Raw genomic sequence first — 72,089 nt, 5'->3', positions numbered from 1 at the left:
GACACGGGGAGAACATGCAAACTCCACGTAGACCATTACCTGAAGCCGAATTGAACCCGAGTCTCTGGCGCTGTGAGGCAGCAGTGCTAACCACTATGCCACCGTGCCGCCCCAACTCATCTGTTCCAATATTTAGGCTCCACATAAACTCCTCATCCCCTCTTCATCTCAACTTGGTACCTTCTATTTCTTTTTACCCCTTGCACTTACCTAACTTCGCCTTTAATACTATTTGACTCAACTGCTCCATGTAGTTGCATGTTCTACATTCTAACCACTCTCCAGTAATTCCCTTTGGAATTTATAACCAGATATCTTATACTCATTGCTCCTAGTTTTGGTCTCCCCAGCAAGTGGAAACATTTCCATGTCAACCTTATCAAACCTCTTCATATTTTTAAAGGTCTCTAATACATCACCCTTTTGTCTCGAGGCAAAAGGAGTCCAGATCTGTTCAGTTTGTCCTGCCAAGTGTGGCCCTCAGTCCTTTCTCCCAGTTCTATGTACTGTGTACAGTTTTGGTCACCCAGTTATAGAAAAGATATTATTAAACTAGAAAGAACGAAGAAAGGATTTACTAGGATGCTACCGGGCCTTGATGGTTTGAGTTATGAGGAGAGGCTGAATAGACTGGGACTTTTTTCTCTGGAGCATAGAAGGCTGAGGGGTGACCTTATAGAGGTCTATAAAATAATGAGGGGCACAGATCAGCTAGATAATCAACACCTTCTCCCAAAGGTAGGGGAGTCTAAAACTAGAGGGCATAGATTTAAGGGGAGAGATACAAAAGTGTCCAGAGGGGCAATTTTTTCACGTAGAGGTTGGTGAGTGTCTGGAATGGGTATAAATGGGTATAAATGGTAAATGGGTATAGTACGATAATAATGTTTTCTCTCTTTTCATTCACAGGTTTTAACAAAGAACAAAGAACAAAGAACAACACAGCACGGGAAACAGGCCCTTCGGCCCAACGAGCCCGCGCCGCCATCCCATTGTCTCAGTGACCTATTCATGATTTTAGTCTACGCCTAATGTGCGAGGATCAGGGAGGTCCAATATAGGGACAATTTGTTACCCAATCAATCAGCCTAAAAGCGCACCTTTGGGATGTGGGAGGAAACCGGAGCACCCGGAGGAAACCCACGAGTCGGCCCACCTTGTGTCCAACGAGGGGCACACACGCAATGGGTCGTACTGGGGCTGCTCTTGGTTGTTCGAGATTGGCCTAGTGCTTCATGTCGTTAGTGTGTGCCTAAACTGGACAAGATACTGGACAAGACAACAGCTCAGTGACTATCACTGATTGCTGTGCAGACACATGGATTTGGGCCGGTGTCTGTGGGAGTTTGCGCATCCTCCCCGTGCTTGCGTGGGTTTTCTCCGGGTGCTCCGGTTTCCTCCCACACCCCAAAGATTTGCTGTTAGGCTGATTGGCAGGAATAAATTGTCCCTAAATCAGTTTCCCTCAATCTGGATGGCCATAAAACATTAGATAGGGGTCATGGGTAGAGAGGTGGACTGGTGGTGTTGAGATGGCGGCGCGGGCTCGTTGGGCCGAAGGGCCTGTTTCCTGGACTGACTTTGTTCTTTGTTCTTTGGAACGAGCTGCCAGAGGTAGTAGTAGAGGTGGGCACAATTTTGTCTTTTAAAAAGCATTTAGACAGTTACATGGGTAAGACGGGTGTAGAGGGATATAGGACAAATGCAGGCAACTGGGACTGGCTTAGTGGTTAAAAAAGGGGCAGCAGGGACAAGTTGGGCCAAAGGGCCTGTTTCTATGCTGTAAACCTCTCTGACTCCACATGCTATACTGCGTTCATCAATGTTGTACAATGCACACAATCTGATGTTGTTGTACCAAAAGGCCACTGATGTCTGATTTCCTGCTGCCAGCTGCAAGTATTAATTATTTTTATTGAGACTAAAGAATTAATTAGTGCAGTAATGAAGAACCGCATTAACTGGCAACAATCGGTGTCAGAACTAGGTTATGTTGGTGGAAAATACGCTGCTTCTTATCTCTCCGTTTCAGATAGCCCAGCATACACCTTTTACAAAATACCACGATGGGGATGAGAGCAAAATGAGTGAAGACAAGACAACTTTCATTTGCAAACCTGCCGACCTCTCTCCTGTCCTACATGACCTTCCAGGATGACAGCAAACAGAATCACATGTTGTATTCAGATGAAGAAGTCCTTTGATTCATCTTTGTTTACCAATAAGTCAAGCTCACTGCTGGCTTCGACCATCATTTCGCCAATAGCAGGGGACAGTTGTGGTGGCGAGGGCCCTTTAAGTTATTCATGGGTCACCTGATCCTCCTAGGACCTATCAGAAAGAAGCGTGGGATCCACTGCCTAGCGGGTGTTAGGGCTCAGGTCCTGGTTGAGCGTGAGTTTGGGAGTCAGTGGGATTAGACCTGTATCTGTACTGAACTTGTTTATATATAGGTTCAACTATCCTTCAATAAATCAAAGAACAGTACAGCACAGGAACAGGCCCTTTCAGCCCTACAAACCTGCACCAATCATGTTGTCCTATCTAGACCAACCGTCTGTATTCCCTCTATTCCCCATCTGTTTATGTCTCTATCCCGATAAGTCTTAAATGTGGCTAACATATCTGCCTCAACTACCTCACTTGGCAGTGCATTCTAGGCTCCCACCGCTCTGTGTAAAAGCATCCCCCACACATTTCCACTGAATCTTTCCCCCCTTACCTTGAACTTGTGCCTGCTTGTAATTGTCATTTCTGCCCTGGGAAAAAGCTTCCAACTATTCACCCTATCCATACCCCTCATCATTTTATAAACTTCTTCCATTGTGATTCAAGGCTTCCTCATCGTGATACCTCACGCTACAATACTGGGGATGAGAATAAATCAGCCTATAGTTGCTCAGACGTCAACATCTGGAGGGGGAAGAGTGAGTCCCCGAGGAAGGTAAAAAGTTATTGTAGCAAACATAGTCAAATTACTATACTATTGTTAGCGAAAATTGATCTGTTTGATCCGGACGTTGAAAGTTGGGACCTGAACGTGGAAAGACTTTGATACTTTTTCACAGTCAATGAAAGAACTTCCAAAGAAAAGTAGAAAGTTATTTTACTCAGGGTTTGCAACCCTCAGACATATAACCTTGTAAGAAGCCTCACACCTTCAGAGGCACCGAATATTAGGGGAGGCGATGGCCTAGTGGTATTATCACTAGACTATTAATCCAGAAACTCAACTAATGTTCTGGGGACCCGGGTTCGAATCCTGCCACATCAGATAGTGGAATTTGAATTCAATAAAAAAAATCTAGAATTAAGAATCTGCCAATGACCGTAAAACCATTCTTGATTGTTGTAAAAACCCATCTGGTTCACTAATGCCCTTTAGGGAAGGAAATTTGCCATCCCTACCTAGTCTGACCTACATGTGAGCCACAGTAGTGTGGTTGACTCTCAACTGCTCTCAGGCAACTAGGGATGGGCACTAAATGCTGGCCAGCGGTGCCCATGTCCCATGAACGAATAAAAAAAGTGAAATCCTTTGACCAGCTGGTAAGGGACAATTACAATCCTCAACCCTCCATTATAATACAGGGATATAAATTCCACCCAGCCATTAGGGACCCGGCGGTGGGGGGGGCGATGTTCCTACTTTTGTCTCCAGTCTTCACCAAGTGGCCAAACATCGTGAGTTTGGCCCATCACTAAATGATGTGTTGCCTGATCGTCTCATATGTGGTATTAACAGTTTGAACAGCCAGAAGAAGTTGCTGACAGAACTGAAATGCCCTGAGATAAAGCAGTTGAATTGCCTCAGCCGACTGAAAGCACTGAACGGAGCGCTTTTGGACTGCAAGGGACGCAGGGCAAAGTGAACAAAATTTCGCGGGTAACAGTCAACGCTCAGAATACCAATAGTGAGGTTACAGTGAGAAGGAAGCAAAATCACCAGCCACAAGGTTGTTGACCGGAGTTATTGTTGTGGGAGAGACCATTTACAAGACTGAGGCAGTTGTAAAGAGCTCACTTATTCAGATGTAATTGGAAAGGCCACATACAAGTCAGAGGCAGAGTCAGACAGATGGCCTGGCTTCCCGAAACAAGGACTCCAGTGAACAAGGCTGAGGAAGATTCAGAAGAGAAGTCTGAAGTTTATGAGCTCAACATTGTAAAGTCAGCCAGAGGCTCTGACATCCATCATCATGAAGTGCTTTGAAAGGTTAGTCATGGCAAGAATCAATTCCAGCCTCCCAGACTACCTGGATTCACTACAGTTTGCCTACTGCCGCAACAGGTCCACAGCAGACGCCATCTCCCTGGCCCGGCTCTCAACCCTGGATCACCGAGATAACAAGGATACCTATGTCAGACTCCTACTTATTGACCACAGCTCAGCCTTCAACACTGTTACTTCTACAAAACTCATCTCCAAACTCCATGGCCTGGGTCTCGGCAGCTCCCTCTGCAACTGGATCCTGAACTTTCTAACTCACAGACCACAATCAGTAAAGATAGGCAACAACACCTCCTCCACGATTACCCTCAATGCCGGTGCCCCACAAGGCTGTATTCTCAGCCCGTTACTATACTCCTTGTATACCTATGACTGTGCAGCCAAGTTCCCCTCCAATTTGATTTTCAAGTTTGCTGATGACGCCACTGTAGTGACTCGGATCTCAAACAATGACGAGGCAGAGTACAGGAATGAGATAGAGGATCTTGTGAAACGTATGGCAAAAATAATCTTTCCCTTAATGTCAGCAAAACGAAGGAGATTGTCATTGACTTCAGGAAGCGTAAAGGAGAACATACTCCTGTCTACATCAATGGGGATGAAGTAGAAAGGGCCGAGAGCTTCAAGTTTTTGGTGTCCAGATGCCCTGGTTCCCCCTTACCGACACTATAGTTAAGAAAGCCCACCAACCACTTTCTCAGAAGCCTAAGGCAATTTGGCATGTCAGCTATGACTCTCATCAACTTTTACAGATGCACCATAGATGGTATTCTTTCTGTTTGTATCACAACTTGGTATGGCTCCTGCTCTGCCCAAGACCACAAGGAACTACAAAAGGTCATGAACGCAGCCCAATCCATCACGCAAACGAGCTTCCCACCCATTGACTCTGTCTACCCTTCCCACTCCTCAGATCCACACAGCCCGGACATTCTCTCTTCCATCTTCTTCCTTTGGGAAAAAGATACAAAAGTCTGAGGTCACGTACCAACTGGCTTAAGATCAGCTTCTCTAAACCCTAGCTATGACTGTAACACTATATTTTGCACTGTCTTGTTTTCTTCTCTATGTCTGTATAGCGTGCAAGAAACAATACTTTTCACTGTATGTTAATACATGTGACAATAATAAATCAAATCAAATCAAATTAAAGAATACACCTCACCACTGAAATCTCTCTATGTTTAATGGGTGTCCATTAACTATGGAGGTCGATACAAGCACTTTGGCCATGGTAATTGGTGAATAAACCCACAAGTTATTTGTATGGAGGTTTGCAACCTATGAGGTTCCGCCATACCTCGGCAAAGTTGGCAACCCATACGGGGGAGGCACTGAAATTATTGGACACAATGTCAACATCGGTGGCTTAGCAGCACCAGTTTGCCCAGCCACCCCCTGGCAGTCAAGGAAGAACAGAGGCCTAGCCTTCTAGGATGAGAACAAACCAAGTTAAATTGGCTGGAAATATTCAACATGTGATTTTCCAGGAGCCCTTGTGTAAGTATCAAGAGGCCTTTCAGAGAGAGCTGGGTGCATAACAAGGAGTTAAGGCCATCATTCATGTGAACCCCGAGTCAACGCCAACATATTTTAGAGCCTGGCTTGTCCCTAATCAAAACATTGAGGGCAGTTGAAGTGTTTGGAAGACTTATGGATAATTAAACCGGCACAATTCTCCGAATGGGCTGTGCCAATAGTCCCAGTGCTTAAACCAGACTGCACAGTGAGGATCTGTGGCAATTATAAGTTGACGGTGAACAGTGCTGCTCAATTAGGTAGATATCTCATCCATAGCATAGAAGACCTTTAAGCAAAACTGGCAGGAGCCTCAAGCACACAAAATTGGACTTAAGTCATCCATGCCAGAATCTTGAGAAAAACTCAAGGAGCTATTAATAGACACAAGAGTTTATTCCAATGTATGAGATTACCCTTCAACATTTATCTGCTTGCACTATTTTTCACAGCACCATGGAAAGCCTTTGACAAGGGATCTCAAAGATTGTCTTGTATCTGGACGATGTCTTAATAATAGGGGTGTCATTGGAGAACAGATTCAATTTAGAGGGAGTTCACAAAAGATTCAAAGAAGCTTGGAAAGAGAAAAATGTACTTTTCAGACCAATGAGGTCAGACATTTAGGATTCAGAGTTGATACAAAGGGATTGCATCCATTAGAAGAATAGGTCAAGGCAAAAGAATGTAACAGAGTTGAAGGTCTTCTTAGGGATGGTCAAAGATTATGGTCAATTTTTTAACAAACATGACGACTATTTTGTCACCTTTACACCAACTTCTAAATAAAATCAGCATTGGCAATGGGAAGATTCTCAGAGGAAAGCCTTTGACCAAATGAAAAAGCCCCATAATCATCTACCTTACTTGTTCAGTTAGACCTAGGCAAGAGGGTAATAGTGATGTGTGATGCATCATCACGCAGGGGCCGTCCTTCCCCATAACATGGACAATGGCGTGGAGTGCCCAGTCCCTGTTGCTGCCAGGATATTGTCTGATGCTGGAAGGAGGTATTGGCAGATTGATAAAGAGTCTGGCAGTCACATACGCTGTCCACACGTTTCATCAATATCTTTACGGCTGCCTGCTCACCATCACCTTGGATCACAAGCTATTATTAGGGCTATTCTGCAAAGATAAACCAGATCTATGGATCGCATTGGCCAGAGTACAAAGACGGGCCTTACTATTAGATGCTGACAGCTCCAAGGTGATTTTGTGGGGGAGATGGGCAATAGTTCCACCTCCCGGGGGCAATGGCCAATCCTCCAGGAGTTGCACAGCACACATCCTGGGCAGACTCGGGTGAAGATGTTGGCCAGAGCTACATTTGGTGGCCAGGAATTGACAAGGAGATCGAGAGTGTGGTCAACTGGTGTTAACATTGTCAAATGCAGCACATCCTTCCATCGCAGCAAACCTACACCATTGGGAGTGGCCCAGCCACCCTAGGAGTGACCTGGCTGCCCTGGGAGTGACCTGGCCACCCTAGAAGTGACCCGGCCATTCTGGGAGTGACCTGGCTGCCCTGGGAGTGACCTGGCCACCCTAGAAGTGACCCGGCCATTCTGGGAGTGACCTGGCTGCCCTGGGAGTGACCTGGCCACCCTAGAAGTGACCTGGCCATTCTGGGAGTGACCTGGTTGCCCTGGGAGTGACCTGGCCACCCTAGAAGTGACCTGGCCATTCTGGGAGTGACCTGGCTGCCCTGGGAGTGACCCAGCCACCCTGGGAGTGACCCAGCCACCCTCAGACAAGGCTCCAGATTGAATTTGCTGGCTCTTTCACGGGAATGATATTTTTGATCCTGGTAGATGCCCACTCAAAATGGCTTAATGTGAAAATCATACATTGCATGACCTCGTCAAACACCGTAGACAAGTTGTGACAAATGTTCACAATACATGGCAGGCCAGCAGTAATTGTCTCTGACAAAGGCATCGCCTTCACAGCCACAACCTTTAGCACTTTGTCAGAACGAATGACATCCAGCACACCCTCCAGGCCCTGTACCAGGCTTGGCAGAAAGGATAATGCTAGCTTTTCAGGCATCGATGCAGTAACAATTCATGCCGGTTGGCCAATTTTCAGCTCTCCCATAATACAACCTCCCGCCCCCGTGTTATTACAGGGGTTACACCAGCTGAGATAATGATAGGTCAATGCGGAGAACACACCTTGACTTTGTTTTCCCAAATTTGATCGGGAGGTGGGAGGCTAAGCAAGCTCCACAGAAGGAGCATCGCGATTCACTAAGGGAGGCAAGACATTTCCCTTTCATTCATTTACAGGATGTCGCTGGCTGGGCCAGTATTTATTGCCCCTTTCCTAAATGCCCTCCAATTCAGAGGGCATTTGAGAGTCAACCACATTGCTGTGGCTCTGGAGTCACATGTAGGCCAGACCGGGTAAGGGTGGCACATTTCCTTCTGTAAAGGATGTTATTGAACCAGATGGGTTTTCACGTCAATTGACAATGGTTTCATGGTCATCAGTAGGTTTTTAATTCCAGGTATGTATTGAATTCAAATTTCACCATCTGGGATTCGAACCCTGGTCCCCAGATCACGCCCTGGGTCTCTGGGTTACAAGTCCAGTGACAAAACCACTACGCCATTGCCTCCACTCACTTGGCTTGACATTTGTTCAGGCCTTTGAAAGGACGGGGGCAGATTGGGGGCCCAGGAAGACAATCCGGAAGACTGGCCCAATATCTTCTCGGCCTGCAGGGTCACGAGGTGTGGAAGCCTGTCGGTCACATCAGGAGGCCGGAAGCTGCAGTCCTGACCAGCAGTCGTCTGGACTCAGTAACAGAATCCAGTGCATTGGCAGCTGAGTGGGTGTTAGCAGAACCTAGTGTTCTCCGGGGAGAATCTCGACAATCAGTGGGAGGAGGGGAAGAAGGTACAGGCACTCATTCAACATTGGAATCTGTCAACCCACCACTACTGTAGGCTCTGCTATCTCCAGCTTGGGGAACGTGGCTGCAGAATTCCGAGGCTCCACAAGATTCAGGAAGTCACCAGATCGATTGACTTTGTGAACATTGCCCAATGGCTGCTGTTTGAAGACTCTACTTTGACTGTTTATACCTTTTGATTTGATCTGGTTTATTATTGTCACATGTATTAACATACAGACAAAGCTTACCGTTCATAGAGAAAGGAATGAGAGGATGCAGAATATAGAGATATGGTCATAGTTATGGTGTAGAGAAAGATCAACTTAATGCAAGGTAGGTCCATTCAAAAGTCTGATGGAAGAAGCTGTTCTTGAGTTAGTTGATACGTGACCTCAGATTTTTGTATCTTTTTTGTATACATGAATTGTGCCTCTTTCATCCAAAGCGCTGCTGTTGGGAACCTTCTTTTGTTCTCCAACTAGAATTTTCTCTGGGAATCCAGGAACAAAGTAAGAAGTCTCACAACACCAGGTTAAAGTCCAACAGGTTTATTTGGTAGCAAACACTACTAGTTTTCAGAGCAGAACTCCCCACTCACCTGATGAAGGAGCAGCACTCCGAAAGCTAGTGGCGTTTGCTACCAGATAAACCTCTTGGACTTTAACCTGGAGTTGTGAGACTTCTTACTGTGTTCGCTTTCTGTAAGAGTGGTTCCTGAATTGTAGCGTTCTTTCCGTGTTCCAAGAACCCTTCCCTTATACAGAGGCAGTAAAGTGGTCAACCAACACAGACTGGCCTCTGTCAGATTTCTACTCCGAGCTCACAAGATGTCCTTAGTTGGCATTTAACCGTTATATTCGCCTGTGCGCTGTTACGGTTAAGTACTTAAGAATGAGACACTGTGGGGCGAATTTTGCCATTCCACCCACCACGGGAATCGTTGCGAGCAAGGAGCAGACCATGGAAAGGTCCGTTGACCTCAGACGGGATTGTCCGGTTTCGGAGTGAGTGTGGCCGGAAATTCCCGCCCGTTGAATCAGGGCTATGGGCACGGGACTGTTGGATAACTTTCAAAGAACTGGCACAGGCATAATGGGTCAAATGCCCTTGCGATCATGCTATCCGATTCTGAAGGGCCAACTACACAGGATTTTAATATAAAGGAGGGCTGTTTCAGGGTAACTCACATAAAACAGTCAGTTCCCGAGTAAATCCCTGGAGCTTCCAACTACCGTGTTGTGGCTGATGGAGGGAAGGAACAAGGAAGAGTGAGAAGCGGAAGGGTGGAGATGGGGGGCTGGGTGGGGGGAGAGGGTTAGGGAGGGGAAGGGTGGGGGGCAGGGCTGTTTGGGTAGAGGCATGAGAACGAAGAACAAAGAAAATTACAGCACAGGAACAGGCCCTTTGGCCCCCCAAGCCAGCACCAACCATGCTGCCTGACTTAACTAAGACCCCCTACACTTCCAGGGGCCATATCCCTCTATTCCGATCTCATTCATGTACTTGTCAAGATGCCCCTTAAAAGTCACTACCGCATTCGCTTCCACTACCTCTCCCGGAAATGAGTTCCAGGCACCCACCACCCTCTGTGTAAAAAATCTGCCTTGTACATCTCCTTTAAAACTTGCTCCTCGCACCTTAAACCTAAGCCCCCTAGTAATTGACTCTTCCACCCTGGGAAAAAGCTTCTGACTATCCACTCTGTCCATGCCTGTCATAATCTTGTAGACTTCTATCAGGTCTCCCCTCAACCTCTGTCGCTCCAGTGAGAGCAAACCAAGTTCCTCCAACCTCTCCTCATAGCTAATGCCCTCCATACCAGGCAACATCCTGGTAAATCTTTTCTGTACCCTCTTCAAAACCTCCACATCCTTCTGGTAGGAAGGGGGAGATGATCTCTTTACAAATTCCAGGAGCTGTTATCACTGGAATTAACTTTTATTATGTTGCATGGAGATTTAGAGCATTTTATTTACTGACATAAAATCAAATTGCTTAGGCGCCAGTTTAATCATTGTTAATTATAGTGGGATTAATAAAGTTCCACTAATTGTCAAGGCAAGGAAGTTCCACAGTGCACATTTTTACAAGATGCATATTTATCCCACAGACTGTGTTTTATAGGCTGACAAACGAGGTAAAACTGGCTGAACAATGTCCAGACATGGGCTATAATTTTCAGTTTTTAAATTACAGCAAGGAATGTGCAGTAATCAACAGCACACTGCTTGTATACTGGGCTTTACTTTAAATAAAGATATATTGTTCAGTCAGAGTGCCTGGAGATGTACTGTGTCATTCTTGTTTAAGGAATCAGATTTATTACAATGCCTCGATACTAGTGACCCAACATGGAACAGTTCCTGTTCCCCTTCTCAATACGTACAACAGTCACTAATGAATTCTAATAAGCCACTGTTTCTGGAATCCGGGTATTGCTAATGTGTGTCACAGAATGTAAATTATAGCGGAACCCTCCCTGCCAAGACAAAGGAATGAAAACATACTTACTACAAGAGCCACATTTCCTGCTTGGGCCTGGTCTACCACTGCTAAATATATTAAACCGATCACGCTTTCCTTCTCACTATTTGTTCATAAATATGATTGCAAGTGAGTGGGCCATTAGATAGCGATAGTAACAAAATTTTGAATCACCTGCAACTCTGATTGCGATGGGCATCACAGTGAATTTGGGCCGGGGTTTTCCGGCCCTGCTCCTGGAATGCCATTCGGAAGTCCCATGACTTCGACGAGATCGGGGGATCCACCCCAGCGGGAGGGGACAACTCAAGACCGCAAGAAACTTCAAAAAGTCATGAATGTAGCCCAGTCCATCAGGCAAACCAGCCTCCCATCCATTGACTCTGTCTACACTTCCTGCTGCCTCGGCAAAGCAGCCAGCATAATTAAGGACCCCACACACCCCGGACGTTCTCTCTTCCACCTTCTTCCGTCTGGAAAAAGATACAAAAGCCTGAGGACGTGTACCAACCAACTCAAGAACAGCTTCTTCCCTGCTGCCATCAGACTTTTGAGTGGCTCTACCTCATATCAAGTTGATCTTTCTCTACACCCTAGCTATGGCTGTAACACTACATTCTGCATTCTCTTCTTTCCTTCTCTGTGAATGGTATGCTTTGCCTGTATAGCGCATAAGAAACAATACTTCTCACTGTATGTTAATACACGTGACAGTAATAAATCAAATCAAATCAAATCAAACATTCCGGCCTTGATTTCCTGGGATACGAGAGTTGTCCAATGGGGAAAGGCTGAGTTGAGTGGGGACCGTATTCTCTGGAATGTAGAAGAATAAAAGGTGATCTTGTTGAAATGCATGAAATTCTTTGAGGGCTTGATAGAGAGACGGAGGGAGCAGGTACATAGTTCCTTGACAGTGGCGTCACAGGTAGACAGGGTTGTGAAGAAGGAGTTTGGCACACTTACCTTCATCGGTAAGTACAGGAGTAAAGACGTTAAGTTACAACTGTACAAGACATTGGTAAGGTCACATCTGGAATACTGCATACAATTCTGGTCACCCTGGTATAGGAAGGATGCTATTAAACTGGAAAGGGTGCGAAAAAGTTTTACAAGGATGTTACCGAGACTGGAAGGTTTGAATTGTAAGGAAAGGCTGAATAAGCTGGGACTTCCCTGGAACGTAGGAGGATGTGGGGTGATCTTATAGAGGTTTATAAAATGATGTGGGGAATTGCTAAGGTAAATAGCCAAGGTCTTTTCCACAGAATAGAGGAGTGCAAAACTGGATGGTATAGGTTTAAGATGTGAGGGAAATGATTTAAAAGGGACCTGAGGGGCAACTTTTCCACACAGAGGGTGGTGTGTATATGTGCTGCCAGGGGAGCTGGAAGAGGCAGGTATAATTGCAGCATTTAACATATATTTGGATAGGTACATGGATGGGAAAGGTTTAGAGGGATATGGGGCAAACGCAGGCAAGTAGGACTAATTCAATTTAAGAAGCCTGGTCGGCATGGACAAGTTGGGCCGAAGGGCCTGTCTCCATGCTACATATCTCTATGATTCTATGACTCTATGTTAGATGCTGCAAAAGGTCGTTTCCCATGACCAGAGAATCTAGAATTAAAGGTCATAGTCTCAGGAAAAGGGGTTGGCCATTTTGGACAGCGATAAGGAAAGATTTCTTCACTGAAACTTCTCAGCACCTGCTTGGTTTGTTGAGGACATACGAGACAGCGATGATTAGAGTTGGTTAGAGATGATTAGAGGCATGAATAGAATCAAAGGATATTGGGGCAGGAAAGGGGATATGCCCTTAATAAATGCTGGGCCTGGTTTGTGGAGCTGCGAGGTGTATACGTTCCACTTCTGGAAAGCTCCTTCATGGCTCAATGAGCAGCCAATCCATCCAGAGCAGAAGATTCCAGTTGCCAATCCTATTTGCTGCTGCCTTAACTGATCGCAGCCACAGTGAGAGCAGAGGTGCTGATGAACAGTCTGGAGGGAGAGCTGCCCCGGATCTTCCTGACATGGTTTGTTTCCCTGTGTGTGGAATGAGGCCCAATTAGCCTCAGTTCATCTGTGATGCTGACACATCAGAATAGGAGGAGATCATTCAAACACACGAACATGACCATCCAATTAGATCAAAGCTTCTCTGTAGCTTAACCCCATCAAGAATATTCCCTTTTCCAATCTGTAACAACCTGACTAACAAAAACCTATCCTTCTCAGTTCTGATATATGAAATTCACCCTCAACGACGTCTTAGGGACGATAGTTCCAGATTTTCCATCCTCTTTCTGTGAATAGGCGCTTCCTGCTGTCACCTTTGGATGAGAAACTGAACAAAGGACAAAGAAAATCACATCACAGGGACAGGCCCTTCCACTCTCCAAGCCTGCACTGACCATGCTGCCTGTCTGAACTAAAATCCCCTATCCTTCCGGGGACCATATCCCTCTATTCCCATCCCATTCAAGTATTTGTCCAGATGCTCCTTAACAATCGCTATCGTATCTGCTTCCACTACTTCCCCTGGTAGCGAGTTTCAGGCACCCTCGGTGTAAAATCTTGCCTCGTACATCATCTTTAAACCTCACCGCTCACACCTTAAGCCTCCGAGTAATTGACTCTTCCACCCTGGGAAAAAGCTTCTGATTATCCATTCTGTCCATGTCCCTCATAACCTTGTGGACTTCTATCAGTTCACCCTTCAATCTATGTCGTTCCAGTGAGAGCAAACCAAGTTTCTCCAACCTCTCCTCATGTGAAGGGGGTGCAGAAATTGGCAAAAGCACAGGTCGATAGGAACAGGAGTGGATCATGTAGCCTGTTCCTTCATTCAGTGAGACCACTAACAGTTTGGTGGTCACTGTGACCAGTGGTCACTGAGGTAGGCCGTGTCTATTTCACTAGGAACTTGCCACAGTAGCGGTCAATATGGCCCCTGCATTGTAAAGGCACAAAGCCCCCTTCAGAACCCAAACCTGCCAGAGCACTGCCCCCAGCCCTCTGCGAGTCAGTAACACCAGCCCTTGTTAAGGATTTACATTGATTTTTCTCTGTTGCTGTTTGACACGTTAGGGCCGAGATTGAGAGCTCAGAGAATACTGGCAAAGCTTCAACAATGTAGCAATATTGAATTGAACTGGTTTATTATTGTTATATATATTGGGATACAGTGAAAAGCATTGTTTTTTGTGAGCTGGTACTGTTCATAGAGTACATCAGGGAGAAGGAAAGGAGAGGGTGCAGAATGTAGTGTTGCAGTTATTGCTAGGGTATAGAGAGAGATCAGCTTAATGAGTCAAAGCACCATTCTAAAGTCTGGCAGCAGGGAAGAAGCTGCTCTTGGGTCAGTTGGTACATGTTTTCAGACCTTGGTATCTTTATCCTGGTGGAAGAAGATGGACGGGAGTATGGGATGTATATGTCTGTGTACGCATTTGTGTATATGTATGTATGCATGAATATGTCTATTATGTATGTACATGTCTATGTATGTATGTACATGAGTATGTATGCATATGTCTATGTGTGTATATGTTTGTGTTTGTGTGTATGTGTATGTGTGTATGTATGTGTATATGTGTATGTATGTGTGTAATTGTGTATATATATATGTGTGTGTTTATATGTATGTATGAGTGTATATGTAGGTATGTGTGTTTGTGTACATATGCATATGTGTTATATGTGTTTGTATGTGTGTATATGACTGTGTATATGAGTGTATGAATGTGTGTATGTGTGTACATGAGTGTGTATGTGTGTGATATATATATGTATGAGTTTGTGTATGCGTTTCTGAGTGTGTATGTGTGTGTCTGTGTATATGAGTGTGTGTGTATGTGTGTATATGAGTGTGTATGTGCATGATGTGTGTTTTCTTAGTCTCCTTATGTTTCTGGTGTCGTTACCTAAACAAACTTTCTTTTCTTGAAGCCTGCTTTTGATGCAACTGTTTTTGTTTCAGGCATTTGAGAGGGAGAGCTGTTTTTACGGCTGCCCGTCAAGTTTTATAATAGCTTCATACACATCCTCACTCCCCACCTGTGTCAAAGGTTAAGTGATGGCGTGCACACCCTTTGCCCCGTTTGTGACATGGCTTCTCGATGGCCGCTGCCCACTGAGGAAGAACAGGTGCTGAAATTCAACCTGACGGCAGCCCACGGAAAGCAGGCCCCAGCCTGGGCCCTCGACTGCTTCAGGCCTGGCTAAACAAAGGGTGGAGGGCTTGGTGCCTAAAGAGAGGGGAAGAGTGGTTTGGATCTGGGTTTCATTGCCAAGAGTGTGGAGGAAGTAGATTCAAAAGGGAATTGGATAATCAGTTGAAGAAAAAATCACAAGGCTAAGGGTGATAGCACGGAAAGAATGGAAATTGCTCTTGCAGACAGCCAGTAGGCACTTAGAGTCATAGAGTCCTACAGGCAGAAGGAGGCCATTCAGCCCATCGAGTTTGTACCAACCATAATCCCACCCAGGCACGTATTTACCCTGCTAGTCCCTCTGTCACTAGCTTGAACAATCCAGCTAACCTGACATCGTTGGACAGTGGGAGGAAACCGGAGCACCTGGAGGGAACCCACGCAGACACGGGGAGAATGTGCAAACTCCACACAGACAGTGAGAATCGAATCCAGATCTCTGGAGCTGTGAGGCAGCAGTGCTAACTACTGTGCTGCCATGTCATCCAAATGGATGGGACCAAACAGCCTCCTGCAGTGATATAACTCATCTGTGGAAAAAGCAACAACTTCTATTTATATAGGGCATTTAAGGAAACATCCCAAGGTGCTAACTGGAGCAGTATAATATAAAACAAGTGCAATACCAAGCCGCATTAGGGGCATATTAGAAGTAAAAACAGAAAATGCTGGAAAGACTCAGAAATCTTAGCATCATCTGTGGAGTAAGACGTGTAATTCATGTTTCGAGTCATGTATGACTCGTCTTCAGAACTGCCGAAGGAGGTTTTGGGTCAGCTGACCAAAAGCTTGGTCAAAGAGGTCAGTTTTTAAGAGTGTCTTAAAGGAGGGGAGTGAGGCAGAGATGGAGGCAGAGTGGTGTCGGCTATTTGGGAACTTGGCAACCAAAGACATAGCCATCAATGGTGGAGCGATTAAAATCGGGAGGGCAGAATTTGAGGAGCGCCGAGATCACAGTGGGCCCTGGGGCTGGAGGAGATTACACAGATCGGGAAGGGGTCACCAGCAAAACAAAAATGAGAATTCTAAAATCCCCGAAATTTATGCAGCAATCGAGTTTCACCTTTATGAGGGCAGCGTGTTTCCCTCAGAGCTGCCAACCTATTAGCAAAGCTATCAAGTGAGGAATTCCTTCCGGTGAAAGTAATTGATGCCATGGAAATTAATGCCTTTTTAAGAGTGAGCGTGTAGCCCTGTCTGTGGCCTCACTGGCAATTGCACAGGCACTCTGTGGAATTGAACTATATGGAGCAGGATGTCCCACAGTACATACACTGACTGAGATACTTTCACAAAGGATAATTAGTTTCTGGTGCTAAAAATCAGTCTTGACGAACTGAGACAAGACTCACACCGAGGTGAAAAAGGTATAGAACAAAGGAAGGCTACCTGTGAACTGGCTACACGTGAACAGGTAATCTTCTCTTGTTCTATACCTCTCACATTTTTCACCTCGCTGTGAGCCCTGGCTCAGTTTGCAGCACCCTTACCTCTTGACCCTGAAGATCCTATGTTGCAATTCCACTCGAGAACCATGAGCGCAGCCTCTAGGCTTGACACTCTGATGCAGCGCTGCAGGAAAGCTGCAGTGTCGGAGGTGCTCTCTTCCAGATGAGGTGCCAAAGTGAGGCTCCGTCCGCCCTCTCAGTTGAAAATAAAAGCTCCCACAGCACTATTTCGAGGAAAGGAGATAGCCTGATCAATTTTTAACCTTAAACGCATATCACGAACGTAGATGATTATCACATCACTACGGGGTGGCACAGTGGTTAGCACTGCCGCCTCACAGCGCCAGGGACCAGAGTTCGATTCCCAGCTTGGGTCACTATTTGTGTGGAGTTTGCACTTTCTCCCTGTGTCTGGGTGCTCCGGTTTCCTCCCACAGTCTGAAAGACGTGCTGGTTAGGTGGATTGGCCGTGCTGAATTCTCCCTCAGTGTACCCAGTGAACAGGCGGCGGAGTGTGTCGACTAGGGGATTTTCACAGTAACTTCATTGCAGTGTTAATATTAATGTTAACTTGTGACAGTAATAAGATAAACACTGCCTAGAAGGAGCCATTCGGCACAAAACAGGCCACAGAGGGAGATGAATATTCTGCTGTGCTGTGATTTCGATGTTTGTATTGTCTGATGTTGTGGTTGGTCTTCTTGTTTATAATACTGTGCCGAAGTGCTTCGCACTCTGGCAATAAAGATAAATAAATACAATAAGAGGAATCAGTGCAAGTTTTTCCTTTTACTCATACCCTATATTATGTCCTCATGAAACAGGGCACAGCCTGTGTTAAGTGTGTTTGGCTGCATTTTATAAACTTTATAAAGTTTTTGTACCCTCCCAGTGGGATTTCTGGTGAACAGGAGTGGAATAAACTGGCAAATCACTCAAACATCCCATGGAGGACTTACTTTTTTCAGCATTCATAAGCAAGCGTCAATCACTGGGAGCGACTCTTGGCAGGTCTGCCTCGCTGAGATGGAAGTGCTTTCTGACGAGAGCTGGTGAAGCTAGCTGGAATTGACTTAAAGTAGAAGCAGAGACAATTAGCTTAGGCTCTGAGCAGTCTGCTATTAATCACTCTGAGCACACTCAATGTTATGGTATCGTTGCGCAAGAATTAGACTAAGTAACTGAGATTGCAACTGATGCAATGAAAACAAAGTGCTCATTTTAAAACAAGACCAAAAAGCCTTTGAATTAATTAATACCTCATCTTCACTAATAACCCCAGGATGTTTGGCTCTATTATATTCCTCAGAATGTGTGGAAGGTAGAATCTTGGAATCCCTATAGTGTAGAAGGAGGCCATTCGGCCCTTGTGTCTGCAACAACAACACTCATACCCAGGCCCTATCCTCGTAACCCCACATATTCGTCTTACTAATGCCCCTGGTACTAAGGAACAATTTAGCATAGCCAATCCACCTAACCTGCACATCTTTGGACTGCGGGAGGAAACCAGAGCACTCGGAGGAAACCCACGCAGACACAGGGAGAATGTGCAGACTCCACACAGGCAGTGACCGGAAATGAACTCGGCCCCCGTGCTATGAGGCAGCAGTGCTAACCACTGGGCCACCGTACCACCCTTACCGGGTAAACTCATAAATCCGAGAACCTATCCCAAATCTTGCTGTGTGGTATGTTGAGGTGTGAAAAATTGGAGGCAATAAAGATTTCAGTTGATGGTTCCACTGTGGTGAAAAGGCCATTGTTCATCATCAGAACCATTGCTAAGGGGGTAGCAGTCTTGCCTCTTGTCAGGAAGCTAAGGATTCAGGGCTTTGTTAAGCTGGAGCTCAGTCTGATCTTATCTCCTCAGGTGGACATAGGACATATTCTCCTGGTGAGGAGAATAGGGGAATTCTCTCTGTTATCCTGGCCAATACTTATCTCTTGTTAAAGCAGATCATTGGATTCTTTGTGGGAGCTTGGATTGTACAAGTTAACTGTTGTGTGTTTCCTTATACTGCGTTACAACAGTGACTATACTTCAAAAGCACTTAATTACCTGTAATGTTCTTTGATGTCCTGAAGCCATGAAAGGTGGGATATAAATGTGTTTCTTCTTCCATTTGTCCCTCCCCCTCTTCCCTTTCCACACCCTCACCTCTTCCTCCCTTCCTTCCTTCTTCCCCCCCTCCGTCCTCTTCTCTCCATGTCTGCTCTCTCTCTCTCTTTCTTCCCCTTTCTTTCCTTCTCTCTCTCCTTTCTCCCTTCCCTCTTTTCTCTCTCTCCCTTCCTTCCTTTCTCTCTCTCCCTTCCTTCCTTTCTCTCTCTCCCTTCCTTCCTTCCTTTCTTTCTTTCCTTCTTTCTTTCTTCCTTTCTTTCTCTCTTTCTCACTGAATCTCTTTCTCAATCTCTCTCTCAATCTCTCTCTCAGTCTGAACTCTGATAGCTTGGTGCAGGACGAACTATCAAGATGACACTTCTTAAAGAGCTGTTAGCTATCGCTGTGCCGACTACGGATTCAGTTTAGTTCCCTGTGGGCAGAACGTAGGGTGGGGATTGGCAGAAGTAACTCCAGGGGCCTTCAAGCAATTAACTTCCACTGGGGTAATGAGGCCTTGAACCTCACCTTGCTCCGTGCCACCCAGGGACTAACAATCCCTTTCCCTCTCGCCCACAAAACCACTGCTGTTCAGACATGTACTTAACATAATACCACCAGCAAACATGTGATTAGTTCATCCTGTTTATGATTTCAAAGGCTGTTTTGCCAGCAAGTATGTGCTAACCACACATATTTTTTAGTAATGAAACATAGGACAATTGTTCAGAGAGCATAGTTCCATACCTTAATGTTGTTTTTAACATGTGACTGAGGATTGAAGCACTTGTATTCTGGACAGTAAGGTTTCTAAATTTAAGATAGATAGAGGCAAGTATCTCTCACTGAGCGCATGTGGGAACCACGCTTGTAACTAATCCAACTGGTACGTGACCTCAGACTTTTGTATCTTTTTCCCAATGGAAGAAGGTGGAAGAGAGAATGTCCGGGTTGTGTGGGGTCCTTAATTATGCTGGCTGCTTTGCCGAGGCAGTAGGAAGTGTAAACAGAGTCAATGGACGAGAAGCTGGTTTGCGTGATGGATTGGGCTACATTCATGATCTTTTGTAGTTTCTTGTAGTTCATCAGTTCACCAATGTCCTTCAGGGAAGGAATTCTACCATCCTGTTTGAGTCAATTATCATCTTTGTTTCAGAAAAGACTCATTCAGTTCAGGAATGCCTTTCTCTATCCATCAAACCCCCACATCTTTCGGACAGTGGGAGGAAACCAGAGCACCCGGAGGAAACCCACGCAGACGTGGGGAGGATGTGCACACAGTCAGTGATCCAAGGCTGGAATCGAACCCAGATCCCTGGCACTGTGAGGTAGCAGTGCTAACCACTGCGCCATCATGCCATTTGTATTTAAGTTGAATTTCAGCATCCTTCCCTGAGCTGCCTAGTAAGGCAAGATTGAGCATCCGGTGTATTAAAGGTGATCTCAGAGTATGTCTTCTGTCAGTGAAGCTGCCCATTATCCCTTTGTGTGTGGCAAGAGACTTAGAGAAGTCAATGGCATGCTTTATCTCGCACAGGAATTCTTCATGTAAGGCATTGAGGAAGGCTTGGCTCTGAAGAAGGGTCATCCAGACTCGAAACGCTAGCTCTGTTCTCTCTCTACAAGTGCTGAGATTTTCCAGCATTTTCTGCTTTTCTTTAAGACACACTTTAGGGTGGTACAGTGGCAGAGTGCTGCTGCCCCACAGTGTCAGGAATCCAGGTTCGATTCCCGGCTTGGATCACTGTCTATACAGAGTCTGCACATTCTCCCCATGTCTGCGTGGGTTTCCTCTGGGGGCTCTGGTTTCCTCCCACAGTCTGAAAGACGTGCTGGTTAGGTGCATTGGCCATGCTAAATTCTCCCTCAGTGTACCAAATAGGCACCGGAGTGTAGCAATGAGGGGATTTTCAAGGTAACTTCATTGCAGCGTTAATGCAAGCCTACTTGTGACACTAATCATAGAATCATAGAATTCCTACAGTGCAGAAGGAGGCCCATCCAATCTACATTGACTATAATCCCATTCAGACCCTATCCCCATAACCCTATGCATTTACCCGAGCTGGTCCCCCGGACATTAAGGCACAATTTAGCATGGCCAATCCACCTAACCCGCATGTCTTTGGAACTTTAGCTGGAAGAGGCATACTTTTGATGAGATGTTACGTCAGGTCCCAATTTGTTTGCATGTCAAGGATGTGATGGGACTATGTCAAAATCAACAGGTAGACAATGGCCAACATTTCTTCATAAGAACATAAGAACATAAGAAATAGGAGCAGGAGTAGGCCATCCAGCCCTTCGAGCCTGCCCCGCCATTCAATAAGATCATGGCTGATCTGTCGTGTCTCAGTTCCACATTCCCGCCCTCTCCCCATAACCCTTAATCCCCTCTCTTATCAAAAACCCATCAACCCGCGTCTTAAAAATATTTAGCGAGGCAGCCTCCACCACCTCAACGGGCAGAGAATTCCAGAGATTCACCACCCTTTGAGTGAAGAAGTTCCTCCTCAGCTCCGTTCTAAACCGCCCCCCCTTTATCTTGAGGCTGTGCCCCCTAGTCCTACTGTCCCTTCTGAGCGGGAAGAGTCTCTCCACCTCTATCCTATCCATCCCATTCATCATCTTATATGTCTCAATGAGATCTCCCCTCATTCTTCTAAACTCTAACAAGTACAAGTCTAGTTTATTCAGCCTCTCCTCATAACTCAACCCCCTCAACTCCGGTATCAGCCTAGTAAACCTCCTCTGCACTCCCTCCAAGGCCAAAATATCCTTGCGTAAGTACGGCGACCAAAGCTGCACACAGTACTCCAGCTGCGGCCTCACCAGTGCCCTATACAGCTGCAGCAAGACCTCCCTACTTTTATATTCAATCCCCCTCGCTATGAAGGCCAGCATCCCATTCGCCTTCCTGACCACCTGCTGCACCTGCAAGCTGGGTTTTTGCGACTCATGCACAAGGACCCCGAGGTCTCCCGAGGTTCACCAACAACCAAAGGCAGATTCATTCATCTCATGCGAAAGCTGCCTTGTGTATTTACTGACTCAGAGAATGCCAACCACAATCTAAAAGTGTTTTTTTTTTAATGAAGTGCTTTAGGGTGAGATACGGTGATAAATGCAATTTTTTTCCTCCTTGCGGCTGAATGACAGTCCAGGGGGAGCTCTCTTTGCCCACAGCCTGTCAGCGGCACAAGAAAGGCTATTGAAGAATTAAGTTCTCCCAGCCTGGATTACAAACCCCTGTTCCCTTTGATTGAGGCTGGAATGAAAGTGGATACATACCGCTCTCAGTCAAAGCTGCCCCTGCCACACGTTTGTAGCACTGAAAGACCAGTTAATCAAGGCAGGTTTTTAAAAGGTAACAGGTTGATCTCTTGGGACCTGATTCATCTAATTCACCTCCCTCCAGGACAGAATAGAGCTCCAACTCTGATAAACCAGTCCTTCTGTTGAGTCAGATGTTATGGTCGCAGGCGTAGAATAATTTATACATACCACTCCAGTTACTGTCCTGGTCCCTCCACACTGATGCTATAGTTATGAAAGCCCACCAATGCCACTACGTTCACAGGAGGCTAAGGAAATTCAGCATGTCCGCTACGACTCTCACCAATTTTTTACAGATGCACCATAGAAAGTGTTCTCTCTGGTTGTATCACCGCTTGGAATAGCTTCTGCTCTGCCCAAGACCACAAGAAATTACAAAAGGGTTGTGAATGTAGCCCCAATCCATCACAGAAACCAGCCTCCCATCCATTGACTCTGTCTACACTTTCTGCTGCCTTGGAAAAGCAGCCAGCATAATCAAGAGCCCCACGCACCCCGGACATACTCTTTTTCCATTGGAACAAAGGTATAAAAGTCTGAGGTCACATACCAACCGACTAAAGAACAGTTTCTTCCCTGCTGCCATCAGACTTTTGAATGGACTTACCTTGCATTAAGTTGATCTTTCTCTATTCTCTAGCTATGAGTGTAACGTTACATTATTCACCTCTGCTTTCCTTTTCCCCCAATGTACGCTATGAATGGCATGCTTTGTGTGTATAGCATGCAAGAAACAATACTTTTAATTGTACAAAATTGCATGTGACAATAATAAATCAAATCAAATTAAATTAAACTTGAGAGCACAAAACCCCGGCTGGCATTCCAAAATAAAGTTTAATTCATATCATAAGTAGGCTTACATTAACACTACAATGAAGTTACTGTGAAAATCCCCAAGTCGCCACACTCCGGTGCCTGTTTGGGTACACTGAGGGAAAATTTAGCATGGCCAATGTAGCTAACCAGCACATCTTTTGGACTATGGGAGGAAACTGGAGCACCCGAAGGAAATCCACGTAGACACAAGGAGAATGTGCAGATTCTACACAGACAGTGACCCAAGTAGGGAATCGAACCCGGGTCGTTGGCGCTATGATGCAGCAGTGCTAACCACTGTGTCACCGTGCTACCCGCAGGTGGCATCTTCCAGACGAGACATTAAAGGAAACCCCATTTGCCTTTGCAGGTGGACATCCAGCCAATATGTTTGCTAGACGTCTGTGCTTGTGCCATGAGTATAATCTTCTGCAAAAGGATTCAGAAGCACTGGGGGAATGAACTAGATAATGGCAAACAATCTGTAATATAGATGAATGCAATGTGATGCACACAGCCAGGACCCAATTTATGCTTTAAAAGGAACAATATTAAAAGCTGTTGAAAAGGACCTGGGTGTTATCAAAGGCAGACTTTCGTTCTCCCCAAATTATGGGATAGATTCCCATTGCCTGGGAATAAAATTGGCCGATAGAAACATCTCAATCTTTATTTCAAGGGCATTACAGATATAATGACAATGTACCGGCAGCAGTTCCACTCTAATGTGCTTGCATCTTTACACTCCTACATGAAGTTCTGCCTCTCTGCTTTGTCATCCAGATCTGTGCCTCTGGCACCCCTCTCAGCCAATTTAAAAGCAATGGTCTTTCCTGCAGCCTCTCACTTCCAACATCGTTGCTGCATCTTGACATCTCAGGTAATGCAAGGTAGAGATGCTTTCCTCCATTCCAATGATGTTATATTGGTCCATACAGTTGATGATGGGAACAAATTTAGAAGGAATTACATTTGCTCTTCATTTCTCCTTTCCTGACTCGACCAATAGAAAGGCCAATCATCAGCCTCTGAAGTTTGCCACATGGAGACTTAAGACTATAAGATTTTGGAGCAGAATTAGGCCACTCGGCCCATCGAGTCTGCTCCACCATTCAATCATGGCTGATATGAACCTCATCCCCATTCTCCTGCCTTTTCCCCATAAACCTTGATTGACTCAAGAAAAGCTTTAGAATGAATGGATCTATCTCACATTAAGTTGATCTTTCTCTGCACGCCAGCTGAGATTGTAACACTACAACATGCATCCTCTCATTTTCTTCTCTATGAATGGTATGCTTTGTCTGCACAGTGTGCAAGAAGCAATACTTTGCACTGTAAACTAATTCATGTGACCATAATAAATCAAATCAGACTTTCCTTATTAATCAAGAACCTCTCTATCTCTGTCTTAAAGAAACTCTATGAGCTGGCCTCCACAGCTCTCTGTGGCAATGAGTTCCATGGATTCGCCACACTCTGGCTGAAGAAATTCTTCCTCGTCTGAATTTTAAAAGCGCGTCCCTTCACTCTGAGGCTGTGCCCTCGAGTTCCAGTCTCTCCCACTGGTGGAAACATCCTCTCCAAGTCCACTCCATCCAGGCCTCTCAGTATTCTGGAAGACATGGTTTCCATGCTGACACGGTGAGGGAGGGAGGAGAGGGCTGTGTGTGTGGGGCTGATGATTGCAGCCCAGCATGGACTTGCGAGACGCCCTCTAGGACTAACTGAAAGAAGAAAGAAAGTTGTAGGATTGATTTTTCAAACACGTGTATCTGGAGTATTGCTTTTGCAGGGAGCTCAGGCACTTTCCAATCACTGGGGGAAACATTGGTCAGTGCCGGGGAGTGGCTGGGAAGCTGTGGATGAAAGGGTTGTGTATCTACTCAACTCTATTTGATGTAGGTGTCCCTCCTGGACTTTCCTGCTGCAGTTCCAACATTGTTCATCAATCTTCCTCTTGTCTTTCTTTTTGTATCAGCAAGAAGGAGTTGGGAAAATGACGGAAGCTCTGAAAATGGAGGCAGAGTTGTTAGCACTGCTGCCTCACAACGCCAGGGACCTGGTCTCAATTCCCAGCTTGGGTCATTGTCTGTGTGGAGTTTGCTCATTCTCCCCGTGTCTGCGTGGGTTTCCTCTGGGTGCTCTGGTTTCCTCCGAAAGATATGCGGGTTAGGCAGATTGGCTATGCTACGTTGCCCCTTAGTGTCAGAGGGACTAGCAATGGGGTTATGGGGAGAGGGCCTGGGTGGGATTGTGGTTGATGCAGACATGGTGGGCCGAATGGCCTCCCTCTGCACTGTAGGATTCTACGTGGTTGCAAGGGACTCGAAGAGACCATTGAAGGAAATAGTGGGGGCTGCAACATCCATTTCTTTTCCAAAGCACCTTGTGAAAGGTCGTTGGATCTGACTTACTAATGAGGATAAGTGCAACCTATGGGTGCGAATCTCCTGTGTTCCACTTGCTATCCAATATCAGCCCTCACTGAGTTAATGGAGAATCAGCTCAGGCAGGTTACAGCATTAAAGTTACAGCCAATCATATCAGCCTCCTGGTGAGTGGGTTATGTTAAGATTGACGCTTTAATTCTGTCTCCCACAGCACAGATACTGCCTGATCTGTTGCGAGCTTCCATCATTTCCCCACCTTTTTTTGCACTAATAAAAAAAGAAAGGTTTGCATTGATATAGCAGCCACTGTGCTTTACAATTAGCTAACAACTTTTGAAATGTAACCACAGTTGTCATACAGAACTGCCCTCTTCAAATGTGACAAACATGTTAAGCACAGCAAGCTCCCATAGCTGTTATATGATAATAAGATATGGGAGCAGAATTAGGCCACTCGGCCCATCGAGTCTGCTCCACTATTCAATCATGGCTGATGTGTTTCTCAAGCCCATTCTCCTGCCTTTTCCCTGTAACCTTCGATCCTCTCACCAATGAAGAACCTATCTACCGCTGTCTTAAAGACACTCAATGATCCGGCCCCCGCAATCTCCTGTGACAAAGAATTCCACAGATTCACTACCCTCAGGCTGAAAAAATTCCTCCTCATCTCGGTCCTAAAGGGTCGTCTCTACTCTGAGGCCGTGCCCTGAGATCCTAGTCTCTCCAACTAATGGAAACATCTTCCCCACGTCCACTCTATCCTGGTCTTTCATTATTCTGTAAGTTTCAGTGACATCCCTGCTCACCCTTCTAAACTCCCTCGAGTAGAGAGGCTAAATAAGGCTACATAGACAATCTGTTTTTGTGATGGTAAATTGAGGGACAAAATATTACATAAGAGATTAGGGATAACTCTGTTTCACTTCAATAAAGTGCCATGAGATCTGTTATGGTTACCTGCAAGAACAGTCAGGAGCTTGGTTTAAAGTCTGATTTGAAAGATTGTTAGGGGGTTGGACTTCTCACCCATAGGGTGAAATTTTACAGCCTCACCAATCCTGAAACCATAAAATTCCACTCGAGGCCAATGGACCTCTTCATGTTCCGCCCCTCACCCACTCCCATTCCCGTGGCAGGCGGGTGATAAAATTTCAGCCATAATATTTTTAAAAACTGATTTTATGGGACATGAATAACATTAGCTGGGCCAGCATTAACTAACATCCCTAACTGCCCTCTATTTCAGAGGGCATCTAAGAGTCAACCACATTGCTGTGGCTCTGGACATGTAGGCCAGACCTGTAAGGACAGCGGATTTCTCTCCTTAAAGGACATTAGTGAACCAGATGGGTTTTTCCAACAATTGACAGCGGTTTCATGATAATTTAACTTTTAATTGCAAATTGACTTCAAGTTTCACCACCTGCTGTGGCAGGATTGTGAATCCAGGTCCCCAGGGTTTTACACTGGGACTCTGGATCCTAGTCCAAAGACAGTGCCACTACACCACCACCTCCCCAAATTGTGAGTCTTTACTGGTTCATGAGGAGCTAATGGATTGAAAATGATTGAAAACCCTTTCAAAAGATTCAAGCCTGATCTTCAACTACATTCCTGCACCTACCTCATATCCCCAAATTCCCTTTGTATCCAAAAATCTACCAACCTCTGTCTTGAGTAAATTCAGACTGAGGCCTCCAGGTTAGGGAATTGCAAAATACTTGAGTGAACAAATTTCTCCTCAACTAAGTCCTAAATAATTTATTCTGAGACGGTTATTCTGCGTTTTAGATTCCCCTGCCAGTGAACATTTTCTCAAAACTCTTGGGTGGGAATCTGACCAACCCTCGTGCTAGTGGGGTTATCCAGTTCTGCTAAGATCAATGGACCTTTGAGTGGCTCACTGCATTTTCCAGTCCCACACCAGCCCAGTGAGGATGTAACATTCCCCACCCAGGTATATAGAACCAGAGAACCATAGAGTCCCTACAGTGCAGAAAGAAACCAGCTGGCTCATCGAGTCTGCACTGATTCTCCAAAAGACCTTATCTTCCCCATAACCCTCTGCATTTAGCATGGCTAATCCACCTAACCTTACAGGGCATGGGATCCAAGGGCATTTGGCCTTGTGGATCCAGAACTGGCTTGCCTGCAGAAGGCAGAGAGTGGTTGTGGATGGGTCTTTTTCTGAATGGAGGTCAGTCACCAGCGGAGTGCCCCAGGGATCTGTTCTAGGACCCTTGCTGTTTGCCATTTTCATAAATGACCTAGATGAGGAAGTGGAGGGATGGGTAAGTAAGTTCGCTGATGACACTAAGGTCGGTGGTGTTGTGGATGGTCTGGAAGGATGTCAAAAGTTGCAGCAGGACATAAATAGGATGCAGGACTGGGCGGAGAAGTGGCAGATGGACTTCAACGCGGATAAATGTGTAGTCGTCCATTTTGGCAGAACCAACAGGATGAACGAGTACACTATCAAGGGCAGGAGTCTTAGTAGTGTTGAAGAGCAGAAGGATCTTGGGGTCCGGGTCACAGGACTCTTAAATCAGCCTCGCAGGTGGAGGATGTGGTCAAGAAGGCGTATGGTGTACTGGCCTTCATTAATCAAGGGATTGAGTTTAGGAATCGGGAGGTAATGCTGCAACTTTATAAGACCCTTGTCAGGCCTCATTTGGAGTACTGTGCGCAGTTCTGGTCGCCTCACTATAGGAAGGACGTAGAAGCTATTGAAAGGGTACAGAGGAGATTTACAAAGATGTTGCCTGGACTGGGAGGCATGCCTTATGAAGTTAGGTTGAGGGAGCTGGGACTCTTTTCCCTGGAGAGACGAAGGTTGAGAGGCGACCTGATAGAAGTTTATAAAATATTGAGAGGAATAGATAGGGTGGATTCTCAGAGGCTATTTCCCCAGGTTGAAATTGTCGCTACGAGAGGACACAGATTTAAGGTGCGGGGAGGAAAGTACAGAAGTGATGTTAGGGGTAAGTTTTTCACTCAGAGGGTGGTGAGTGAATGGAATCGGCTGCCGTCAGTGGTGGTGGAGGCGAACTCGCTGGGGTCTTTTAAAAGACTTCTGGATGAGTATATGGGGTTTAATGGGATTGGGGGTTATAGATAGGTCTATAGATTGGTAGGTGTTGATGTGATCGGCGCAACTCGTGGGCCGAAGGGCCTGTTTGTGCTGTAGTGTTCTATGTTCTATGTTCTAACCTTGGGCACTAAGGGGCAATTTACTATAGCTAATCTACTTAACCTATACATCTTTGGACACTAAAGGGCAATTTAGCATGGCTAATCCACCTGGTAAGTCCCTGGTAAGGTAAATGGATATGGTATGATAATAATGTTCTTTCTCTTTTCATTCACAGGTTTTAAGTCGGTCCGCCTTGTGTCCAACGAGGGGCATACACGCGATGGGTCGTACTTGGGCTGCTCTTGGTTGTTCGAGATTGGCCTAGTGCTTCATGTTGTTAGTGTGTGCCTAAACTGGACCAGATGCTGGGCAAGACGACAGCTTAGTGACTATCACTGTTTGCTGTGCAGACACATGGATTTGGGCCGGTGTCTGTGGGAGTTTACGCATTCTCCCCGTGCTTGCGTGGGTTTTCTCCGGATGCTCCGGTTTCCTCCCACACCCCAAAGATGTGCTGTTAGGCTGATTGGCAGGAATAAGTTGCCCCTAAATTAGTTTCTCTCAATGTGGATGGCCATAAAACATTAGACAAGGGTCATGGGTGGAGGGGGGGACTGGTGGTGTTGGGATGGCGGCGCGGGCTCATTGGGCCGAAGGGCCTGTTTCCCAGGCTGATTTTGTTCTTTGTTCTTTGTTCTAACCTGTACAACTTTGGATACTAAGAGGCAATTTACCGTAGCTAATCCATCTAACCTACACATCTTGGGACACTAACAGGCAATTTACCATGGTTAACCTACTTAACCTACACATTTCTGGTCACTAAAGGGCAATTTGGCATGGCCAATCCACCTGGCCTGCACATCTTTGGGCACTAAGAGGCAATTTACCATTGCTAATCTACCTAACCTACACGTTTTTGGATGCTAAGGGGCAACTTAGCAGGGCCAATCCACCCGATGCATGTTTGGAGTGTAGGAGGAAACCCACGTAGAGACAGGGGAACTGTACAAACTCCACTCAGACAGTCACCCAAGGCTGGAATTGAGCCCGGGTACCTGGCCCTGTGAGGCAGCAGTGCTAAGCACTGTGCCGCCGTGCCATTTCCATATAAGCCTAATCTATTTAATCTCCCCTCTTATCATACCAGGAGCTAGTGAAACCCCTCTCCCCTCCCTCTAAGGTATGTCTTTCCTAAGGTAAGCAATTCAAAATTGCACATTGTCCTCCGGGTGTCCCCTACAGCACCTATTTAACGTGGAGCAGAAGGGCATTCTGGTTTCCATGGTCACATCTCTAGTACCCGAATCTTATTCCATGTTACTGAAACTCTGGCCTTTGCAGTTTCATTTTGAAACCACAGATCTTGCAGCACACCTTCCATTCAGGGGAGGTTGCATTCTCTCAAAGCCCTAGAAAATGTTTGTCTCTCAATTATCCGCATTAAACCAAACGCACTGGTCATTAACTGATTGTTATTTGTGGGACCGGACTTTCTGGAAATTAGCCGGGATGTTACAACAGCGACTGCACTTCAGAAAGTGGCTGTAATGCCATTTGAGAGGGGACCTGAGGTTTGTCAAAGGCGCTGTATAAATGCAGGCAGTTTCTTTAAAATGGGGAGAAATCTCTCAGCACAGCCGAGGCTCCCTTGCTGTCTGAGTGGATCCTCTCGCTGCCTCATCGGAATTGCAATGTCAGATCGCTGGAAATGAAAACAGGAAGTGCTGGAAAACCTCAACGGGTCTGGCACCATCTGCAGAGATTGCAGCAGAGTTAAGGTTTCAAGCCTGGATGAATCTTCACCAGAGCTGCTCTGACAAAGAGTCATCCAGTCTCAAACCCTCAGCTTTGTTCCCCCTCCCACAGGTGCTGCCAGACCCGCTGAGGTTTTCCCGCATTTTCAGTTTTTGATTCAGATTCCGGCATCTGCAGTATTTTGCTTTTATCTTTATCTCTTTTTCCGGAGCAGAATGATCCCTGGAATGAAGAGCTTGTCCTGTGAGGAATGGTTGAGGATTTTGGGTCTGTACGCGTTGGAGTTTAGAAGGATGAGGGGGGATCTTATTGAAACTTAGGGGATACTGTGAGGCCTGGATAGAGTGGATGTGGAGAGGAGGTTTCCGCTAGTAGGAAAAACTGGAACCAGAGGGCACAACCTCAGGGTGAAGGGATGATCCTTTAAAACAAAGGTGAGGAGGAATTTCTCCAGCCAGGGAGTGGTGAATGTGTGGAACTCCTTGCGGCAGAAGGCAGTAGAGACCAGGTTATTGAGTGTCTTTAAGACAGAGATAGGTAGGGTTCTTGATTAATAAGGGGATCAGGGGATATGGAGAAAAGCCAGGAGGATGGGGATGAGAAAAATATCAGCCATGATTTAATAGTGGAGCAGACTCGATGGGCTGAGTGGCCTAATTCTGCTGCTATGTTTTATGATCTTATGAAGGAATCAGTCTTCTTAGTTGTCCTTTTCTTTTAAATTAATTCAAGGGATGCAGGCTTGGCTGGCTTGGGCAGCATTTATTACCCGTCCCTAATTGCCCCAGCACATATTACCCATCCCTAATTGCTCTAGCATTTATTACCTGTCCCTAATTGCTCTAGCACTCATTACCCATCCCTAATTGCTCTAGCATTTATTACCCATCCCTAATTGTCCCAGCACTCATTACCTTTCCCTAATTGTCCCAGCACTCATTACCCATCCCTAATTGTCCCAGCATTTATTACCCATCCCTAATTGCCCCAGCATTTATTGCCTGTCCCTAATTGCCCCAGCACTCATTACCTTTCCCTAATTGTCCCAGCATTTATTACCCATTCCTAATTGCCCCAGCATTTATTGCCTGTCCCTAATTGTCCCAGCATTTATTACCCATCCCTAGTTGTCCCAGCACTCATTACCCATCCCTAATTGCCCCAGCATTTATTACCCATCCCTAATTGCCCCAGCATTTATTACCCATCCCTAATTGCCCCAGCACTTATTACCCATCCCTAAGTACTTTGGAGCCAGTTCAGACAATCTAAGGGACAGCCTGTCTCGGTTGGGTGGCAAGATTAAAGAGGGCACAGAAATAACGCTGGAAGGTGGCATATTGGCTTATTTTTCTCAAATCCACACCTTAATTAGTATGTTTGATTGGCATTCCTGACCTTACATGCTAAACTTTTACATCTGGTTTTGATTCACTGCATGACAGTAATTAGGTAAAAGAAACAGGTTTATTGCCAAAAGTAACCTCCCAGCGCTGCCGCACAAGGAAATCAATGGTGATCTTAGGGCACATCCGTCCATTCTGGAGCACACTGCCTGCCAGTCACCTAATCAGCATGTACTGCAAGTGTCTCCCAGTTCCTCTGCAATGCTGCCAGATAATCATGCTGCACAATCGTCTCTCCATAGTTAAAGTAAGCAGCAGCCTACATTTTGATTCTTATTTTTGTCCTGCTCGGGATCTGTAATAAAATAGTGCAAGAATAAAGAAAGTGCCGTCTGTGCATCAGAAGCCAATGACCATAAAATCCCTATAGTGCAGAAGGAGGCCATTCAGCCCATCGAGCCTGCACTCTCTGAAACAGCATCTTATCCAAGCCCACCATCACCCACATCCCTGCAACCCCGCACATTCGCCATTGTCAATGCACCTGGCCTGCACATCTTTCAGACTGTGGGAGGAAACTGAACTACCTGGAGGAAACCTACGCAGACACGGGGAGAACATGCAAACTCCACACAGCCAGTGATCTGAGGCCAGAATTGAACCCAGGCCCCTGGAACTGTGAGGCAGCTGCTGAATGGCGCTACAATTAGGAGGACAGGGTCAGTGTCATTAGAAACATTGGAGCCATTTAGCCCCTCAAGACTGTTCTCCCATTCATCTAGCTCATTGATTACCTTAACATCAACTTTTTCACACATAATGTCCACATCCTTTCTGGTTGTATGGCTTGGTATGGCTCCTGCTCTGTCCAAGGCCACAAGAAACTACAAAGGGTCGTGAACGAAGCCCAGTCCATCACGCAACCCACCCCACCATCCATTGATACCGTCTACACTTCCTGCTGCTCCCGGAAAAGTAGCCAGCATAATCAAGCACCCCTGATATACTCTCTTCCACCTTCTTCCATTGGGAAAAAGTTACAAAATCTAAGATCACGTCCCAACCTACTCAAGAACAGCTTCTTCCCTGTTGCTGTCAGACTCTCGAATGGACCTACCTCACGTTGATCTTTCCCTAAGCCCTAGCTTTGACTGTAACACTCCATTCTGCACCCTGTCCTTCCTATCTCTATGAACGGTTGTTTTGTCTGTATACTGCACAAGAAACAATGCTTTACACTGTATACTAATACATGTGACAATAATAAATTAAATCAAGTCAATTGCGCCAGTCAGGGGGTGAAAACCCCCACCTGTAAAACCAATTCTGAGTTCATAACAATAAACTAAAACAGTAAATTTAAAAGAACAAGTCAGAAAGAAAACCAAAAATCATAAAGTTTGACCCAAGTTACATGAACCCTGCAGCAGGTCAGTGAGCAGCTGAAGCAGGAAGATAAGGCAGGGTACAATCCAGACCAGAGGTCGACACACTTATTCTAAACCAAATAGTCGGCACATTTCCAAGTGCCGCTGAGAGAATGCATAATTTTTTTTAGAGATAATCAAAGAAACTACATGTGTTGAATTTATGCATGAGTAGAGAAAAGAGCAAAATTAAAATGGATCTACTTCTGAAATATTGCAATTTTTTTAACTGTGATTTTGTCAGCAAAGCCATTCTAAAATAAAACTGTAACCTAGGATTTGTACATTTTGGTCATTGATTCTCATGATATATAAATAGCTTTCTATTGGAGATTCAGAATAATTTATCATTTCATCATCTTCATAATCGTAAAGCCCGTTCCCAGAACCAAGCATTGACTGGAAGCATGGTGTGGCTATACCGCTCAAATAGGGGTCACTTAGAGCACAACGGTATTTTTAGCTAAAATCGTTATTTATAGACTAAAGTACAGCCCAATGATTCTTAGAGTCGTATAATTCCTACAGTGCAGAAGAGGCCATTTGGCCCATTGAGTCTGCACCTACTCTGACAGAGTAACTCACCTTTCCCCCACCCTATCCCCATAACCCCACACTTTTTCCATGGCTAATCCCCCTAACCAACTCGTCTTTGGATGCTAAGGGGCAATTTAGCCTGGTCAATCCACCCAACTTACACATCTTTGGACTGTAGGAGGAAACCAGAACACCTGGATGAAACCCACACGGACACAGGGAGAACGTGCAAACTCCACACAGACAGTGACCCGAGGCTGGGAATCGAACTCGAGCCCCTGGCACTTTGAGGCAGAAATGCTAACCACTGTGCCACGTGTCATCTCTTCATTCATCTTCTAGTCCCACAATAAAAACATGGGCTGGAATGTTACGACTGTCCACGCTGGCAGGGTTTTCCCATCCTGTTGCAGTGAACAAGGTGCCAAATTCTCTGATTTTGCTGCATTGGGAGCATGGTGTGAACAGCTGGTAAGATTGCACCCATATCTCCTACTTTTCTTGACTTCACTCTTTCTGCTTGTTAATTTGATCAAAAAAGGTTGAGAACTACAAATGAAATGTTAAAGAGCCACATAGTGCAGCCCTCAGATCTGTACCAGTCCAGTGTAACGCTGGGGGTGTGCTGCATTGCCATCAGTGCATATTTTAGGTGGCATTGTAATGGATAGGAGAGATGTAAACTGAACTTCATTATTCTCTCACCATCTGTCTGTAAGCAGAGGTGTTTATAAGTGTTTTAAGCTGAGGCTGCACTGGGTTTCCCCAAATGCTCAGTTTATGTGGCCCAAGTAACTCACAGAAACCTCTTATGATTGACTCAGGAGCTTAGTTTACTCACACATTCAAACCTGGGGGCTGTGGGGTGTGTTTGCAGCCTCACTGGGATGCATGCACATACATACAGTAAAATGGGGTAGAAAAGAGGGAGTTTTACAGCTGTACAACTATAGATAACAATAATAAAGGAACCACAGAAACGAATATGGGCTTAAATGATCTCCAGAGTTCAGAAAGTCAAAATCTAGAGGAAGAGTCCTCCACAATGAGGTTCAGTTCAGATGTGTCTCTGGTTGGAGACACAGCATGAGAAAGCTTTAAAGCGAATGATGTTGCAGCGTACTGAGGTTTCTGTGCAATGACTGCTTGGCAGGTGATGGTCGGATGCTTTTACAGGGACTTGAGAGATGGTGGTTGGGTGTCTGGCCAGCCAGGGAATCTTATGGAGTTCTTTCCAGTTGGTGTTTAATGAGCAGGCAGTTTATTACTTGGCTCTCACCTAAATATACAGATATCAAAATGATCACTTGATTCGTGTGACCTCCTTCTTCCACAGTAATTTCAAAAAGAACGTGTATCTGGCATAGAGGCGTAGCTTTTGTTTTATGGTTTATAATATTCCTGTTAGCTTCTTAACACATCACCACCCATGTAGAGGGTCTTGTTTCAGGGAGCTTTTGTCTGGGCAGATCCTGTGACTCCACTACAAGGATAAGCTTATCAAGATGCAAATCATGTCCATTTTTCCCTCAGTAGTCGCCTTTTGAAATAGACCTGGGCATTTCCAGATGTGAGATGGGTTTCCTAACACAGGTAACAGGTTTTGATCTCTGCATATCTCTTGGATTTGGAATTATAATTTCTTTCCAATGGGGTTCAGAAGGCGTTTGACAAGGCACCTCACAGGAGGTTATTGCAGAAGGTAAGGGGGCATGGAGTTGGGGGTAGGGTGTTAGCGTGGATAGAGGATTGGTTGTCAAATAGGAGGCAGAGAGTGGGGGTTAATGGGTGCTATTCGGATTGGCGGTTGGTGACTAGTGGAGTGCCCCAGGGGTCGGTGCTGGGGCCTCAGCTATTTACCATTTATATAGATGATCTGGAGGAGGGAACCGAGTGTATGGTGTCGAAATTTGCTGATGACACCAAGATTGGTGGAATGGCAAATTGTGCGGAGGGTGTGGAGAGTCTGCAGAAGGATCTAGATAGGCTGGGCGAATGGGTCAGGAAATGGCAAATGGAATTTAATGTTGGCAAGTGCGAGGTGGTCCACTTTGGTAGGAAGAATGGTAGGAAGGACTATTACTTACGTGGCGAAAAACTGCAGCAGACGACGGTGCAGAGGGACCTCGGGGTCCTTGTGCATGAGTCGCAAAAACCCAGCTTGCAGGTGCAGCAGGTGGTCAGGAAGGCTAATGGGATGCTGGCCTTCATAGCGAGGGGGATTGAATATAAAAGTAGGGAGGTCTTGCTGCGGCTGTATAGGGCATTGGTGAGGCCGCAGCTGGAGTAGTGTGTGCAGTTTTGGTCGCCGTACTTACGCAAGGATATTTTGGCCTTGGAGGGAGTGCAGAGGAGGTTTACTAGGCTGATACCGGAGTTGAGGGGGTTGAGCTATGAGGAGAGACTGAATAAACTAGGCTTGTACTCGTTAGAGTTTAGAAGAATGAGGGGAGATCTCATTGAGACATACAAGATGATGAATGGGATGGATAGGATAGAGGTGGAGAGGCTCTTCCCACTCAGAAAGGACAGTAGGACTAGGGGGCACAGCCTCAAGATAAAGGGGAGGCGGTTTAGAACGGAGCTGAGGAGGAACTTCTTCACTCAAAGGGTGGTGAATCTCTGGAATTCTCTGCCCGTTGAAGTGGTGGAGGCTGCCTCGCTAAATATTTTTAAGACGCGGGTTGATGTGTTTTTGATAAGAGAGGGGATTAAGGGTTATGGGGAGAGGGCAGGAATGTGGAACTGAGACACGACAGATCAGCCATGATCTTATTGAATGGCGGGGCAGGCTCGAAGGGCTAGATGGCCTACTCCTGCTCCTATTTCTTATGTTCTTATGGGTGTGTGGTTTCACAAGGATGGAAGGAAAGGTTTTCTCTCTCGTAGCTGCTGTAGGAAGCTTTATATGGGAAGAGTTATACGATCTGTAGCAGCCACCTATCAGTTCAGCAGGAGTTCACTTTAAAATAACAAAAAGAGAATGAAGTTTGGTGTACACAGTTTAGTTTTGACATGTCAACATGCTGACGTTAGAAGTGGGGATTCCAGCACTGGGCTACTTTTACTGCATGCACTGGAGCACCTGCTTTCCTTCCACCACATCCCTGAGCCACAGGAACCGACTCCAGTTTGTCACGCTTTGCATTTCTCCCTCTCACTGCGTTATTGGGACCTGGGTTCGATTCCTGGTTTGGGTCACTGTCTGTATGAAGTCTGCACGTTCTCCCCCATGTCTGCATGGGCTTCCTTCGGGTGCTCTGGTTTCCTCCCACAATCTGAAAGACTTGCTGGTTAGAGTACATTGGCCCAAACAGGCGCTGGAGTGTAGTGACTAACGGATTTTCACAGTAGCTTCATTGCAGTGCTAATGTAAGCCTAATTGTGAAACTAATAAATAAACTTTAATTTAAACTGTTCTGTTGTCACCATTCATACATCCTCTGACCCTACTTTTCTTTTCTTCATTTGTCCCATTGCCAATCCTTTATGCTTTGCACTTTTCGCTGACAGTGCGTTAATTGACCCTCTTGTTTGCCTCCACGATGAAACTGTCCTAGTAATTTCAAAAATGTGATTCAGAGTGCAAGACAAGAGCAAATTCTTTCTCCCAAGATCACAATTCAGATGTGTCTCGAGAATTGCTTGGTGGACAATTGAGAGAACCTTAGGTTACATGAAAATATTCCTCACGTAACCCAACTCTATCTGTGTAGCTGTCAGCTGCATGTTGAAAGTTTTTTTTAAGTTTATTTATTATTATCACAAGCAGGTTAATATAATGAAGTTATTGTGAAAATCTCCCAGTTGCCATGCTCCAGTGCCTGTTCGGGTACACTGAGAGAGAATTTAGCATGGCCAATGCACCTGACCAGCATGTCTTTCGGACTGTAAGAGGAAACCAGAGCGCCTGGAGGAAACCCATGCAGACACGGGGAGAATGTGCAGATTCCACACAGACAATGACCTAAGCCCAGAATCGAACTTGGTTCCCAGGTGCTGTGAGGTAGCAGTGCTAACCACTGTGCCACCATGGATTTATTCCTTTCTTGTGAGTTTCTCCACTGTAGTCCTGAGATGCACTTTATACTCTGACTGGGATGCTGTTCCACAGAGACAGTGACCCAAGCCAGGAATCAAACCTGGTTCCCAGGCACTGTGAGGCAGCAGCGCTAACCATTGTTATGTCCCTGCCTCTATCACCATGCCTGGCAGAGTATCATTGTGCCTTGAGTAATGAACCTGATTCCAAATGTTTCTTCTGACTGAATTCTTCACAAATCTAAATTTATATCCAAATGGGCCTAATCTTGTGGCTTAATTTGAAATAATATCCCAGGCTTATCACGTCCTTACCTTTTAATATTTTCATCTTTATTGCACCTCCCTGCAAGGGCTTTGTGCGTGCAAACAGACAGCAGCAGAAATCCTCATTAGGCAGACCCTGTGAGGGTCCCTGGCAGCAAAGCCTCCATGTAATGAGGAGGAATGTGCTTTGAAAAACAATCAACGTGCTCATCAGATCTGAGAGGCATTAGCAAAGGTGCTAGATTGTTATCTTCATCGCAAATAAAACCAGCAAGCTCCAGTATCAGACACAGTGCAAAAGTAAATATTGCCATCTTCGGTGCTTAACCCATTCTCGTATCCGTCCCGGGGGAAAGGTAACCTGTGTGAAATAATTCCACCAGAGTTGTAACTCCTGGCCACCATCCATTTATACCTGCTAGAATGGCTGGTGTGTGGATATTGAGAGACAACAGGGTCAGGAAGGCTATACAAGTCTTTGTAGAGCAATTGGTCAGTGCCTCTGGTTGTTAACCAAAAGATTGGTGGTTCAAGGTCATCCAGAGGCAGAGTTTCTCTGTTTTTGGGGCAGCACGGTGCCACAGGGGAAATGGTGAGATCAGGCACATGGAATTAACCAGCTGGCTCCCCATTGATACCCACATGGACGGCAGTCAAGGCCAAGTCAGCTAAATACACGAGAGGGAAAGGAATGAAAGGTGATGCTGGTCGTGTTAGATGGGGAGAGGTGGGAGGAGGCCAGTGTGGAAGTTAAGTACCAGCATAGAACAGATGGGCTGAAAGGCCTGCTTGTGGGCTGTAGATCCCATTGGTGGGATCTTCTGGTGGCGGAGGCGATTCGTCAATGGCCACACGTAGGATTTTCTGGTCCTGCCGATGCCTGCGGTGCTCGCTATGACTCATCCATCCCACTGCCTGGGAACTCACTGTGGGTGGGAGAGGTGGGGGGCGGCGGTGGGGGGGTCACCTTCGGGGGGACCAGAAGATCCCAACGACAGGAAGAGCTGAATCCCACCCTTCGTAATGCTACACCGACTAGACCATCATTCCTCTTGCTAAGGATTAAAGGTCGGCACGGTGGCACAGTGGTTGACACTGCTGCCTCACAGTGTCAGGGACCTGGGTTCAATTCCCGGCGTGGGTCGTGGTCTGCCTGGAGTTTGCACGTTCTCCCTTTGTCTGTGCGGGTTTCCTCCGGGTGCTCCGGTTTCTTCCTACAGTCTGAAAGTTAGGTGTATTACTCTGAAAGATGTGCTGGTTAGATGCATTGGCCATAAAAGTGCTATCTAAGTATAAGTTGTTGCTGCTGTTCTTTTCATCACAAGGCAGTGGAAACAGAATATTTGAATATTTTTAGGGTAGAGCTAGATAGAATCTTGATAATTATTGAATTCAAATTCCACCATCTGCCATGGTGGGATTCGAACCCTGGTCCCCAGAACGTTAGCTGAGTTTCTAGAGTAATAGTCTAGCGACAATACCACTAGGCCAAAGCCTGGACTTTGGAGGGCTGAGGGGGTTGGAGGATCACAGAAACATGGATGAGGGTTTCAGTAGCAGGAAGGTTGTGGGAGGGCCACAGGTGGGAAATATTGTGGAGGTGGAAGTGATTTTGGAGATGGAGAGAATATGGGGTCAGAATCTTCGCTCCGGGTCAAATAGGATGTCAATTTTGCAAATGGTTTGGTTCAGTCTACGTTAGAATCCATGACTTGGGGAACACAATTTGTTGCAGGGTCGAAGACTGTGGCTTTTGTCTCTCCTGCGGAATTAATTTCAAGAGAAAGTTCCCTCTTCAGGATGTCCACAGTTTTTAACCAGCCCTACTTTTTGCGGATACTGAAACTGGGGGAGGAGGTAGCAAGAGGAAAGGGATGAAAGCTACTGTAAGGATCACCATCAGAACAAGGATCGCGATAAGAAAGCTTTGACTAAAACACGCTTTCTTTAAATGAGTCTAATATTCCAACACAAAAAATAGCGTAAAGGGAGGGTAAAATACGACCAAAACAAGTGCCCAATACAACGTTTGTAGATTGGATTCAGATTGGTGGAGCGTTGATTCATGAGTTCCAGAGGCTGAAGTAACAAATCTGAAATCACTGACCCTGAAGGGGAATGAAATTTGGCCACTTGCGACTGGGCTTTTCTTTGTCACAAGTGATGCGCAAGTAAATGTCCAACCTTATCACGCGAAACGCCTTCAATATCGGGAGTTTTAGAGATCTTTGCCAAAATCAATTAATAAGATGCTACACAGAAAGTAGCTTGAAGCAATAATGAGGCAGTAAGATCATCCTCATACTCTTGTGCTGGCTTTTTCCTCGCAGCTCATGTTAAGTGGAGAAGGAGTGTTGGATGTAAATTAGAGGTATTTTTATGACAAATCCGGAGATTAGTGAAGGCGACCTGCTGAGAGTGTGTTGGGATTGGCAGTGGGTACTCATGCTGAACAAGGTTTTTGGCCGGTATTCTGAATGTCCCCTCTCGCAAGTCCTCACCGCACCAGGATTCAGTTTCAAGCATTCTTGGTGTACACCTTGTCAGGTTATCAGTAGTAAGTAGGCGGTGACACAGTGTTATTGTCATTGGATTTCTGGCCAGGGACCCAGATGAATGCTCTGGGGACCTGGGTTCAAATCCCACCACGGCAGATGATGAAATTTGAATTCGATAACAATAAACTCTGGAATTAAAAATCTAATGATGACCATGAATTGTTTATGGTAAAGACCCATCTGGTTCACTAATGTCCTTTAAGGAAGGAAATCTGCTGTCCTTACCCAAGCTGGCCTACATGAGACTCCAACAATGTGGTTGACTCTTAACTGCCCTCTAAAATGGCCTACCAAGCCAGTCAGTGTAAGGGCAATTAGGGGTGGGCAACAAATCCTGGCCTTGCCAGTGATGCCCACATCCCATGAAATAACTAATTAAATAAGTGAGCCAATTGTTTCAATCTTTTCATTGTTGTAAATGCTGGCTTCATCTCTTGGGTGTGTTGTGTCTTGTTACTGGAAACTGAGGTATCACCATTACTAACGTCACAGCCACCTAGGGACAGGAGGAAGGATGGACTGACATACTGGTTGAAGAGTGGGAGGAAGATCAGCCGGACAGAGGGCGAAGAAGGTCAGAATAAACAAGAGGTGCTTCATCAAGCTCCAACAAGACCAATGCCCGAGGAAACTCTGGCTCGGAAGAGAAATGATTCCAGAACAGGGAGCAGTGTATGAGAGGGAATGAGGGAGACATGATTGATTCATCATAGTTTTTAAATAGGGTGTTGAAAATTATTTGAAAAAGTAAAGAATATTAAAAAGGGAAAGGATTGCTTGAAAATGGCAGCGGGATGGGGCTATTTGGAAAAACCTTTCAGAGAACTGATTTATTCATGGCTTGTTCTGTCTGAGACAGAGGGCTCTGGAAAAACACAGCAGGTCTGTTAGCATCTGTAAGGAGAGAAAGCAGAATGAATACTTCCAGTCCTTTAGACTCTTCATCAGAGCTAAGGAAAGGGAGAATGTGTTAGATTTTAAAGTGTACCTGTGAGAGATTGCAATACAATGTAACAGCTTTAAGAATAAAATACAGATTGCCTAGTGTGTCCATGCATATGTGTGTGTGCGTGTCTGCATGCGTGTATTTGTGTGTGTGTGTCTGCATGCGTGCATTTGTGTGTGCGCGTATGTGTGTGTGTATGAGTGAATGAGTATGTGTGTGTGTGTCTGTGTGTGTGTCAGTGAGGGAGTGTGTGTGTGTGAGTGTGTATGTGCATGAGTGAGTCTCTGTGTATGTGTGTGCGCACATGCGTGCGTGCACGTGCATGCATGTGTATGTGTCAGTGTGTGTGTGTGAGCACATGTGTGTCAGTGTATGTGTGTGCATATCAGTGAGTGTGTGTGTGTATGAGTGAGTGTGTGTGAGTGTGTGAGTGAGTGAGTGAGTGTGTGAGTGAGTGTGTGTGTGAGTGTGTGTGTATGTGTGTGCGCACATGCGTGCGTGTGTTTGCATGTGTGTGTGAGCGTGTGTGTGTGTCAGTGTATGTGTGTGCATATCAGCGAGTGTGTGTGTGTGTGAGTGAGCGAGTGTGTGTGAGTGAGCGAGTGCGTGTGTGTGTGTGTGTGTGCATGTGTGTGTGTGTGCGTGTGTGTGTGTGTGTATGTGTGTGTGTGCGTGTGTGTGTGTGTGTGAGTGAGCGAGTGTGTGTGTGTGTGTGCGTGTGTGTGTGTGCGTGTGTGTGTGTGTGTGTGTGAGCGAGTGTGTGTGTGTGTGTGTGTGTGTGTGTGCGTGTGTGTGTGTGTGCGTGTGTGTGTGTGTGTGTGTGTGAGGTGATGGTTGCATTGAGACAATACATATACAGCAGCATTGGTGGTTCAATGGTACAATTCTGACTTGCCACGCGGGAGGTCTGGATGCGAACCCTGACCTATGTCTCTGCCTGTGTGGGGCTCAAGGGATATGGGGGGGAGAGGGGGATCGGGATATTGAATCTGATGATCAGCCACGATCAGAATGAATGGCAGAGCAGGTTTGAAGGGCCAAATGCCCTCTGCTGCTTCTAGTTTCTATGTATGTTCCTATGTATATATGGGATGCTTCTTTTAAAAAAGGGGTTTAAGATTCAGGAGAAAAGTCAAGAGCAAAGCTGCCAAACACAACGTTTGAGAACTCAACACTTCTATCGGATTCACTTGCTGTTTCTTCTCAATCGTGCCCCTAAATCCCACAGAATGCTCCTCCTTGAGATACAGTCTGTGTCAGCCGTGGTGTGCTCCAGGTATTGGCCCTCCGTTTAGACAGACTCTAAGAGGAGATATGGAGTATTTGCTGAGTTCTGCACTTGTCCTCACAGAGGAATGACCTGCATAATTCAGTCATACATAGCACTCATACCGCCAGTGCAGAGCTAGCTCGAATCCTTCTATTAGTCTTTCCGATGTCTGCATTACCTGAAGTGCAGGCTTCCTAATAAAGGTTGTAATGAATCTGAGCCTTGAAGAAGAATATATATACATCATGGTTGTTGCGGGGAGTATGTTTAGAATTCAGATCCGTTTTGCAAGGTGCCAATTTGTCTATGAAATCTTTCAAATTGGTAGCTGGGAGGATAACTACCTGTTTGTTTTAAGCTGAGCTAATGCATTTGTGTTTACAAAGAACAAAGAACAAAGCACAGTACAGCGTGGGAACAGACCCTTCGGCCCTCCAAACCTGCACCGATCATGATGCCTAAACTGTATCTTTCCATTCCCATCCTTTTTTAAAATTTGATTCATTATTGTCACATGTATTAGCATATAGTGAAAAGTATTGTTTCTTGCGCTATACAGACAAGGCATACCGCTCAGAGAGAGGGAAATGAGAGAATGCGGAATGGAGTGTTACAGTCATAACTGGGATGTAGAGAAAGGTCAACTTAATGCAAGGTAGGTCTGACAGCAGCAGGGAAGAAGCTGTTTTTGAGTCGGTTGGTACGTGACCTCAGACGTTTGTATCTTTCTCCCGATGGAAGAAGGTGGAAGAGAGAATGTCCAGGGTGTGTGGGGTCCGTGATTATGCTGGCTGCTTTGCCGAGGCAGCGGGAAGTGTAGGGGCAGTGTCAATGGATGGGAGGATGATTTGCGTGATGGATTGGGCTACATTCACGAACGTTTGTAGTTTCTTGCAGTCTTGGGCAGAGCAGGAGCCGTACTAAGCTGTGATACAACCAGAAAGAATCCTGTTTATGGTGCATCTGTAAAAGTCCAATTCATGTATTCGTCTAGATGTTTCTTAAATGCTGCCATCGTACCTGCTCCCACCACCTCCCTGGGAAGCACATCCCAGACATTCCCCGCCCTCTGTGTAAAAAACATGCCTTGCACATCTCCTCAAAACTTTTCCCCATGCACCTTAAACCCATGTTCCCTAGCACTTGCCTTTTGTACCCTTTACGTAGATTTCCTCTGGGGTTTCAGGGTGTTTTGATGGAGACTCAATCACATTGCTATGGCTCTGGGGTCACATGTAGGTCAGGCCAGATAAGGACAGCAGATTTCCTTCTGTAAAGGACATTGATGAATCAGATGGGTTTTTCCAACAATCGTTTCATGGTCATTAATAGATTCTTATTTCCAGATTTTCTTATTGTTGAATTCAAATTCCACCGTCTGCCATAGCGGGATTTGAACCTGGGTTCCCAGAACATGAGCTGAGTTTCTGAATTATTGGTCTAGTGATAAAACATAAAGGCCATCGCTTCTCCAATATACACTTGCGCCAATGGAATGCCACAAACTCTCTCTACCCTGCCGGATTAAGCAACTGGCAGTGTAGCACCCATAACACTTCCACACTTATCATTGGGAATGGTGAAAACACATGAATGTCACTTGGCCAATTGGTGCCCGGCTGGTCAAAAGCAAGATGAATGAGTTTAATTATTAATTACCCTTACCGTTGTCGGTGGGCATGCTTCCAACTTTAGCGCACATCCGTCAATTGAAATATCGTGCAAGGTCGCCATGATGTGAGAATTGGTGCTCAACTGCTTCTCACATGTGAGTTCTGGTCAGGTGAGTTCCAGCTCAAGCTCCTGAAAATTCTGACCCATTGCCATCCCTACTGTTGAGCCGGTGGAACATTGGCTTCTCTCTGTTTCAGTTTATATATTGGCGTCACAAATAGGCTTACATTAACACTGCAATGAAGTTACTGTGAAAAACCTCTACTCGCCACACTGTTCAGGGACACTGAGGGAGAGTTTAGCATGGACAATGCACCTGACCAGCACGTCTTTCGTACTGTGGAGGAAACTGGAGGAAACCCCACACAGACGCAGGGAGAACCTTCCAATTCACTGGGTGGAATTCTCCAGCCACGCTGGTCTAAAGGCCAGAAATTCCTGCCCAACCATCAATGGCATTTTACATTCTCTGCAACCCGCTTGCTAAAACTCCAGTGGCGGGCGGGATGGGCGAGTTCCAGCCACTTACTTTTTTTTGCATAGAAAAGTTGATTCACTGTCAGTAGTTCAGCACGACAAGTTCTTCTGGTAATGCAAGCTTATGAATAACCATGCTGCAAATCATTTACTCCATCGGTTTCTGTCATAACTCACAGCTTCTATTATCTTCCCAGGTGGTCAAGTACTCCATTCCCATTCTCCTTCTCTGTATAAAAGTGAGCTTTCCCCAACAGCCTAAAATTTGCATCCTGAATGCTCATGATGACTGCATTGCACAATCTATAGGTTTGCTGTTCTGCCTCCGTGCTAACATCAATAACCCAACACTATTCATTAGTTTCACTCCTGCAATGTTATTTGCCTAACTTTAAGTCTGTGTGTTCATCAATATTCTCTCAGGAGCGCTTTGAATCTTTTACCATTTTCTTTACATTGATCTCGTTTGGGGCAGGTTATTGCTTATTCACTCTTAAATATTTTGAGTCCCCTCGGTTCATAGAATAGAATAGAATCAGAGAATCCCCACACTGCAGAAGAAGGCCATTCGGCCCATTGAGTCTGCGCCGACAACAATCCCATTCAGGGCCCACCTCCACAACCCTACTAGTTCTCCTGGTGCTAAGAGGCAATTTCGCAAGGCCAATCCACCTAACACGCACATCTTTGGAGTGTGGGAGGAAACTGGACCATTCGGGGGAAACCCACGCAGACATGGGGAGAATGTGCAGACTTCTCAGAGGCAGTCACCTGAGGTCAGAATTGAACCCGTGTCCCTGGCGCTGTGAGGCAGCTGTGCTAACCACTGTGCCACCGTGCCACCCTAATTAAGCATGCATCTTTGTTCCTTGCAATTTTCTGTCATGATGCTAAAATTGGTTTTTGCTTGAATATCAGGGGTTACCATCCCCTCTGGTCTCCGTATCTTGTTTGTCTATATAAGTCCCATCAATCCTCTGACCCCTCCTTACCTTATTCCCTCACATTATTAACAAGGATACCAGTGGAATGCAAGCTTTGTTTTTCTATCCTTTCACTGTTAGAGCCACAAGCAAAATGTATGTTAGAGTGGTTAAGTGTTATGAATGTTCTCAGAAGTATTATTTCAAATGTGCAATGAGTAATTGATCAAACAATCACTTGGCAGCAGAAAATTGAACATTGTGGAAAAGGGAGAATACTGGAGCCTACATCTTTCATGTCATCAGGACAAACACAAGGGTGCCCAATTTCAAACAACCAGAACAATTTATACTACAGGAGAAAAGGGTGCTGAATGGCTGACAAGTTGACTCTGATTGGCTGAGGCATTGCCATGGAGAAAGCAATGGGGAACTATAAACTCTCTAAACTCCCGCATAGTGCAATAAAGGCACAAAGTTTGAACGTGTGCCTTTAGTTTGTAGAGAATGGGTCGCTGACTATGAATGTATGTCATTTCTTGTCAGTGTAAATGAGTTACATCACTGGCTTGACTGATTATTTTGTATTGGTTGTTAGTGTAGTTACGAGCACACTCAGGATTGTTCAGAAAGTGCTACTCTATCACAGAATCCCACGCTGTTATCCTTCTCAGTAATATGAATATTTGGCCAGTTGTACAATAATCCAAGATATCATATTGCCTGCTTCAGTATTGCTGCTTTCAACATATTACACGGGAGTGCTTCCTGGAACTCACTCTGCGGAGGGGATTCCCTCACAGCCTGGTGGGAGAGCCAGATCGGGCCCTCTTGTTCTTGGATAATTGTGGGGAGCGCAGGTGTTGAGGATTCCCTGAAGGCTATGAGTATTCTGGTTTTGAGAAGGCCCGGGGGCTCCTTGTGAGGCCTGTGGACTGCGGTGTTGGATTTCAAGGCCCACAAAAAACTCGACAGCAAGATACTAGTAAAACATAGCAGGGCTTGTTCTAGCCGTCAGCCCAATAAGGACACACAAATATCCGGTACAGGAGCAGGTGTGGGCCATGCAATCCCTTAAACTGCTCTGCCATTCAATAAAATAATGGCTGATCTTATCTTGGCCTCATCCTGCCTGTTTCCCATCTGTCGAGACTCCACTATAATTGATAAATCTATCTCAGGCTCGAGTACATGCAATGACTCAGGTTCTCCAGTGCTCTGAGGTAGAGAATTTTGAACGTTTTTGTGTCGTGTTCCTGTTTCCAGACAACCGACAGCATTGGGCTCCCCCTCCGCAGACATGGGCGAGATTTTCCAGCCACTCTCGCCCCAAAAACTGGAAAATTCCGCCCGAGGACAACAGAACTTTGCATGGTCCACAACGCTCTCCATGGTGGGTGGGATGGAAAAATTCCCTCCATGGGCATAATCTTACCAGCTAATCACACACCCCCCCCCCACTGCAAGCGAGGACGGGGAACTTGGCGTTTATCCAAGTCGCTGTTCATTGCAGCAGGACCAGAACAGCTGGAAACTTCCATATTAAAATTCTACAATGGCAGTTTTCCAATCTTTTCCCTGGCCCTTTCCAGCTTTTTGCTGTGGGTATGGGGGAAGGTTAAAGTGGAGGGCGTTAACTCATTTCCGTCAATGATTCTGTGGAACAACAATCTGTCCTGGTCCCTCCACGCCAACGCTATCATTAAGAAAGCCCACCAATGCCCCTCCTTTCTCAGGGGGCTAAGGAAATTCAGCATGTCTGTGACTATCACCGATTCACCATAGAAAGCATCCTTTCCCGATGTAAGAGGTGACAGGTTGCCCTCCAGGGACCAAATTCATCTAATTCACCTTCCCCCCAGGACAAAATAGAGCTCCTGCTCGGATAAACAAGTGCATTTATTGAGTCAGATGTTACAGTCTCAGGAGTAGAATAATTTACACTTATCACTCTAGGAACTGTCCTGGTCCCTCCATGCTGATGCTGTAGTTAAGAAAGCCCACCAATGCCTCTTCTTTCTCAGGAGGTTAACGAAATTTGGCATGTCAGCTATGACTTTCACCAATTTTTATAGCTGCACCATAGAAAGCATTCTTTCTGGTTATATCACAGCTTGGTATGGCTCCCGCTCTGCCCAAGGCCGCAAGAAACTACAGAAGGGTTGTGATCGTAGCCCAGTCCATCACACAAACCAGCCTCCCATCCATTGACTCTGTCTACACTTTCCGCTGCCTCGGAAAAGCAGCCAGCATAATTAAGGACCCCATGCTCCCTGGACATTCTGTCTCCCACCTTCTTCCATCGGGAAAAAGATACAAAAGTCTGAGAACAAGTACCAAGGAACCCAAACACAGCTTCTTCCCCACTGCCGTTAGGCTTTTCATAGAATCCTAACGGTACAGAAGGAGGCCCTTTCGCTCTTCGAGCCTGCACCAACGGCAATCCCGCCCAGGCCCTATCCCCATTACCAGACATATTTACCCTGATAATATCCCAGATACCAAGGGTCAATTCAGCATGGTCAATCAACATAACCCATGCACCTTTGGACTGTGGGAGGAAAGTGGAGCACCTGGATGAAACCCACACAGACACAAGCAGAATGTGCAAACTCCACACAGTCAGTGACCGGAGGCCAGAATTGAACCCGGTCCCTGACGCTGTGAGGCAGCAGTGCTAAATACTGTGCCACTATGCCGTCCTACCACTCTTGAATGGACCTACCCTATGTTAAGTTGACCTTTGTCTATACCCTAGCTATGAATGTAACATTACATTCTGCAACCTCTCCTTTCCTTCTCCCCTAAGTATTCTATGGATGGTATGCTTTGTCTCTGTAATGCGCAAGAAACAATACCTCTCACTGTATCCTGACACATGTGACAATAATAAATCAAATCAAATAGAAATGATCAATCTCTAGCTCTGACCCCCTCAGGTGACAGTGGGTGTGTTATTGAATTAGTTTGAAAATTGGAAAGATTTCAGAAAATAACACTTTGGATTGCAGTAATCTCACATTCTGTCAGTGTAACATGCTTCAGAGTAGCAGGTAATGATGTCTGTGATTTCTGAAGCTTTCTATCACTGAGGGTTCCCTTATGCTGTGGCTGGGTCTGTTGTAGACTAATCACTAGAGATTGATACCGTAACTATTCAACCACTCTATTAACATTGTCTCACGTGTTATGATCCCTATAGGGACCTTTTAAGAGGCTTTTCACTTTTAACAAGAGATTTGAATTCCTTATGACCGATTCAAAAAAATCACATGACAAAATTTTATGTTTTGAGACTTTTACTGTAAAAAAAAACTCAAATCAACATTGACAAAACATTATATAGTAGGCAACGTATACAGTACAGAAAAGATAACCTCCTTAAATTCTGAACAAGAATGAAAACCTCATGAAACACCACACTGTACTCCCTGGAGAATTGTAGTCTCTCGAGGAACCATTCTAAACTTACTCTCACCCACTAACAGTGTCATTTCTCCCTGTTTCACTAAGTTGTAATATCCTGTACCCCTTGAAAGTTGTTTCCTTTGGCCTTCTGAGGATTCCTGAACTGACTTCCAGCTCCTCTTTCTCCCAGCCACACCAAAGCGATTGTTCAGAATCCTTAATGTTCGGTCAATCCTGTCTCTTTCAGCAGAGAAAATGCTCTCACCCACATTCTGCCTGGTGTTTAGCAGAGAGCAGTCTTCCCTCCTGGTATTTGTAGCTACTGCTATTTCTCTGCCTTTCTCGCTTCAGAATTCTACATCTCTCTGTCTATCGCAAAGTCTCTATGACAGTGGGATGCAGCTTGCTGTTGGCCAGTGGCTGGATCTTCTGGTCTTCCTCCTGTTGTTGGGATTTCTTGTTGATTTCTTCCCCTCGCCCCCAGCCCAATGCTGCCAGGACACCCGCAGCTGGGGTACGCCGCCAGTGGAAACAGAAGATACTGCCAGCTTGAAGAGCCAAATGACCTGGCCATATTTCGATATAAATTTACATATATGTGTATCCGTGGTCTTTGAATCAGTAAGTCTGCAATAGCAAGATCAGATATCTCCGTCTTTGCGTTCAGGTGTTAAATCTGGCACTTGGATTTTAATAGCATTTAACCCTGGGCCCTCAGTATCCATGGCAACCAGGTTATATTGGTTTATCACTGGGCAAAACTAGGAATGATGTGGAGATGCTGGTGTTGGATTGGGTAAAAACAGAATGAAGTCTCACAACACCAGCTTAAAGTCCAACAGGTTTATTTGTAGCAAATGCCGCTAGCTTTTGGAACAGGCTGTCCCTTCGTCAGGTGGGTGGGAGTTCTGATCACAAACAGTGCATATAAAGACACAAACTCAATTTATAGCAAAGACTCACCTTCCAATCATTATTCATGTAAATTGAGTTTGTGCCTTTATGTGCCCTGTTTGTGATCAGAACTCCCACCCACCTGACGAAGGGACAGCCTGTTCCGAAAGCTAGCGGTGTTTGCTACAAATAAACCTGTTGGACTTTAAGCTGGTGTTGTGAGACTTCATTCTGTCGAAATTAGGAAGTCATATGCTCCATTTTATCTTAAGTTAAAGGAAACACTTTAAAACATAGCCATCCATAAAAAAATCTTGTACTCATAACATGTGACTACCAGGAGGATAGAAAGTGAATGGGTGGCACGGTGGCACAGTGGTTAGCACTGCTGCCTCACAGTGCCAGGGATCTGGGCTCGATTCCCGGCTTGGGTCACTATGCATAGTCCGCACGCTGTCTGCGCTGGTTTCCTCCGGGTGCTCCAGTTTCCTCCCACAGTCCAAAAGATGTGCTGGTTAGAGTGTATTGGCCGTGCTAAATTCTCCCGCAGTGTACCTGAACAGGTGCCGGAGTGTGACAACTAGGGGATTTTCGCAGCAACTTAATAGCAGCGTAATTAATACAGTGACTCTAATAAATAAATAGATTTCAGCATTTTTGTTGTCTGGCAGCTTCTGAATCACAACTTGCTTTGTGACGACTTGCTCAGTTTTCTAAATTCGAAGTGGTCCGCTGCCAATCCTGTTTTACTAACAGCGTGACTTGCAGAATGAATTGGAATTCAGTAAAAAGCAGGAAATGTTAAACGTCACTTCAAAGAGTCATTTTTGTGTTTGCGTATAAAACAAATGCTGCTCTTCTTAAACAAAATGATTGCAGTCCTCGAACAGTTCGTGTATTGTTTTAGGTTGCGGTGACGCTAGTATTTCAGGAGAAATAAAGAAACATGAAAATCAATTGCTATTATATAGTGGTGACATGTTAATCTGATAGGCGGCATTGTTTTACAGCACATGCATTTGAGTCATTCGACAAAAATGTAGGCGTGAAAAGAGAGGGAGAGAGGTGCAAATCTGTTTGGAATTGTTCTCAGACAAATGTGTTTGGACTGCAGACTTCAGCAGGTGGATTTTGAGAATGAGCCAAGTATTAGTAAAGTCTTGTTATTCAGAGCGAACCTGACAGCTGGATTCATCCTGACCCACTGCAGTTTCTTTACAGCTTTCCTGCCTGTGACGCAGTTGAACATCAGGCCAGCCTAGTGTGTGTAATTGCATTAGTCAGGTTCTTGCTGCAGAGATCGATCAGCCAGGTCGCGCTCCCCATTACCCAGTGGGCCCAGGCACACCCAAGAGCGAACGCAAGCAAATATTTGTAATACCGGTGGACCCAGGTTCTGCGTACGGTGTTAACGTGCCTCACCAGTGAGCTAAGGCCTTCTGCTAAAGCATCGTCGGCTGAACGCTCAGATCCTCTGAGAGCGCCGCCACTGATGTGGTCTGCACGATTTAGTTATAACTCATTCACTTTGTCACGCCAATCTTCAGGAATGTCTGGTAGATAATAATGGTTATGAGATTGTTGGCAGCTGCAGCCCAACATCTAGAAACATCTGCAGGGGAAAGAAATAAGGAGAGAAATCACATGTGTTGTGATAGAGAGGGGTCGAGGCTTCTTTTTACTAACACACACACACACAGGCCGGAATGTTACTCGGAATCGGGGCGGGCGAGGTTCGCAGAGCGGAATTCTCCGTTGGCCACAGGCGGGATCTAATGAGCCTCGAGGTCGTATAGTACCAGCCACAGTCAGGCAGATATAATGCCGGACAACCTTTCTGATGCGTTGCGTGCTCATTGTTTGGTGCATTGTGTGTTAAACAACAACACCGTTTGTGGTGACGTAAAGGTGCGACTTTCTTGAAGAAACGCTAAGCGCTAATGGACGAGAGGCTGCACAGCTTCCATCAAACAGAACACAAGGCAATGAGGAGGAAGAGGAATTTATTCACTAATGTTGCCCAAGTTTTGTTCACTCGTTTAAAAAGCAGACAATCCATTTAAATCTCTGCTTTGTATTCAGACACCAAAATAAAGGACTGAACTTCTGTTCTGTTGCCATAGCACTTTTTTGTAGCCTTGGCTATTCTGAAAATCTTGTCTACCAGTGATTCAGATATCATGTTATTGTCTATGCCTGCTGCACAGCTTTTAATCATATGCTCCTTGACCTCAACGTGACTATCTCCAATCTCTTATTGTAGATGCTTTGAGCGTTTCTTCCTTGCCACAAAAGAGAGATAGCTTTATTCTCTTATCTCTTGTCTAATGCATGTTTTATTTATCAATTTAAACAATTTTAGCCCTTGGGTAAGTGTAAGGATGCTTGTTCACCAGTTTAGGGAAATCACAGCTCCTTTGTTTACAGGTTAAACTTATACAGAAACTCATAGCCTAGGGGATGTCATCAGCTCCCAAGTTGCTGTCCTGACACCTCAGTTTATCCTTGAGGGTAGCAAATGGTTTTATTTCTTCAGTAACTGGCTCAGTGGCCCAGCCTGTAAGGATCTTGTGTCTCACTCTGGACACAAGTGGATAAAACTAAAGTAAAGTTTACTTATTCATCACAAGTAGGCTTACATGAACACTGCGATGAAGTTACTTTGAAAGTCCCCCAGTCATCACACTCCAGTACCTGTTCAGGTACGCTAAGGGGCAATTTAGCACGGCCAATGCGTCTAACTGCACATCTTTTGGACTGTGGGAGGAAACTGGAGTACCCGGGGGAAACCCACGCAGACACGGGGAGAACGTGTAAACTCCACACAGAAGGTGATTCAAGCCGGGAATCGAACTCAGGTCCCCTGCGCTGTGAGGCAGCAGTGCTAACCACTTGTCTGGTAGCTGATTTGCTTTGCCAAGACTGACAAAGTGTCCAAGTAATTCGATGACATGCCAATTTCCTGTGGTACTGGAGTAGCTGTCATACTTTCATGTAAAGGTAGGCTGTGAGGTACAGCAACATTTTCTATGGGTGTTCCAGGTCAGTGATTGAATGTATATTCGTGGGCAGACAGAATAATGCTCAATGTTGAATTCTTCATAGAATCATCACAGAATCCCTATAATGCAGAAGGAGGCCATTCAGCCCATCAAGTCTGCACCAACCACAATCCCACTCAGGCCCTATCTCTACAACCCTACATATTTACCCTGCCAATCCCCCTGACACTAAGGGCAATTTAGCATGGCCAATCCTCCTAACCAGCACATTTTTGGACTGTGGGAGGAAATCGGAACACAGAATCATAGAATCCCTACAGAGCTCAAAGAAGCCATTTGACCCATCGAGTCTTACTGACAACCCAGCCTTATCCCTATAACCCCATAGCACCCAAAGTAATCATACGCAGACAGTGGAAGAATGTGTAAACTGGAATCCAACCTGGTCCCTGGCACTGTGAGGCAGCAGTGCTAACCACTGTACCACCTTGCCACCCATTAATGCCTACCAATGACAGTAATCTATTAGCAGGAATTGAGCAGTTCCTGCTTGCTGTCTCACTGCCCACACTCCAGGAGAACTCCTGCGCTCCCGACACTTGACACCTTTTGCACCCAAGTCCTCCCAACATCCAACCAGAGTATGGGTTGACTAGCTCCGACTGCTGGTTAGTGTTCCATTTGAAAATATCAGCTCTCATGAGTGAGCAAGAGAGATCATGGAGAAGCAGTGGTTCTTGGTTTGATGCAGCTTGAGTATGTTGCATGCTGCACACCTTGATACTTCCCTCACCATGTCTACATACCTTGCTGCCCAGTGTAGGGATTCCTTTAGCCTTGTATCTTGTTGTCTCCTGTCCAGGGTGCCCTTGGTGGAGTTGCTGGGTAAAGTATCTCTGCAAAGGGATGGGGTGACAAATCGCTGGCCAGGCAGCATCAGCCCATCTGTGTGAGAGGCTACCCCCTCTTGCACAGAGAAGAATGTGCAGAGTTCATGGGGAATCTCCTGTGAGGATTCATATCATCCTTTCATTGTGACTCTGAGAAGCAGCTGCACATCAGATCCGTCTGTAGGACATCCTTAATCTTCTTGATTCGATGAGATAGGAGGAGTTGTGTGGTCATGATGTTAATGTCCTTCTCTTGATCGGCCTGGTGGGGAGGAAGTCTCTGGAAAGGGAATCAGCAACTCCTTACCACGCTTGTGGACGACACTGAGGTTGTAGTGTCGTAGTTTGAGCATTGAGCACTGTAGACACAGTGTGAAAAGACTTTGTAAGAATAGTGATGAGTGGCTGATGGCCAATATCAACAATTACAGAACAACCATATATGAAGTCATGAAATGTTTGACAAGCGAAGATGAGGGTAAGGATCTCCTTCTGGGTCTGGGCATAACAAGGCTCAGGATCAGTGAGGACCCTTGATGCAAAAGCTACTGGCCTGCCATCATGGATGCAAACTGTGCCAAGAGGGCATCTGCTGATAGGAGTACAGACACTCAAACATCGAAGCACTGGAGGGGCTGAGAGTGCCTGCTTGAGTTTGTTGAATGTTTGCCAACACCATTCAACATCTTGGTGTAGAAACAGAATTGGATTCAATTTGGATGGAATAAAAATGGTTCAAAAGGCTGACTGGCTGCTGGCAGGGGAGGACAGGCTGCCATGGCTTGGCTCAGCAGCATTTCACAAAATGTTTCTATTTGTATCTCTGAACCACCTCGAGCCTCGCTAAAGTTAGGAGTGTACACCTGTAACTTTTTTGATTTGTCCAATAGGCCAGCACTGCAATAAATATGCCAGTCCTCTTCAAATTCTGTCTTGCTGTCTGTGACGTAACATAGAAACATAGAGGACAGGAGCAGGAAGAACCTGCTTCGCCATTCATCACCATCACGGCTGATCATCCAGCTGAATAGCCTTATCCTGCTTTCTCCCCACATAATCTTTAATCCCATTCAGCCCAGACATTTTCTTCAAACACCAGTGAGTCGATGTGGTGATGTCCCTGTGCCAACCTGCCAAATCTTGACACTATGTCAGAAGTGTTGTGTTCTAATAACTGGCGACTGGGAACTAAGACATGCACATGGCGAATTTTCCAGCTGTTCAAGCCAACGGGATTTTTTGGTCTCGCTGCAGTGAACGGAGGTTTGGCTGAGCACTGAATTCCTTGTCCTCACTTGCAACCTCAGCGATGTGTGAATAGCCAGAAAGTTCTGGTCTAGACGTTTGTCGATGGTAACTCACATCTCTTACCTGCTGTGTCCGTGCCCACGCTCTGGGAGAACTTCCCTACCTGTGATCCCTTTTGTACCCACGTCATCCCAACATCCATGTGACTACCCGGTCTACACTCCTCATTTCAGAGCAGTAATTTTTTTGAAGGAATTGAATTTCCGGGAACTAAAATTTGGGGCAATACGGTGGCACCGTGGTTAGCGCTGCTGCCTCACCTCACCAAGGATCCGGGTTCAAATCCAGCCTTGGCTGTGTGGAGTTTGCACATTCTCCCCGTGTCTGTGTGGGATTCCTCCAAGCGTTCTGGTTTTTCACAGTAACTTCATTGCAGTGTTAAGTGACACTGATGAACAGACTTTAAACTTCCATCCCACAGTCTAAAGATGTGCGGATTAGGTGGATTGGCCATGTTAAATTGACCCCAGTGTCAGGGGGATTAGCAGAGTTATGGGGATAGGGCCTGGGTGTGATAGCGGTCGGTGCAGACTTGATGGGCTGAATGGCCTTTATAAGAAATAGGAATTGCATTTATCTGCATTGTAGTGATTCTATTCTATAAAAAAATGGCCAAACTGGGCGGCGTGGACAAGTTGGGCTGAAGGGCCTGTTTCTACGCTGTAATCCTCTATGAGATGTTGCATTGTGTATGGCCTTGTACATCCTGTCGTATGAAAGATGAAAGCAAATGGAGAAAAATGTAGCACAGTGTTGTTGGAATGTCACCGAAGATGAAGGATTACTGCTGTGGAGACCTGGGATGTTTGTGCGTGGGGTTGAGAAGTTTAAAGATGATCTGAAAGAGGCCTTCAGGATTGTGAAGGCTTGCAATAAGTGATTGATTGCTTCCAGTGGGCTGGTGAGGTATTAACAAGCAGGAACAAATATGAGATAACCACAACAAGAAATGAAAGGGGATTTTCTCTCAGCAGGTTGTTAGATTGTGGCATTCACAACCACAAACAGTTGTTAAGCTGGAAGCTTTATCCTCATTTAAAGTAAAATTAGATAGCGCCTTCAACAAGGGGAATATTAAAGGGTTTGAAGAATAAATAACATTTTAAGTTTTAAGTTTTTATTTGTTACTGACACAAGCTGGCTTACATTAGCACTGAAGTTACTGTGAAAATCCCCTAGTCGCCACACTCCGGCGCCTGTTTGGATCGACTGGGGGGTAGAATGTAGCATGGCCAATGCACCGAACCTGCACAGCTTTTGGGCAGTAGGAGCAAACCGGGGCACCCGGAGGAAACCCACGCAGGCACAGGGAGACTCCGCACAGACAGTGCCCCAAGCCAGAAATTGAACCTAGGCCCCTGACGCTGTGAGGCAGCCATGTTAACCGCTGTGGAAGGTGAAATTAGACTAGATGGCTGAAAGAGAGCATGATGAGGTCCAGGCTCGATGATCACCTCCTGCACTGAAAGGTTCTAGAGATCTGTGCGCCTAATCATTAAACCACTCCACCAATCCGGCTTATTTCCATGCGGGTAGCTTCAAGTTTCCACTCTGGAATTTGGTGGTGAAAGATGGGTTTCCATTTCCCACTTTAATTATTCTTCTCCCATCTACAGATACGTAACGGATATACCTACCATGTCAAACACACTTCAGTACAATGTGGAGAGTCTACACTGTCTGGGGGCCACATCCGTGTGTATGAATTGGGGGAATAAAAAGCTCACTGCAGGTAATCAGGTAGAAAGGCATTCAGTACCATCCACATGCAAAAAAAAACCTGATCTCACATCTCTCCTCCCAGGGACTTGTCTGAGCAGTAAATGCCTCTCAGAATGAATCTACCTGCGGCGCACTCTGAACTTCCTCGATGGTTTAATAAGCTGACTGGCTGTTGTATTCCCGTAGCTCGCCGAGATGGGATAAATGTTAAAGGCGTGAACCTATTTGTAGTTACAAAAAGGCAAAATACATGTTTCTCTCAGTTTGTCTTCCAGCGACTTGGGTCATGCCCTTTATCCCAGGAACAACACAGGCACCATTAGCATACAGAAAGCTTCACGGTTTACCTCTTTCCAGTTTTAAACTGTAATGGTGTTTACTTGCTGCCATTTCTAAGGAAGCAGCTGTAATAAAGTTGAACAACTACCTCAGTTAAATTGCTTGACTCACGTCTGGAATAAATTCATCGCAAATCATTTGAACAAAAGCCTGTGTAAATCTGTTTTCTTTTTACAGAACGCTTGTCTCATTATTGAAGATGTGCAGAGCTGTGGAAACTGGGTAATAAAGTCTATTGGTGCACAATGGGGATGGGTTCCCGTCCGACCACATCTCATTGGCTAGGAATATACTTCTCCTGTCAAATGTAATGACCCTGTGTCAAATATGTAGAGGTCAGAGCAGGAATCAGGCCACCCAGACTGTCCAGTCTGTATCAATGATTACACCTCAAGAGAGCAAGTAGTTCCAATTGATTTGTGAGTGGCACGGTGCCACAGTGGTTAGCATTGCTACTTCATAGTGTCAAGGTACCTGGCTTCGATTCCTGGCTTGGCTCACTGTGTGTTTGTATGGAGTTTACATGTTCTCTGCGTGGGTTTCTTCCAGGTGATCCGGTTTCCTCCCACAGTCCGAAAGGCGTGCAGGTTAGATGCATCAGCCATGCTAAATTCTCCCTCGGAGTACCCAAGCAGCTCAATGGCTACTTATCAGAACTGGAAGGTGTTAGAGCCAAATAGCTTTCAAATAAATAGGTCGGCGCGCAGGACTAGTCAGATAACAGGACAGGAAACAAGTGAAAAGGAAAAAGGTTTGGCAATGAGACAAGTGAAGGAAGGAAAGGTAGGGTTAGAGGACACATACAGAATAGTTTAAGTTTATTAACAAGTGTTACATCAGGTTACATTAACACTGCAATGAAGTTACTGTTGCCACACTCCGGTTCCCGTTTGGGTACACCTCAGTTCTAAAAGGTTTATCCCTTATCCTCAAACTATGAGCCCTAGTTCTGGACTCCCCCACCATCAGGAACATTCTTTCTGAATCTACCCTGTCTAAGCCTGTTAGAATTTTATAAATTTCTGGAATGAAACCATGGATGGGGACCTATAACGATTTTAGATATTGACACCGTTTCCATTGAAATAGTGAAAGTTAAAAATAGAATTAGGCGTGAGTTCTTCTAAAATTCTGTGAAGTTCTGAAAGCATGAATGGGGAAGGCTAAATCCTCTGGTTCATGAGACAGTAACAAGGGGTCCTTGACTTAAAACTGTCACTAAGAGAGAGACTGAGAGAAAATACTTAACACAGAGGTTTGTTGGAGCATGGAACACTTTGTTACAATAGTTCAGGGAGAGACCTCCACATCTTTTATTGGAAAATTGGTTAGGTACTTGAAACTGAGGCTATGGAATACAATGGGGTAGTTGGATTTGTTCATGATTGCTTTAACACAGACTCAGCACAGATTGATGAGCTAAATGGGTGCAAATGAAGTGTCCAAATACACTCATTGAATGAGAGGTCTGCTCCATGAGGAGAGATTGATAGAGTATGAAGAACAAGGAGAAAGAACAAAGAAAAGTACAGCACAAGAACAGATCCTCTAACCCCATGCTGATCATAATGCCCGAACTAAACTAAAAAAATCCCTCTGCCCTTACTCGATTGCTACTCCTCTATTCACTCCGTATTCACCAGGGGGACTAGTATCTTGGCGGGAAGACTGGCTAAGGCTACCGGGGGGACTTTAAACTAGAAAGGATGGGGGGAGGGAACTGTGTTGGGGAAACTGGGACGGAGGAGGTTCGCTCCCAGGTAGGGGAGGACCGCAGGCAGTATGCGAGGGAGGTTAGACAGGTGGTGGAGATGGGAAATGCCCAGACTGAGGGGCTGAAGTGTATATATTTTAATGCAAGGAGTATAGTGAATAAGGTAGATGAGCTTAGGGCGTGGATAGCTGTTTGGGATTGTGATGTGGTGGCCATTACGGAGACTTGGATGTCTCAGGGACAGGACTGGGTACTTCAGGTGCCAGGCTTCAGGTGCTTCAGGAAGGACAGGGAGGGTGGCAGAAGGGGTGGTGGCGTGGCACTGTTGATCAGGGATAGTGTCATGGCTACAGAGAAAGAGGATGTCGTGGAGGGATTGTCTACAGAATCTCTGTGGGTGGAAGTTAGGAACAGCAAAGGGTCAAAAACTTTGCTGGGTGTAATCTATAGGCCGCCCAATAGTGACAGGGAAGTTGAAGTGCAAATAGGGAAACAGATTCTGGAGAGATGTTTTAATAACAGAGTTGTCGTGATGGGAGACTTCAATTTCCCAAACATCGACTGGAATATCCCTAGGGTAAGGGGTATAGATGGGGAGGAGTTTGTTAGGTGTGTTCAGGAGGGTTTCCTGACGCAGTATGTGGACAAGCCTACGAGGGGAGAGGCTGTACTTGACCTGGTACTGGCGAATGAACCAGGGCAGGTGATGGATCTTTCGGTAGGAGAGCATCTTGGATATGGTGACCATAATTCTATCTCCTTCACAATTGCGTTGGAACGAGATAGGATCAGGCAGGCTAGGAAGGCGTTTGTCTGGGGTAAGGGGAGATACGAAGAAGTCAGGAAGTTACTTGGACAAATAAACTGGAAGGAGGCGTTCTTAGGGAAAAGTACCGAAGGAAGGTGGCAGATATTCAAGGAATGTGTGTCTAGAGCTCTGAATGACAACGTTCCGATGAGACGAGGGGGGTTTGGTGGGTCGAGGGAACCGTGGTGCACAAAGGATGTGTTGAACCTAGTCAGGAAGAAAAGGAAGGTGTACAAGAGGTTCAGGGAATTAGGAGATGTTAAAGATCTTGAGGAGTATAAGGACTGTAGGAGGGAACTTAAAAGGGAAATTAGGAGAGCCAGAAGGGGTCATGAGAAGACCTTGGCGAGTAAGATTAAGGAGAATCCCAAGGCCTTCTATAAATATGTGAAAGGTAAAAGGATAAGAAGAGAAGGGATAGGACCGATAAAAGGTGAGGGGGGAAAGGTTTGTGTGGAACCAGAAGAAATGGCGGAGGTGCTTAACGAGTACTTCGCCTCAGTATTCACGGTGGAAGCCGATCTGGGAGATTTTGTTATGGATTTGCAGCAGATGGAAAGGATTGAGTACGTGAATATTAAGGAGGAGGATGTGTTGGAACTTTTGAATTCTATCAAGGTAGATAAGTCGCCGGGACCAGATGGGATGTACCCCAGGATACTGTGGGAGGCGAGGGAAGAGATTGCAGAGCCCCTGGCGATGATCTTTGCGTCGTCAATGGAGACGGGAGAGGTTCCAGAGGATTGGAGGATTGCGGATGTAGTTCCTATTTTTAAGAAAGGGAACAGAGATAGCCCGGGAAATTACCGACCGGTGAGTCTGACCTCAGTGGTTGGTAAGCTGATGGAGAGGCTTCTGAGGGACAAGATTTACGAACATTTGGAGAGGTTTGACATGATCAGGAATAGTCAGCATGGATTTGTCAAGGGCAGGTCGTGCCTTACAAGCCTAGTTGAGTTCTTCGATAATGTGACTGAACACATTGACGAAGGAAGTGCCGTGGACGTAGTGTACATGGACTTCAGCAAGGCGTTTGATAAGGTCCCCCATGCAAGACTTCTTGAGAAGGTGAGAGGGCATGGGATCCAAGGGCCTTTGGCCTTGTGGATCCAGAACTGGCTTGCCTGCAGAAGGCAGAGAGTGGTTGTGGATGGGGCTTTTTCTGAATGGAGGTCAGTCACCAGCGGAGTGCCTCAAGGATCTGTTCTGGGACCCTTGTTGTTTGTCATTTTCATAAATGACCTGGATGAGGAAGTGGAGGGATGGGTAAGTAAGTTCGCTGATGACACGAAGGTCGGTGGTGTTGTGGATGATCTGGAAGGATGGCAAAAGTTGCAGCAGGACATAGATAGGATGCAGGACTGGGCGGAGAAGTGGCAGATGGACTTCAACGCGGATAAATGTGTTGTCGTCCATTTTGGCAGAACCAACGGGATGAACGAGTACACTATTAAGGGCAGAAGTCTGAGTAGTGTTGAGGAGCAGAAGGATCTTGGGGTCCGGGTCCACAGGACTCTTAAATCGGCCTCGCAGGTGGAGGAGGTGGTCAAGAAGGCGTATGGTGTACTGGCCTTCATTAATCGAGGGATTGAGTTTAGGAGTCGGGAGGTAATGCTGGAACTTTATAAGACCCTTGTCAGGCCTCATTTGGAGTATTGTGCGCAGTTCTGGTCGCCTCACTATAGGAAAGATGTAGAAGCTATTGAAAGGGTGCAGAGGAGATTTACAAGGATGTTGCCTGAACTGGGAGGCATGCCTTATGAAGTTAGGTTGAGGGAGCTGGGACTCTTTTCCCTGGAGAGACGAAGGTTGAGAGGCGACCTGATAGAAGTTTACAAAATGTTGAGAGGAATAGATAGGGTGGACTCTCAGAGGCTATTTCCCCGGTTTGAAATGGTCGCTACGAGAGGACACAGATTTAAGGTGCGGGGAGGGAGGTTCAGAAGTGATGTTAGGGGTAAGTTTTTCACTCAGAGGGTGGTGAGTGAATGGAATCGGCTGCCGTCAGTGGTGGTGGAGGCGAACTCGCTGGGGTCTTTTAAAAGACTTCTGGATGAGTATATGGGGTTTAATGAGATTGAGGGTTATAGATAGGTCTGTAGGTTGGTAGGTGATGTGGTCGGCGCAACTTGTGGGCCGAAGGGCCTGTTTGTGCTGTAGTGTTCTATGTTCTATGTTCTATGTTCACGTACCCATCCTGATGCCTCTTAAATGTTACTAATGTGCCTGCTTCTACCACTTCCTCTGGCAGTGTGTTCCAGGCACCCAGCACTCTCTATGTCAAAAACTCCCCCGTACATCTCCCTTAAACTTTCCCCTTCTCACTTTAAGCCTGTGCCCCCCCCCCCCCCCCCCCCCGTTGTAATTGACACTTCCACCCTGGGAAAGAACCTCTGACTATCCATCCTAGAATAGATCTATATTCTCTGGGATTTAGAAGAATGAGAGTTGATCTCTTTGAAATATATATAATTTTTAGAGGACATGACAAGAATAACATGACAGGATTGAAACAATGCTTTTCACAGTATCTCAATGCAGGTGACAATAAATAATCAAATCAAAAATTGATTCAAAGACTGTTTCTCCAGACCAGCAAGTCCAGAATTAAGAGTCATAGACACAGATTTTTGTCCAGTTTTGAGAAAACATGATATATGCTCTTTTTCAGCTTCTGAACTGCACACCCAATGCATGTGTCATTTTACCCGGGGTTTTTGTTCTCTCACAGAGGGTACAGGTTCACAGTGTAGTTTGCAAACAGCGATGGAGAGCTGGGGGAATGTAAACGCCCAAGTGGCCTGGTAAAGCTCACATCTGTTCTTAGACACAGCAGTCGAGCTCTCAACACCATTTGAAGACCCACTTCAACCTTACCCCTCACCCACCTCCATACTACCCCCCATGCCTCCTCAGATCCCCCCACTACCTCCTTGTGCCCTCAGCACCACGTGCCCCCTCAGATCATGCGTACCCATGCAGACCACAATCCCCCCACTTTCCATGTTCCCCCCCCTCACCGTCCCCCCCCCCTCCCCCCCAGTAGCCAATCGCTATATTTCCACTATGTACAATACTCAAGAGTCATGCAATGGTAATAGCAATTATTACAAATACAAGTGTAAAAAATACTTTGACATTGTATTAAAGCTCACATCTAGAAATTTGTCATTGGTACTGCAAAAACAAACTGTTCTCCAATGAGCAAGTTAATCCTTTATGTGGTCACTACGTGGTGTAAACAAACAACCATGTACACTGAAACCACATCAAAGACAGAGTATATTATTTCAATCTTGTAAAATTGTCAATCATTCCTCTGAATAGTTGTGTCAACAGAACTGAGTACTCCATCAGTTCGAATGAAAGGTTGAGAAAGCAGCCAAGCATACATAATGGGCACAGCTATCAAGACATCACTGCAACTACAAGAGCTTAAAATTGAAAGAACCAATGATGCCCTCTCAATTGTCCATCAATCAATGCAGGGAGCAAGTGCTTAGAGTATATTTAAACTTTCAAAAGCAAAGGATTTTTTTCACAATCGTAGTTATTTATATGTTTAAATCCACATACTAAACATAACAAGCGTAATCAAACAACACACTTTTCTGTGTTTTTGAATGTTACAACATTTTTACCATTGGAAAAAGTACATTAATGCATGTCAACATTTGAACAATGATGGTAAATGTAATAGTTAACATATCTTTGAAGAACAGTGTAATGAATCATTGCATTTAAAACACATTATTACAATACAGCATCTCATGGTGATATTTGAAGGGGGGGTTAAATATTTTATACTTGCCTTTCAAAACCTGATTCTAATCTGGCTTTAGCCAGTACTCATGAGCTCTCTAAAAAGGTGCATACTTTGGGGTCTCCAAAACTTACACTAACACACAAAAATAATCGATACAATTTTCCTGTGATCCTCACAATGGGATGCTGACCTCAGAAGAGATGTATCTGTGTTAGCATCTAAGGCTATTGTGACTGGTGAACAAACCGCATGGAAATGCTGTGGAGTCAGAAAAGTGGAGGAAAATTGCTTTCTAGTCACACCGCCCCGCTTCAGCAACTTCCGTTACAGGTGAGAACATGCTTTATATTCACTTAACCAAATTTAAATTTGATTCATGACCCCCGTCACCAGATTTTCCCCCTCACCAGATTATCATGCCCAGACGTGAACCTGCCGTGGGATATCCGGGGGGGGGGGTTGCAAAAGTCAGTATTCCCCCTGGGGGAGAGGGACATTGCCAGATAGTGTCCTGGCAATGCCCCCTAATAGAGACTGCTGGAGATGAGTGTGGAGGGGTGGGTGGGGAGGGGGCTGGGGAGATGGTGGGAGTGGGTGACGCCAGGGATGATTGGGTAGGGGACGTGGGGGTCCGTAGAGTTACCTCCATGGTGGAAGGGGGAACTTCATTTCTCTTTCAACGATTGGGATGCCATTTTTAAAGATTCCCGGATCTAAGAGGCCCTGTCCATCTAGACTGATGCGTAATCCATGCCCACTCATGTTTAGGCAGTTAAAGTGATAAGATCTGGAGAGAAAACAGGCCACTGGACCTGGAGAGATCCAGGACCAAGACTCTGCCAAATTTTCGTAAGATTCTGCCCATCATTACTTGGTGTTAGTTTTCTGTTGCCTCTTCCATTCCATTCTGCTGCATAGAATGGAGTTGCCAACTCTGGTTTGGACATATTCCTGGACATTCCACCTCGTGACCTCCCAGCTCCCACTGCCCTGCCTCCACCCATTCTCACAGAGCACGGCCTGCACAAGACAATTGAGAAGCAAAGTGACTGCTGATTACCTGGTCGGATAACACTCATCCAGCCAAACAGCCCCCTTCACCTCTCTTCCACTCACTCTACAGCTAACAAGCACAATTGTTCAAAAAGAAGAAATTAAAACAACTTTTCTTTTAAATGTCCCAAGGCCTTTCCTCGTGGCTTTCACAGTATCACAGAATTGTGACGGGGCAGAAGGAGGCCATTTGGCCCATCATGCCTGCACCGGCTCTCCAAATAAGCATTGTAATTTAGTGCCATTCCTCTGCCTTTTTCAAGTTTTAAATTTATTTATTCGTGTCACAAGTAGCTTACATTAACACTCCAGTGAAGTTACTGTGAAAATTCCTTAGTCGCCGCGCTCTGGCGTCTGTTCGGGTACACTGAAGGAGAATTTAGCGCGGCCAATGCACCTAACCAGCACGTCTCTCGGACTGTGGGAGAAAACCGGAACACCCGGAGGAAACCCACGCAGACACGGGGAGAACGTGCATACTCCGTGCAGACAGTGATCCAAGCAGGGAATCAAACGCGGGTCCCTGGCGCTGTAAGGCAGCAGTGCTAACCACTGTGCTGCCGTGTGGCTTTCCCTGTATCTCTGTACATCGTTTCTATTCAAATAATTATCTATTGTCCTCTTGAATGTCTCAATTGAACCTACCTGCGCCACACTTCCAGGCAGAGCATTCCAGACCCAAACCACTCACTGTGTGAATAAGCTTTCCCCACATCACATTTGTTTCTTTTGTAAATCTCTTTAAATCTGTGCCTTCTCGTTCTTGATCATTTTTTTCCTGTCTCCTCTGTCCAGTCCCCTCATGATTTTGAACATCTCTATCAAATCTCCTCTTAGCCTTCTTCTCTCCAAGGGGAACAGTGGCAAGCTCTCCAATCTATCCTCATGACTGAAGTTTCTCAACCCTGGACCCATTGCACTCACTCCTACACATTCACATCCTTCCTAGAATGTGGTGTGCAGAACTGTACGCAATATTCCAGCTGAGGTCCTGGTTGGAATTTTACTGCCCTGCCCACCACGGGAACCGGGGCGGGTGAGGGGTGGGATCACAGGCAGGTCTGTTGATCTCGGACGGGATTTTGCAGTTTTGGGATGAGCAAGGCTGTAAAACCCCACCCATTGTATAAATGCAACATTACCTCCTTGCTCTTGCACTCTGTGCCCCTATTGATGAAGGTCAGATAGTCTATGCTTTATTAACTGCTTTCTCTCTCTCCCAACCTATCCTGCTACCTTCAATGTTCTATCTATATACACCCAGGTCCCTCTGCTCCTGCGCCCCTTTGAGAACTTTACCCCTTATTGCCTCCAGTGATAGCCTGAAGATCAACCTTTAGTTAAGACTCTGGCACACCCAGGAGGGTTGATAACGCTACCTATTGCTAACTTGTGGAGATTTACACATATATTAGTTCAACATCTTATTCACCAACACAAAATATGGAAGGGACAAAGAACAAAGAATTTTGTGTTTTATTTTCGTAGAAACCCTACAGTGCAGAAGGAGGCCACTCAGTCCATCGAGTCTCCACCGACCACAACCCCACCCAGACCCTATTCTCATAACCCTATGCATTTACCCTAGCTAGAGGTGGCACAGCAGCACAGGGATGGCACAGTGGCACAGTGGTTAGCACTGCTACCTCACAGTGCCAGGAACCCAGGTTCAATTCCTGGCTTGGGTTACTGTCTGTGTGGAGTTTGCACATTCTCCCGAGCTAGCCTAAGAAACTAGCTAGTGTAAATGCATGGAGTTTTGAGAATAGGGCCTGGGTAGGACTGTGGTCAGTGCTGATTTGATGGACCGAAAAGCCTCCTTCTGCACTGTCGAATTCTATGTTCTAGTACTCCTGACACTATGGGGCAATATAGCATGGCCAATCCACCTAACCCGCACATCTTTAGATTGTGGGAGGAAACCGGAGCACCCAGGGGAAGCCTATGCAGACATGGGGAGAATGTGCAAACTCCACACAGACAGTGACCCGAGCTGGGAATCGAACCTGGGTGCCTGGAGCTGTGAGGCAGCAGTGCACACTCACTCACGTACACAGTAACTCATCCCATTTTGAGCTTGCCCTCTGAAGGGGAACATATAGATGGACACTGCTGCTCTCTGTGTCCAATCTCAGCTTCATTACAGCCGCAGCGAGTTCCTTTCACTCTCAACTACATGTCCAGCTGTTCTCATCTTAATCCTCAAAGTATTCCCACCCTTGCCAAAAAGCTGTCAGTTCCTCTTCCTCCAGTTAATATACAAGTTTATCTCTCACCACACTAGGTGGCACTTTATCCCGTATACAATTGATCCAGGGAGGATTTACCTAATCCCAGTGTGGCTGAGACCTGCACGTGCAGCAGTGAGATAATGGGCCAGTCTCTATTTGCTCCTTTCGACTCCAGTGTTTGATCGAAGCGCACTATATTAAGCGCTAAATTCTGATTCAGACATGAAATATTCCTTCATTAGCCGATCTTTAACCTCAGTTTTTGGATGGCAGTCAAGAGACAGGAGGGATTTCACTTACTGGTGGCAGCACGCTTATTTTCTGTGGTTCCCTAATCCTTTGTGTGGGAAGGATATACATTCTGAATGAAATCGCTGAAAAATTTCTCTAATAAGTCGCAGGTTCAGAAACTTACAGATTAGCTGCTTTCTGCGGAGACCTTGAACTAAGAACAATTCTAACTCAAGTAGATCCTTGGCAGAATTAGTTGTCTGCCTATTTGGAATTAGCTGTATAATCAGCTACATTCTCTGGGCAAAAAAAGAGACTGGTTTCTATTCTGTTCTACATACTTACAATGAAAACTTCCCTGGTTTGGAGTTTGTTTACATTCTGAGTAGTTTTGATGTTCCCCATTAGATTACATAGACACGGTGACACAGTGATTAGCACTGCTGCCGCACAGCTCCAGGGACCCGGGTTCGATCCTGGCCGCGGGTCACTGTCTGTGTGGAGTTTGCACATTCTCCCCGTGTCAATGTGGGTTTTCTCCAGGTGCTCTGGTTTCCTCCCACAGCCCGAAGACGCGCTGGTTAGGTGGATTGGCCATGCTAAATTACCCCTGAGTGCCAGGGGGATTATCAGGGTAAATACGTGGGGGAACGGACATAGGGCCTGGGTGGAGTTGTTTTCGATGCAGACTCAAAGGACCAAATGGTCTCCTTCTGCACTGTAGGGATGCTATGTTTCTATGATATCAAGACAAAAGCCAGTTTTACAACATTAAGAGCTAACACTGGAACTCATTGCTATTGATTGTCTCTTACGCTGTTTCCCAAAGGGAATGGAAATGGTCCTCACTCAAGTGATTTAAAGAGGCAATTCACCACTGTCTCTGGCTATGAAAGCTTTAGGCTGTGGGGTAATCTGGTGAGGCCACAGAGATGCACTAGCAATTGGTATGTTGTAATGATGTGAAGTAGCTGGCATTAGACCGGTGTAAGCACAGTAAGAAGTCTCACAACATCAGGTTAAAGTCCAACAGGTTTATTTAGTAGCAAAAGCTTTCAGAGCATCCCCCTTTCACAGGCGAGTGAAAAGTTCAGTTCACAAACAGGGCATATATAGACACAAACTCAAATCCAAGATAATGGTCAGAATGCATGTCTTAACAGGTAATCAAGTCTTAAAGGTACAGACAATGTGAGTGGAGAGAGGGTTAAGCACAGGTTAATGGGATGTGTATTGTCTCCAGCCAGGCCAGTTAGTGAGATTTTGCAAACCCAGGCAAGTTGTAGGGGTTACAGATAGTGTGACATGAAACCAAGTTCCCAATTGAGGCCGTCCTCATGTGTGCAGAACTTGGCTCTCAGTTTCTGCTCAGCGACTCTGCGTTGTTGTGTGTCATGAAGGCCACCTTGGAGAACGCTCACCCGAAGATCAGAGGCTGAATGCCAGTGACCACTGAAGTGTTCCCCAACAGGAAGAGAACATTAGTGCCTGTTGATTGTTGAGTGGTGTTTATTCATATGTTGAGATGGTTAGTGCAGTTGTGCATCAACAGTGCTGAACTATGTCACCCTTTATAGCTTTCAAACCATGGTTCACAATTCCCAATGGCTGAGTATAGCCAACCCTTCAAGATTGCCCTGGAGTCTCCAGGAATTGAAGATCAAGCTCCTTGACACTGCACTGTGCAACCATGGAGCAAAAGCACTGGGTGGCATGGTGGCAGAATGGTTAGCACTGCTGCCTCACAGCACCAGGGATGTAGGTTCAATTCCAGCCTTGGGTAACTGTGTGGAGCCTGCACATTCTCCCTCTGTCTGCATGGGTTTCCTCTGGGTACTTTGGTTTCCTTCCATGGTAGGAATAGGCGCAGGTTAGGTGGATTGACTATGCTAAAATGCCTCTTAGAGTCCAAAGATGTGCAGGTTAGATGGATTAGCCATAATAAATGTGTGGGTTTATGGGGAGAGGGCCTGGGTAGGATACTCTATCCGAGAGCCGGTGCAGGCTTGATGGGCAGAGTGGTCTCTTTCTGCACTGTGAGGATTGTGTGGGCAGTAAAATTTTTGTCATTTTCTTTGAACATTGCTCTTTATTGCATCAATTGAAAAGTTGGTGCATAATTTTGGATTTTTACGTTCAAATAAAGCATATTTTCTGCAGTGTAAGAGTGGGCCTTATGAACCTCCTCCACCAGGCATAAGATACGCAGATCATCTCACCCAGTTCCGCTGCGTCTCAGTGTCCAGAAACCCTATTGATCTCAGGATTGAAGATAATGACTGAACAGCCACAATCCTCTGGAGTGGAGAATGCCAAAGACACACAAGCCTCTGTATGACAAAATCGCTCTGGTTGCACTGAATCATTGGTTCAGAGCACCCGATGCTTTTAGTAAGTTATTGGAAGAGCTATGTCCATTTCATCTATGAAGGGTCTTTACAACTAGGAAACGAAACAGAACCTGAGAGATTTATTTCAGTGCACGCCTAATGTATCTTCATTGGAATTATATCATAAAAATTATAAATCACCTGCAACAACTAAAATGGTTTTTACGAAGCCTTCATATTAATGACTGGCAATCGTTCATTATCTATATTGCAGTTGTATTATCACTGAACTAGCGAGGCCAAAACTAATGTTCCGTGGACACAGTAACTTCACTGCAGTGTTAATGTAAGCCTTACTTGTGACTCATAATTAAATCAGTAAATGGCTTCAAATCCCACCACAGCAGCTGGTGGAACTTAAATTCAATGAATAAACCTGGAATTGAAAGTTAGCCTTTTTAATGGTGTCCAGGAAACTATCATGGATTGATTCTCGGACTTTTGGCTAAGATCAAATCCAAGATGGAGTGCAATGCCTCATCTTGTCAGCTTGGATCTTGATTACCTCTTTTGTAGGAACCACGAACTGGATTCAATCTGAATTTGGTTTATGGAGCAAGCAAGGAGTGGATTTGGGTCTGCCCAGTCCATTCTGAGCATCGGCTTTGTAACTTTAAGAATGGAGTAAGAATTTTAAAAATATCCATCTGTTTCACTAGCATTCTTTAGGGAAGGAAATTTGATTTGATTTATTATTGCCACATGTATTGGCATACAGTGAAAGTATTACTTCTTGTGTACTATCCAGACAAAGCGTACCGTTCATCAAGAAGGAAAGAAGAGAGTGCAGAATGTAGTGTTACAGTCATAGCTAGGCTGCAGAGAAAGATCAACTTAATATGAGACAGGTCCATTCAAAAGTCTGATGACAGCAAAGAAGAAACTGTCCTTGCGTCAGTTGGTACATGATCTCAGACTTTTGCATCTTTTTCCCGACGGAAGAAGATGGAAGAGAGAATGTCCGGGGTGCCCGGGGTCCTTGACTATGCTAGCTGATTTTCCGAGACAGCAGGAAATGTAGACAGCGTCAATGGATGGGCGACATGAGGAAGTGTGAAATCTGACATTCTTAGCCCATCAGGCTAACACGTGACTCCATATCCACAGCAATGTGATTGACTCCTAACTGCCCTCTGAACAAAGAAAAAACAAAGAAAGGTATAGCATGAGAACAGGTCCTCTGGCCCTCTCAGCCTGCATCGATCATGATGCCTGTTTAAACTAAAGCTGTATGCACTACGGGATCTGTATCCTCCCATTCCCATCCTAGTCATGTACTCGTCTACTGCCCTTTATTGCCGCCATCGTACCTGCTCCCACCACCTCCTGGGCAGAGCGCTCCAGACATTCCCCACCCTCCGTTTAAAAAACTTGCCTCACACATCTCCTCTAAACTTTTCCCCCACGCACCTTAAACGTCAGTCCCCTACTACTTGACATTCCTACTCTAAGAAAGAGCACCTGACTATCCACTCTGTCCATGACACTCATAATCTTGTGAACCTCTCATCAGGTCACCCCTCGACTCCTGTCGTCCCAGTGAGAACAAACCGAGTTTATCCAGTCTCTCCTCACAGCTAATACCTTCCAGACCGGGCTACATCCTGGGTAAACCTCTTCTGTACCCTCTCCAAAGCATCCACATCCTTGTGGTAGTGTGGCGACCAGAATTGTACACAATATGGCCTAGTGAGTCACTCAATTCAATGGTAATTGGGGATGAGCCAGTGATGCCCACATCCTGTGAATAAATTAAAAAAAGATTGTATTTCCTGATGGTATTTGACAGGATAAAAGCAATAGATTTTTACAGTGTTAGGGTGGCTCAATTACTTTCATTTCATACTTTCCAAAGTGATGCGTAATCATGACTGAGTTTAATTTAGTCTAATTCACCCATAATTATTAGTTTAACTGGTACTTTTCTACTTGGGTGGTAATGCTTTACATCTGTGATCGATTCACAGTGCAGCCCTCCACTGTTGGGTGATGCTGCCAGAACTGCTACTCCATGCGTGAAGTGCGCTAACTCACTGCGGATAACTGGACAACCCTCCGGAGCAGCAGCTGTGGGTTAACACTGCAACCGGGACTCTGTGCCTTGACACCGAAGAAAAGGGTCCCGGAGGCCTTCTGTCGAGCGTCCCTCTCGCTTAGTTCGAAAGTGGTAAAAAGTATTACCACACAGGAGCGGGAGAAACAGGAGCAGGAGTCGACCAAATGGTTGGATGAGCCTGCTCTGCCTTTTAATACAATCATGATGATCATGGGTTTCAAACCGGCCCCACCCCCGCTCCCCCCACCCCAGCGAATTCCCTGCCCGTTCCCCATATCTCAGGAGAGTAAAGTAGGGTGGGGGAGGATAATTTGCAGCAGTCATTTTAACCATTCAATCATGACTGATATCTTTCTCATCCCCATTCTCCTCCTCATCCCATTTTCCCATCACACATTAAGAACCTATCTTAAAGACACACTCAATGACCTGGCCTCCACAGCCTTCTGCAGCGAAGAGTTCCATAGATTCACC

The sequence above is a fragment of the Carcharhinus amblyrhynchos genome, chromosome 12 (assembly GCF_965287045.1).
Source record: "Carcharhinus amblyrhynchos chromosome 12, sCarAmb.v2.hapA, whole genome shotgun sequence".
Taxonomy (NCBI): Eukaryota; Metazoa; Chordata; class Chondrichthyes; order Carcharhiniformes; family Carcharhinidae; genus Carcharhinus; species Carcharhinus amblyrhynchos.
This window is presented reverse-complemented; position numbering follows the sequence as displayed.